Below are 72,089 nucleotides of genomic sequence, written 5' to 3'. Positions count from 1 at the left end.
CCCCACCTCCGCCGAAGCTCGCCGCCGCCACGGCCGACGAGCTCCATGCTCCTGAGCTCGTCCGCTCGCCCGAGCATCACCAGCGTGCTCACCGCGCTCCTGCGAACCCGAAACACCCACGAGTGCTCCCTGCCATGCCCTATAACGCCATCTCCGCGGTTGCCCGAACTCCGGCCGCCGCCTTTGAGCTCGCCGCCGTCGATATAGGTCGCCCCCGGTCTAACTGACCGCACCACTCGACGCGCGGGATCTTCAGCGTCACGTAGCTGCCCTCCGCCGGCCATTTGGTCGCCGGAGGAGGAATTCCGACCCCCTCCGCCGTCTCGGGCTTCACCGGCGATGAGCCGCCGGCGTATTAGCCTCGGCTGACCAGGGGTTTGACCTCCCCTGGGTCCATGACAGGTGGGGCCGGCCCCTGCTAACCTTGGTTAAGTTAATAACTACTTTTAGTTAAGCCACTGACCCACTGACAGTAGGCCCCACCCCTGGTCAAACCCCAGTCAGCGCTGGGTTTGACCGGGATTAACTCCTGTGACACTGACATATGGGGCCCACAGGTCAGATTTGACCTGGACAACGGCCGTTGACTTGCTGACGTCACTGTGACGTCATGCTGACGCAACTAAATCATTTCTGGATTTAATTTAATTCTGAAATTCCAGAAAATAACTAAAACTTCAATAAATCATAGAAAATTAACCGTAACTCCAAATTTAATAAATTATATATGAAAAATTATCAGAAAAATTCAAGGAATCCATCTGTACCATTTTCATGCATGTTTGAACAATGTTCGTCCTCTGTTTTGGACAAAACAAATAAAGGGCATTTAAATAATCATATATGGAGTTTGAATTTGAATCTTGTATTCAAACCAACTTCATTTAATCTGTTGCTAGTTGCATTAGCCCAAAACACCTTCATTTTGCCATGTCATGATCATGCATCATGTTGTGCATTGCATTGATTGTGTTCCTTTCTGTGTTGCCGGTATTTGTCCCCTCTCGATAGACGTGATACCGATGATGTGATCGTTGACACTGATGAAGACTCAATGTTATCTTCAGAAGTGCCAGGCAAGCAAAACCCCCTTGTTCATTCCGATACAATCCTACTCTCTCGCTCCTGCTCTCTTTTACTGCATTAGGACAACAACGATTCATCTGTTACTTGCTGCGGTAGTTGAACCCCTTTTATCCTTTGCATGACCTGTCATTGCCACAGTAAATAGATGAAACCCACTAGCATGAGTAGGAGTTGTTTGAGCCCTGTTGTGCCTACTCATTCATGTTTGTTTGTCATGCCTGCTACTGCTTAGAGTTGAGTCAGGTCTGATTCATCGGGGATGAATCAGAGGCGTGTGAACATGTCCTACTATGTGTGAGCTAAGTGTGTGAACACGTTTTGGTAAAGGTAGCGGTGAGAGGCCATGTAGGAGTACATGGTGGGTTGTCTCATTGCAGCCGTCCTCAGGAACTGAGTTCTGTGTTTGTGATCCATGATCAGTTACTACCACACATTGGGCTCCGGGCGCTCCAAGCTCTCTCGACTTATTAATCAACATGATCTCTGTCCAGGAGTTGCAACTAGTTTCTGGTGTTTGTAGGTAGTGTTAGTAGTCTACCAAGTGGCACCCGGTACAGGTGGGCTTGGGACAGACTAGGCACCATGGCACGGTGTACCAAGTGGCACCCGGTTGGTGGGCTTGGGAACCCTGCACACATCGTTTGGGGCCGTGAGCGACACCCCGGCCGGATCTCCTTGCGGATGGAACCCGAATAGGCGATAAACCTGGACTAGAGACTTGTTCGGTTAGTCAGGTCGTGGCCGACTCCCTCGCCCGGCTTCCGCTTGAAGGTTGCCGAGGTACATGACGTGTACAGGGCGATAAGTGGCGAAAGCGTGTGTGAAGAAGTACACCCCTGCAGGGTTAACATCATCTATTCGAATAGCCGGATTCCTCGGATATGGAAACGTGGACCCCTTGTACAGTTCATAGACAAGTGGAAGTGGATACTCTAAAATACGCAAGATAAGCGTGAGTGCTATGGATGGCGTTCTCGTAGGGAGACGGGAGCGGATCCATAGTGGTGTATTGGTTGGTGAATATGTGGACTCGTGTGCGCCACCTCAAAAGAGTTACTTGCAGTCGTAGTTCAGGTTAGCCACTGAGTCAAAGCTGGCTTGCTGCAGTCAAACTCTACCATCCCCTTTGTTGATAATGATGCATATGTAGATAGATCTGATGTAAGTCTTGCTGGGTACACTTGTACTCACGTTTGCCTATTTTATGTTTTGCAGAGAGACTTCAGTCTCACTAGTAGTTCCGCTTGGACTTCGACGTTTAGCTTGATACCTCAGCTACGATCTTGTGCCCTCGGCAGGATCTGATAGATAGTCAGGCTTCTCAGCCTTTTTCATTTATAGATGTCTGTACTCAGACATGATAGCTTCCGTTTGTGCTTTGACTTGTATGCTCTGATTGTTGGGTCATGAGACCCATGTTTGTAAGGTCTCGCTCCTTGGAGCCTATTGATCAAAATATCTGAGTCGTAGAGTCATGTTGTGATGCCATGTTGTAGTTGCACATATCGAGCATATTGTGTGTATGTTATTGAAATGCTTGGTATGTGTGGGATCTGACAACCTAGTTGTTTATCCTTGGTAGCCTCTCTTACCGGGAAATGTCTCCTAGTGTTTCCACCGAGCCATGGTAGCTTGCTACTGCTCCGGAACACTTAGGCTGGCCGGCATGTGTCCTTCTTCGTTCCTGTGTCTGTCCCTTCGGGGAAATGTCACGCTTTGAGTACCGGAGTCCTGTTAGCCCGCTACAGCCCGGTTTACCGGAGTCCTGCTAGCCCAGTGCTACAGCCCGGACCCATTTGCTGATGACCGACATGTTCGAAGCTGGGTCATGGATGCCTGTCCCTGTAAGTCTGTGCCATTTTGGGTTTACGACTAGTCATGTCAGCCCGGGCTCTTTATCATATGGATGCTAGCGACACTATCATATACGTGAGCCAAAAGGCGCAAACGGTCCCGGGCAAAGGTAAGGCGACACCCGTGGGGATACCGTGCGTGAGGCCGCAAAGTGATATGAGGTGTTACCGGCTAGATCGGTGTGACATCGAGTCCGGGTCCTGACAGCGTTGGTATCAGAGCTTGACTGCCTGTAGGATTACCAAGCCAAACTGGTCGAAGTTGAGTCTAGAAATTCTTTAGTTATATAAGGGAATTGATTGTGGGATGGAACGTAAGGCTCTTTTTACTCCTTATACCTCATGCCTTCTGATCTGAGTCATCTTATCTTTCCTGCGGGGATTAAGAACTAGGCTATCTCTTCTTTCTATTAGGATCACGTGTTACTAATCAGTAGACTTATAAGATTGTTGGATTTAAGTCTCAGTTCAGTTCCTACTACTTCCGTATGTTAATTGTTGATCTCGGAACCTTGATATTGTGCTTCTGAGTGGTTATGCCACCATTTTGTGATTGTCTCAAATCTTTTTGAGCAATTATAGCCGTTATGCTGTCCGAGTCATCCTAGGTTTCTAAATAGTCCGATGCATTTGCAAATCCCTTCCTTCTGTTTCCGATGTTCCCATGGGCCAGATTAACCACACTAATCGGTGTGTTGAGGTAATTATTGCCTCGACATATATGTTGGAATTATTATTATGACCCTAAGTGCTTAGGGGATCATCTAGTGGTCTAGCCATGATTTGTGTCCTAGTGTGAAGATTCTGGCCTTTATTCTCGGAAGCATCCCGTGATGCTACTTAGTAGTAGGTATTCTACTCCTGGGTTCTGAACCCGGGATTCACTCTACCTACTTCATGTTGATAGTAATTGCTAGTGCCTTTAGGATATTAGTAACCTTTGCGATAGTCCTTGAAGTCCGTGGTATCTTCTTCTTCCAAATACCATGAACTACTTATGGCAGATGTTTATTGGATCAAAAAAAATCACAATTAGAGTACTCTTGAGGAGTTCTCCATTCATAAATCGTGACTCTGCCAGTTCTACCTTTCTGCATGGGTTATCCGGAAGAAATATGTTGAACTTGGTTCGACATACTAATCTATGCATCCACAACTCAGAAAGTTATATGTTCCTTTGAGTTGTTCTCTTTAGTTGCATTCTGACCCTCGTCTATCAATTGATAGTCGAGAGTATGCGTGCGTTCGTTCATCGATGCCTATGACTCTTGTGGTCTGTCAAGCCATTCTATTCCGGAATGACTAGGAGAAACAAACTCCAGTACCTCTTCCATATCTAGGATTGGGTCAAAGTAGTTGTATTCCGCAGATCAAATGCCAATCCAGCTTTTGGTTCTGCTCTACCTTGGAGTATTACATATTTCATATCGAGATTGTTATAGGAATTGCACACCATCCCATGAACTCTTGGTACAGTGATACTTCTTGCCATCACTGTTCATTCCTCGGCCCTCGTGTTGATGCAACCGGAATACCGACAAATGAATTGTGATGTGTGAAATCAATACTGCTAGCAACTCTGTTGCTTGGTAGTTAAAGGATAATAATTTCATTCTTAGTATGTTGGTTTTCGAATCATCCTTCTAAGACTGATCGTGCTACCTAGTCCTTATTTCGGTGCACCCTTCGATTGATGAGTTAGGATCTTGTCAAGTCCTCACTCATTTGATCATATCGTCTTGCCCTCAAAAGCAAGATTGTTCTCGAGCTTAGTAACATACCGGTGGTTCGTGACTTTCCAAATATCTTCTTGGAGGTGTTACCGGGTTGTCACCTGACTGCTATGTTGAGTTCGTGATCAAGTTGGTTTCTTGTGAACCACCTTCTCTCCAAGAATCGGTGTTAGATATCCCTGAGCTAGTTGGTTAAGCTAGACAACAACTTGGAGAGTTGGAAGATAAAAGCTTGTCTGACTTAGTTCGTTCCAAAGGGATATTCTTGTGTAGTGTGTGTTGAAGAAAGATGATATCTTCATCGATTGGTCCTTGTGATCAGTTGCTGGACCTATTGTCTTATCAATCCTTTGATTTGAGTGTGGGCTATCGTCAAATCAAATCAGTACCAACGATGCTCGTAATGTTGTCTTATTCGTGGTTGATCCCTCGAGCATACACCATTATATCTTTTAGGTCTGACCAATGCTATCACTTGTTCACTTAACTATGGAATTCCTTTTAAAAGGAAACCCAGATGAATTGTTGTTGTGCCCATTGACAACATCCTTGTCTTCTCCATAATTTTGCTGAACATTAAGCTAGTGTTGGAAATTTTTGAAAGCATTTGTTCATGCTAGCTCATGAAGCATATGTTTGGATGAAGGTAGTGACTTCCTTTAATTCATGTGCATCTGATGCAAGTTGCCGCCGTGGATTCGAGAAAGTCAATGTTGCTTTCTTTGGAATCATTCCAAATCAGTCATGCACACGTGCGAAGAATGCTGTGGTTTGAAGACTTGCAACCTTCAATCTATATGTATCCCTAGCACACCAAGCCACTGATTGATTTGTTCAAGGAGAAGGAGTTCCTCCATAAGAGCTAATCCGGACTTATGAAAGAACTTCGATATCCTCGCTGATGGTTCCCAACCTGAACTCGGTAGTGTTTTATTATAAGACTACTTTGTGGTCATGCTTGTCTTGGACAACGTGTTCACATGTTTGTAGCAGAACCAGCTCATGTTTTGGAGCTTGCTATCGTAGTTCATCTTCCGAGAATCTCGCAACGTCATCTCGTCGATTTGTGTTGTAAACTTTCGTTTTTCTTCCTAGACTCGATGAGTCTGGAATATCCTGACACCAACCAGATCTGAATCTCAGGCAGATATGATGGGTTGGAACATTTCCCAAGAACTATAATATTGGTCTCGCGATAACCGATAAAGTGGATGTCATGGCCAACACACCCAGCCGGAAGACCTGTTATTATAATATCTTGATTGATGAAGTTGGCCACCTTCCCATAAGGACTTCGTAGGATTTACTCTCTAGTTGTGCCTTATGATTTGTTGTGTTCCCGAAGTCCGACCTTTACTTGATGTTCTAGTTATCAAACCGTATCTATGAATGGGATACACTAGCACATCAAGGAGAACATTAGAAGCGGAGTGCTAAATGTCTCTCGGTCGATCATCCAGATTTTGTTCCTTGGCTTCGCTAAGGTGTAATCTGAGAAGGTGTTATCTTCCTTTGCATCTGCATCCTCCATCACCATTCATCATGGTAGTAAGTTGTGTTACCGGACCCTTGACACGGATGTTGGTAAAACCTTGATGAATATGGAAATGCTCAAGTTCTTGAGAGCACGCACAAGCGCTACGTCTTATCATCGGCACTAACTGGGTTTGCTCTCAGTTCCCTCGGCAATGCTATGACCTTTTTCAAACAGTGAATTCACTCTCTATTGTTGGGTTCTTCCCCAGTTACCAGAATCATTCCCAGCATTTGCATTTTGTTCCCAGCTGGCACCGCCAATGTGTCATTCTACTATGGGTCTCTTCCATTTCTGGTGATAAGCAAATTCATCCATTACGTTGTCTTCAACAAGGTAATCCACATCATCCAAGTTTGAGTATGCCATTCTACCGACCCCCTCCAAACGATCGCTCGAGAGTTGTCTTAGGCTGGTTTAAAGAGTTTCAATGATCTCTGAATCAAAAGTAATTCTTTTTGCCACTTAAGGGGATATCTCTACGAGTCACCTTCCCTAAGGTGTCTCGTTGTGGTATCATGGCAACTCAACTCCTCGCTACGTTGACAACCGATTACCACCTTCTTAAGTGTGGAATTGTTGTCCACCTAGCGAACCTTCGTCATCCGTTTCTTTCCACCCCTCCTGATGTGTATCTCGTGTCTCAACCCGAGAGATGGTTCTATGTCTCATTCCGTGAGTTGTTCGACCTTCAAGAAGACCGATCCTCCTAGAGTTTTCCTTTCCTCTTCTTGTCATGATTAGCTGGAGTTCTCAGAGCAAGACGACAAGACAAAGATGGTGTTCAAATCAACGTTCATTTGAAGTGCAACCTGGATCGTGAAGATTGTGCTAGTTTGCGTTCCCCTTTCACCTTACCCTACGCTTGAATCTCGAGACGAGATTCTTGTTTAGTGGGGGTGAGTTGTCACAGCCCAGTTCAGCCCTTGCTTGACTTTGCTTGTTCATCATGCCATCATGTTTAAATTCCAAAGAAATTTGAAATGGGGATTGCTCAAACCCTAGCATTAAAGGAACTCACTAGGTTCACCTAAAATACTTTCAAGTAAGTCCAAATGGCTTTCAAAAATGTTCATGATTTTTGACAAAGGTGAAAAACCTCTACCAAAAATGATGCCAATATTTTTGGGCCATTATGGATTTTTGAATAATCCATATTGTATTTGAATTGGGGCATTTAAATACTATTAATATTTTTAAATGCTCCAACAATTCTGAAAATAGTTAAGGGCCTCTGTAATAATTCATTTAATGGCCACAATTATTTGCAGGATTTATTAAAATGATTTGGGCTATAAACTAAATCAGAAACAAAACTACAGAAATAGAAAAGAGAAACAAAATAGAAAAAAAGAGGAGAGAGGCCACCTGGGCCACTTACCTGCTTACCTGCCTGGCCCAGTTTCTCCCGCGGCCCAGCCGGCCCAGCCCACCTCCTCCTCCTTTGTCCTCTTCCTCCTCTGCCAGGAGGACGAACAGAGGCGAGGCGTGGCGCTCGCCGACGCTGCCTCGGCCACCTCCTGCTTCCCCCTGGCCACCTCCTGCTTCCTCTCGTCGCCCTGGACCCGTCCGCGACGCCACGCACCCCCCCCAGGCCTCTCACTCTCTCCCCGAGCTCCTCTCCTCCTCTGGCTCTCTCGCGCGCAGCCGCCGAACACACCCGCCGCCGCCAACGAGCTCTCTCGTGGCCACCGGGCCTCCCTCGCTCCCCCGACTAGCCCAGAGGCTCCGCCTCGACCTCCTCTTCCTCTCCACCAAGCCACGAGGCCCCGGACGCCCTGCATCGCCGCCCACGTCGCCGTTCCCCTCCTCGGCCACCGGAGGTCGTCGCCGTTCGATTCACCGCCGACAGGTCGCCCCCGAGCCCGCTGAGACGCGCTCTGCAACCACAGTGAGCTCTTGGATCGATTCCCCCTCCTCTCCTGCTCGCGTTCTTGCTCTAGCCCCGTTCCCCACCTCCGCCGAAGCTCGCCGCCGCCACGGCCGACGAGCTCCATGCTCCTGAGCTCGTCCGCTCGCCCGAGCATCACCAGCGTGCTCACCGCGCTCCTGCGAACCCGAAACACCCACGAGTGCTCCCTGCCATGCCCTATAACGCCATCTCCGCGGTTGCCCGAACTCCGGCCGCCGCCTTTGAGCTCGCCGCCGTCGATATAGGTCGCCCCCGGTCTAACTGACCGCACCACTCGACGCGCGGGATCTTCAGCGTCACGTAGCTGCCCTCCGCCGGCCATTTGGTTGCCGGAGGAGGAATTCCGACCCCCTCCGCCGTCTCGGGCTTCACCGGCGACGAGCCGCCGGCGTATTAGCCTCGGCTGACCAGGGGTTTGACCTCCCCTGGGTCCATGACAGGTGGGCCCGGCCCCTGCTAACCTTGGTTAAGTTAATAACTACTTTTAGTTAAGCCACTGACCCACTGACAGTAGGCCCCACCCCTGGTCAAACCCCAGTCAGCGCTGGGTTTGACCGGGATTAACTCCTGTGACACTGACATATGGGGCCCATAGGTCAGATTTGACCTGGACAACGGCCGTTGACTTGCTGACGTCACTGTGACGTCATGCTGACGCAACTAAATCATTTCTGGATTTAATTTAATTCTGAAATTCCAGAAAATAACTAAAACTTCAATAAATCATAGAAAATTAACCGTAACTCCAAATTTAATAAATTATATATGAAAAATTATCAGAAAAATTCAAGGAATCCATCTGTACCATTTTCATGCATGTTTGAACAATGTTTGTCCTCTGTTTTGGACAAAACAAATAAAGGGCATTTAAATAATCATATATGGAGTTTGAATTTGAATCTTGTATTCAAACCAACTTCATTTAATCTGTTGCTAGTTGCATTAGCCCAAAACACCTTCATTTTGCCATGTCATGATCATGCATCATGTTGTGCATTGCATTGATTGTGTTCCTTTCTGTGTTGCCGGTATTTGTCCCCTCTCGATAGACGTGATACCGATGATGTGATCGTTGACACTGATGAAGACTCAATGTTATCTTCAGAAGTGCCAGGCAAGCAAAACCCCCTTGTTCATTCCGATACAATCCTACTCTCTCGCTCCTGCTCTCTTTTACTGCATTAGGACAACAACGATTCATCTGTTACTTGCTGCGGTAGTTGAACCCCTTTTATCCTTTGCATGACCTGTCATTGCCACAGTAAATAGATGAAACCCACTAGCATGAGTAGGAGTTGTTTGAGCCCTGTTGTGCCTACTCATTCATGTTTGTTTGTCATGCCTGCTACTGCTTAGAGTTGAGTCAGGTCTGATTCATCGGGGATGAATCAGAGGCGTGTGAACATGTCCTACTATGTGTGAGCTAAGTGTGTGAACACGTTTTGGTAAAGGTAGCGGTGAGAGGCCATGTAGGAGTACATGGTGGGTTGTCTCATTGCAGCCGTCCTCAGGAACTGAGTTCTGTGTTTGTGATCCATGATCAGTTACTACCACACATTGGGCTCCGGGCGCTCCAAGCTCTCTCGACTTATTAATCAACATGATCTCTGTCCAGGAGTTGCAACTAGTTTCTGGTGTTTGTAGGTAGTGTTAGTAGTCTACCAAGTGGCACCCGGTACAGGTGGGCTTGGGACAGACTAGGCACCATGGCACGGTGTACCAAGTGGCACCCGGTTGGTGGGCTTGGGAACCCTGCACACATCGTTTGGGGCCGTGAGCGACACCCCGGCCGGATCTCCTTGCGGATGGAACCCGAATAGGCGATAAACCTGGACTAGAGACTTGTTCGGTTAGTCAGGTCGTGGCCGACTCCCTCGCCCGGCTTCCGCTTGAAGGTTGCCGAGGTACATGACGTGTACAGGGCGATAAGTGGCGAAAGCGTGTGTGAAGAAGTACACCCCTGCAGGGTTAACATCATCTATTCGAATAGCCGGATTCCTCGGATATGGAAACGTGGACCCCTTGTACAGTTCATAGACAAGTGGAAGTGGATACTCTAAAATACGCAAGATAAGCGTGAGTGCTATGGATGGCGTTCTCGTAGGGAGACGGGAGCGGATCCATAGTGGTGTATTGGTTGGTGAATATGTGGACTCGTGTGCGCCACCTCAAAAGAGTTACTTGCAGTCGTAGTTCAGGTTAGCCACTGAGTCAAAGCTGGCTTGCTGCAGTCAAACTCTACCATCCCCTTTGTTGATAATGATGCATATGTAGATAGATCTGATGTAAGTCTTGCTGGGTACATTTGTACTCACGTTTGCCTATTTTATGTTTTGCAGAGAGACTTCAGTCTCACTAGTAGTTCCGCTTGGACTTCGACGTTTAGCTTGATACCTCAGCTACGATCTTGTGCCCTCGGCAGGATCTGATAGATAGTCAGGCTTCTCAGCCTTTTTCATTTATAGATGTCTGTACTCAGACATGATAGCTTCCGTTTGTGCTTTGACTTGTATGCTCTGATTGTTGGGTCATGAGACCCATGTTTGTAAGGTCTCGCTCCTTGGAGCCTATTGATCAAAATATCTGAGTCGTAGAGTCATGTTGTGATGCCATGTTGTAGTTGCACATATCGAGCATATTGTGTGTATGTTATTGAAATGCTTGGTATGTGTGGGATCTGACAACCTAGTTGTTTATCCTTGGTAGCCTCTCTTACCGGGAAATGTCTCCTAGTGTTTCCACCGAGCCATGGTAGCTTGCTACTGCTCCGGAACACTTAGGTTGGCCGGCATGTGTCCTTCTTCGTTCCTGTGTCTGTCCCTTCGGGGAAATGTCACGCTTTGAGTACCGGAGTCCTGTTAGCCCGCTACAGCCCGGTTTACCGGAGTCCTGCTAGCCCAGTGCTACAGCCCGGACCCATTTGCTGATGACCGACACGTTCGAAGCTGGGTCATGGATGCCTGTCCCTGTAAGTCTGTGCCACTTTGGGTTTACGACTAGTCATGTCAGCCCGGGCTCTTTATCATATGGATGCTAGCGACACTATCATATACGTGAGCCAAAAGGCGCAAACGGTCCCGGGCAAAGGTAAGGCGACACCCGTGGGGATACCGTGCGTGAGGCCGCAAAGTGATATGAGGTGTTACCGGCTAGATCGGTGTGACATCGAGTCGGGGTCCTGACAATAACGCACTTTCACATCTCATAAACTCCTTGAAACCAACACATGGACTTCAAGACAATCCTATGGACAAATCCTTCAAATATAACTCAAGGCAACCGTTAGTCCATAGAGATTGTCATCAATTACCAAAACCACACATGGGGGCACCGCATGTCCTTTCAATCTCCCCCATTTTGGTAATTGATGACAATCACTTTCAAGAGAGTTTATATAAGGAATTATTTATCACCATGCAATGCAACAACCAATAATGCATGTGTATGATATGCAAATGCTTAGGTACAAAACCAAAGCAAGAAGAAAAAACTCTCTAAACGTATCCACAAAACTCTCTGAAACTTCTCCCCCATTGGCATCGATTGCTAAAATGGGCGAAAAGCTTAGAAGGCCAATATAAATTGTGTTCCTCCATAAGTTGTGTATTTCTCAACAAGAGAGTGGAATGCAATACACATATCCAACGGTAATACTTGGAGGAAGACCAACTATATTGAGGCACCAAGATTGCTAAAGGAATGATATGCCACAAGGACATAACAAAGAGAGATATAAGCAATCAAGGAATCAAAAGGTACCAATTGAAGCAAGCAATCAACGTGTATCAATTGAACCAACTAGACCAAAGATCCTACGAGCTACATGAATAAAGGATATTATGATATTAGCGAAGGAGTGTTCTAAACAAACTAGAGAAGCTCCCCATGATTTGTGCACACATAAGAATTTTTGTATTTGGATACAAAGTGCACAAAATAGGATCACAGCTCCCCCAAAATCAATAGAAACATACAACAAGTGCAAGTGAGCATATAGGAAACTAAGCCTAGTACATGTAACAAACACATGGTTGAGCAACAAGTGAAAGAGGCAACTTAAGAATGGGCTCAACCAAAATGATGTGTGTGAGTCAAGGCAATGCACTTGAGAAGACTAATGTACGGATGAGCATAAGCATCAATAAAGTCTTGAAAGAATGAGGCACACGGTGCAAGGCCTATCATTCCCACACACAACTACCAAATGGGTTCACAAGCTTACTAATAAGCATATAAAGAACCTATGCTTGTGACAACCCGTGGTGAAGATAGAGGATGAAAGCCTCATCAAGACGAGGGATACCAATTAAGATGGCAAAAGCCTCGTAAATATAAGCATGAGGAAAATAATCTTCACCACACAAGAGTGCATCAAGATGCAACGATATAAGACACGCACTCAAGGCAAAAGCTTTCATGGAGCCACCAAAGAAATAACAAGAGAAAGACAAGGTGGACGTGAAAGAAAGGATATCAACTAGATATGAAACTTCTCTCAAGTGTATAAGATTCTAGGTAGACGAAATCATGATGATATATATCTACAAAGAAGGATGTACACCCGAAATAGTTACAACACGAGGAACAAGATATCCAAAGGGAGGTCATACATATACCAATAAGATATTTGCTTGGGAGCATAGCACATGGCTAGATATGGTCTTATTGTATATAAATGAAGTCCACACACGAACAACAATGACATCACAACTAGCAACAAGAGATCATTGTTGGGATGCTTTAAGAAAGGAAACAAGTATCACAAGAATGAATGAATAACATGCCATGATACAACCTACACAAGGTTGATGCAAGAAATGTGTGCATGAAGAATATGAAGATACTTGTTACCGAGTTAACATTGGAAGGATGTAGTAGATACCAATTGAAGGTAGATAGTAGTTCATTGATCATCCTAGCTCGACTCCAATAAGCACATGATGACAACACCTTCCTTGTGAGTGAGCCGAGCATCCAATGTATCTCCAATTGTTCCTAGAACAACAACACAAACAAAATGGTACCCAAACTCATTGGGACCAAAGAGTTAGAAACACCAACAATACATATGACAAACTCCACATAAATATGTGCATATAGAAAAGGAAATGAAATTCATGCACATCTCATCCAATTTGAGACTTGGTGGAGTTTCCCCTATATATTGGGTCGAAGAAAGAAAGAATGCCAAAGATACTAAATGAAGTTAATATGCATGCTCAAGACTTTCAAGAATCGATACCAAATGACAGAGAAAAACCAAGTGAAGAAAAGATACCAAATGAATAAAACATCACTTGGAGGATATCCATAAAAGATACATCAAGGAATGAGATGTCCATTGATACACTCAAAAAAGGTATCAAACTCCCAAAATAGAGGATGGTTCCAAACAAACCAAGCTCTCTACAAAGTTTCATGATGGCACAAAGTACCAAAATGAAAACGGCTTGCCTTCCACCAACATACACTTGATAAGGATCGCAAGACGAGTGTTTTATAGAAAATAGGATAGCTCCCCCAAGACTAGTACATTGAGAGAATTTGCATTTGAATACAAAATGCACAAGGTGGGATCACCACTTTCACTATATCTAGAAAACACTAAACAAGATCAAGAAATAAGCAAGATCCAGAAGTGGTATGGAAGACAAAGGGAGATGATACAATCCTTGGCAAGAGAAAAGGAAAATAAAAAACAAAAGCCAATGTAAAGATGATCAATAAATTCTACCACAAAAGTGAGTACCAATTGTCAAAAGACAAGAAGTAAATGGAAATAATTCCCGGTGGTAGTTAGCAAGGATATCCGACATCATCTTCACACCAAACAAAAAGCAAATTGCAACTTGTAGAGCTAGCATGCCACCTAGGAACAAGATAATTTACAATATCAACTCTAGATGACAATATCTCAAATGTACACATTTTCTAGCTAGTAATATACACATAGCATATTACTCCCCCATAATGTGATACCAATTAAAGATAGACAAGAGGCAATTAAAGGATCCAACAAGAGATAATTAATGGACTATTTAGAATTTGAATTTCTCATGAGAAGACATACCACATAGTGACTAGATAAGCTTGCAATATCGATACTAAGTGGTATTCCCCATGTACCCACCTTTATAGGATTATGAAGTGCACAAAGCACATCACTCCCCCATAATGGGATATTCCATTAATCTCTCACAAGAGCTAACTAAGAAATAAACAAGATGCAAAAGGCTCAACGCATGACACACATGTACATGATGTGCAAACCAACACACACATACTTGATTGCTCAAGATAATCAAGTTGGAAGCACAACATATACAAACACATGCAAGGAACAAAACCAAAACATGCAAGGGGGCAAGTAACTTTCAATGTAAGCAATTGAGGTACAAGTTACCGCAAGGAGGCACATTGGATATAAGATATAATCTTGATGATTCAATTGACTTGGCTTGAGACAATAAGAATGATGAAGTCCCCTTAATTCTTCATAATGTAGCCAAGTCTCCAATGACCTCCAACATCACCTATTGATCAAGTTTGAGCTTGTTGGTCCCCAACCAAGTTGGGTCCTAAGAGGTTAGTCACAATAGGCTTGGCTACCCAAATGGTTCTTTGCTTCAAACCACTTTGAGTACCAACAAACTTGGCAACCACATTTCCAACCTTATCCTTCCCAAGAGAATAGATATCATCAATAATAATTGGGTTGGATAAGTTACCACTAGTGCATGAAGAGGCGATGTGACCTTTCTCGCGACATAGGTAGCAACGTCTACTCTTCACTTTCCTCTCACTTGATTTCTCAACTTGAGAAGCATAAGCTTGAGTCTTCTTGGGAAGAGGCTTTTCTTCAACTTGAGGTTGAGAATGAGAGTGTACTTGTGGCCGCTTCCCTTGTTGCTTGTCACTAATGGGCTTCTTCTTCAATGGGCAAGATCTAACATGATGCCCTTCTATTTTGCACTTCAAGCAAACAATCTTTGCCGAATTCTTGACTTGTTCTTGGCCCTTCCTTTTGTTTACCTTGGACTTCTTCTTCTTGTTGGAGTTGAATCCAAGTCCACCTTTGTCATTGGGGGATTTTTGCACACTCAAGATATTGTTGAGTGTGGATTTCCCTTCATGACTCTTTTCCAAGTCTTTCTTCAAATAAGTGACTTGGGACTTGAGCTCTTTGATTTCCTCTACATGGTTAGTCTCAACACAAGTACTAGAGGAAGTATAAGCTTCATCGTTAGAGCAACAAGGTAAGGAAAGCAATTCATCACAAGATGTACCAACATTGTGAGTGGGCTAACACAATCTTGAGAGAAACATCAATAAGAAGCAAATGAGAAAAGGACCATAATAAAATGGTGAGAACCCTTCCTCGGATAAGATCGGTAAAACCTCCAACACCGAAAACATCATAGAAGATGCATGCGAACTCCGTTTTCGATGAACTCAAGCTTGTCATCAAGATGACCATAAGCTCTAAGACTCACAAATGGAACCAAACAAGAACCAAGAAAGATGATGCAAGGATGCAATGATTTGAGCTCTCGACGAATGATACGATCAAGCTACTCCCTAGAGAGCCCCCCTTGATAGTACGACAATCGATCCTACAACCCGGTCTCCCAACTACCACTATGAGACCGGTAAAATAGAAAACCTATCAAGGGCAAACCTTTGCCTTGCACATAGTCCACTTGAGCTAAATGATGACGATCTTGACTTCCTCAAGTTGGACCACCTTTCTTGATTGTGTTGGCTCGATGAAGACTAGTTGATTGCTCCCCCATACTCCACTATGGTTGAGCCACTCTTTGGCACATCTTCACAATTCCATTAACACCACAATGGACGGCAAGATTCAAGCTTGATTGCTCCCCCATACTCCATTATGGGTGAGCCACTCTTCGAGTTGCTCCACTTGAACTTGCACACTACAAACTTGATGACGATCACCACTTGATGTCATCCTACATGGGTTGTATGAGATCTTCCTCTTGACGCAAGACCATGAAAACCTACCTAACCCCACAAAGAACTCTCACCTAGACCATGGGTTAGTACACAAAGCGTAATGGACACTGCTTACCATACCATGGGATCACTTGATCCCTCTCGGTACTTCTTCTACGCTTTGTGAGTTGATCAACTTGATTCACTCTTGACTTAGTCTTGATCAACATTGAATCTTTCCAACTCTCTTAATTTGAATGATGTCTTGAAGGTAAACATGAATGATCACACAATCTTCTTCTTCAAGACATGCTTGCAATAAGCTCAACTCACACATGACCAATCTTTGGATAATTCCTTGAAAAGCACTTTGGCCATCTCATAAACTCCTTAAAACCAACACATGGACTTCAAGACAATCCTATGGACAAATCCTTCAAATATAACTCAAGGCAACCGTTAGTCCATACAGATTGTCATCAATTACCAAAACCACACATGGGGGCACCGCATGTCCTTTCAGGTTCACTGTAGATGCAACGAGCTTCTTTAAGGGGAGGACTGAGTGGTAAGGCACAAAGCAATTCAGAGGCTGGTGCAGTGTAGTGAGTATTTTCCGACATCCAGTCCAACACCCATGAATTCACATCTTCAGAATCTCCTGTGATGTGCAGCATTGCATAGAATTGAAGAATCAGTTCTTCATTCCAATCGCGGATGTCAGAGCAAAAGTTTAATAGTCCAACATCGTGAAGAACACTAAGGACTGGTGCGAAGCACGGTAGAGATTCCATGTCCACGTGAGGAATATGCTCATGATAGAAGATTTTCTCCTTGTTGAACAACACTGAGGAATAGAAATTGGCTTGACTAGCAGTCCAGAAACGCCTCTTCCTAATGCGAGCAGAGTTATATGGGTTCTAATCTTCGAAGAATATGTGCTCGCCGAAGAAATCATCAGCCTTGAACTTTTGCTTGCGTGAGAATGGATCCTTTGGCTTCGGCAGAGGAGTGTCAGTGAGTTGCATCACGACCTCAGGAATCTCAATCGCAGGTTCTTCAGGCTGAGGAATTTCTGGTTCCTCTTCAGTGGCAGTCTGCGTCTTCAAATGTTCAGCAGTAGCATTTTCTTCAGCACTAGTGGCTGGAATTTCCTCATGCACAGATGAAGTGGGATGAGTTTCTTCAGAGCCCATTTGAACAGTTGGTGCGGGAGACTGAGGTATTTGTTGTCGCGGTGTGAACATTGGAGAGTTTGGATGCTGACTGTCCCAGAATTCATCACTGATTATGGGTGTGGAGCAGCCAACAGCAACATCTTCATCTTCCATTTCTTCAACGCCAGCCTCTTTAGCTGTGAACTGAGGCATGGGCGAGGAGATGACAGGTGTTGAAGGGAGCGTATCCACTTCAATTTCTTCATCAATCTGCTCTGACGAAGCAGCAGGATGATTTTCTTTATCAGATCCGCTAGGGATCTCATATTCTTCACCAAAAGGAACAAGGTCCTTTGATGGCCTGGTTGAGATGGGAACATCATCAATGAGATTAGCAAATGAACTTGTCATAGGCTTCATTTTCTTTGGAGCTGAAGAATCTGAAGCAGATGATGCTTTCCTTTTCTTCACTGCTGCATGCTCCGCAGCCTTGGTCTTCTTCACATCTGATGCAGATGGAAGGATTGGAGTTGGTGTAGGTGCAGGAGGAGCAGATGGATCTGGTTGATTTTCTTCATTTTCTTCAGGCGCACCACTAGTGGTGCCCTGGCAATTTCTTCAGCGGCTGGAATGCAGTCATCAGCCCTGGAACTCATGTTTTCTTCAGCAGCCTGATTTTCATCAGCGGTGCTGACATTTTCTTTAGTAGGCTGAGCAGATGCTTCAGCCTAAGGAATTTCCTGTTGCGTTGGTGCTGCAACATTTGAGGTGAACTATTCCGTGATCTTTACAAATCTGACTTTAGCTCCCAACCAGTCAGCATAATAGCGATCAAATTCATCACTCAGTTTCTTGATTTCAGATTGGAGAGCAACTAGTTCTTCAGGTGAAAGCTTCAGAACGTTTTGCTTCAGAAAGCGCTCTTTCTTGTACTGCGCTTTCTTCACTCTCCTCCCCTATTCGAATTTCCATTTTTCTTCTTGTATGAAGTGAGTCAACATGTGACTTTGACCAGGAGTCAGCTTGAAATCAGGTAAGGGGGTGTTGGGGTCCTTGTGCCAAACATCAATGTATTCGAGGATCAACTTGGGATCCAAAAGCAGTGGCACCTCTGTTCCCTTGGCTCTAGCGGCCCTGACTTGCCTGTCTCTGATGATTTCTGCAAGCTCATCATCATCAGCTTCGTCTTCGTCGGACGACACTTGGAAGGCGACTTGCTTCTTCTGAGGAATAGGGCGAGGACCTCGTCCAGCAGTGGCCTTAGTCTTTAGCAGTGAGGGGTCAGCTGAGGAACCTGCTGAGACACCTGAGGCAATAGACATGCCTGCAGTCCTTTGGCACGAGACAAGATGCACAGGTGCTGAGGACTTTGTCGGAATAGCTGAGGACTTTGGAGGAGCTGAGGATTTTGAGGGAGCAGGAGCAGCATGAGGAATTGGCCGTGAGGGCTTTCAGGATTCTGGCCGTGAGGGCATTGCTGAGGAACTTGGCCTTGAGGGCATTATTGGTGAAGCACTTGGCTTGTGCGCAGGCTTCTTTGACATAGCCTTCTTTGGCTTGATAGTAGAGGCCTCAGCAGAGGCAGCAGCAGCAGAGTCTTCATTGAATTTCCTCACTGCTTCTCTGGCTTGGCACTTGGCCCATTCATCAGGATAGTCCTCACCATGCTTGAGGCTGGTGGGATCAGCTATTTGGCCAGGTGCCAATGGAGGTCTTGGGCATGGAGGATTGAGTGCGAATTTGTTCATATACTTTGGAGTTACATACCTGTACTCCCTCCATTCTCTTGCCCATCTCCTTTCTATCCTCTGTATGCGCACCTTCCGCTGATTTTTGTCCTCTTTTCCAAACTTGGCCTCATCAGGAGTGCAGTAATCTTTGTATGTCCTCAGGGATTTCAAAGGCAATCATAACCTCAGGCTTCTTTCCTCCTTTCTGTGGCCTTTTACCATCAGCCATTTTCTTCAGTTGAGGAATTTGAACAATCGAATTCTCTGAAGAAGTATGCAACTTTTCTTCGAGGAACGCTGCAAATGAGTTAAGTTGATGAGAACCTAGTGATTCAGCAGCTGACATGAGTACCTGTGAACAGAGTATAGTTGCGAGGAATTTGGAGAGGTCATATGCGTTCTCAGAGGGTTTTTCAAAAAGAACAAGTTTGAGGAATTTGACCAGATGAGTCTTGAAGAATTTCACTAAGCGTTCTTTGTCTTAGGTTCCAGAGTTGTATAGATCGAAGATCCACACAATTGAGGAATCTTGAAGAAAATGATGCTTAGGGAAACGAATCAAGAACAGATGACTTGTGAGGTGTTTAGTGTGTGAAACTATGAAGAAAAAACACTTTTGAAGATTTTGTAGATAATCACTCGAATCAACAAGGGCAGTAAAAGTAACTTTTAATTACCCTGGAAAAAGAACACGACGAACAGTGAGGTGTAGAGATGAAGTTCGTCTGTGTAGATCTTCCACGCCCTAACTCGGCGGAGGAAGACGGCTACGGCGGCGGCGGAGTGAAGATTTCCACGGTCGGCGCGAGTACGTCGGTGACGAGGTCGAGGCAGTGAAGCTCTTCCTCACCGGCGACGATGAAGTAGAGGCGGCGCTAGGGTTTGAGAAGCTCGAGCTGGAGAGAGAGATCGAGCGGAGTAAAAGAAGTGAGGAAGGGAAGGAGGGGTATTTATAGCCATGGTGAAAAACTGCTCGCCCGAAGAAATTGGACGAACGTGCCCCTGACCCTTCTCATTCGCATGACATGTGTCACCCATGTACTGAGAGGTGGAGATCGTGTGCGATCTTGGGTGAATGGATAAGTGTATCGTGGGATGCAGAACGATTTGAGCGGCAAAGCCGAAAATTTAGATAAGATAGGTTTCAAAGTTCCGTTCGCAATTTCTTCAGCTGACAAGGGCACAGTGAAGATTTTGAACGAGTTTCAAATAGAACACACATGAAGAATTTGTGAATAGATTGGGTTGAGTATAGCATAGAGGGGAAGGGTCCGATCACATTCACTTAGCAGAAAAATCAACTTGAAGAATTAGCAATAAGTGAATGATGTAGACGACATAAACTCATATATATATATATATATATATATATATATATATATATAGCTAATGAAGAAAAACGACGGAAACAGTGAAGACAGTGCAAAGTTGAAGAATATGATCAATTGAGGAATTTCAACTTTTGGTGGTGGCGTGACCCACCGTATAAGAATGATGATTTCAGACACCGCGTACAATTATGTAGGGTTCTGAGAATCAAATTCTTCGTTAATTTCTTCACACTAAGAGTGTTATTCTTCATTGATTGAAGAAAAATGTTTCTTCATGTGTTGCACATCTAAGTCGTCAATTTTGCATAAGTGTTAGGATGAGTGTCCTTTTCAAAGAACATTCGAAGATTCTAGGATATTTAGCTCACCACCGCAACTTGCTAAATCTCTTCTCATCCAAGGGCTTTGTGAAGATATTGGCTAGCTGTTCTTCAGTCTTCACATGCTCAATAGAAATGTCGCCCTTCAACACATGATCATGAAGAAAATGATGACGAATCTAAATGTGCTTAGTCTTCGAGTGCTGAACTGGGTTGTGAGCAATATTGATGGCACTCTCATTATCACAGAAGAGAGGCACATTCTTCATGTTGACGCCGTAGTCCTTGAGAGTTTGCTTCATCCATAGCAATTGAGCACAGCAAGAACCAGCGGCAATGTACTCAGCTTCAGCAGTAGATAGTGATACGCAATTCTGTTTCTTCGAGGACCAACAGACCAAAGATCGTCCGAGGAAATGACATGTACTAGATGTTGACTTGCGGTCCACACGATCACCAGCATAGTCAGAGTCAGAATATCCAACGAGATCAAAAGCCGAGCCCTTGGGGTACCATAATCCAAGTGTTGGTGTGTGAGCTAGATATCGAAGAATATGCTTCACAGCCTTATGGTGTGATTCCTTCGGTGTAGCTTGAAATCGGGCACACATGCAAACACTAAGCATTATATCTGGCCTAGATGCACATAAGTACAATAAAGAACCAATCATGGAGCGGTATACCTTATGATCGAAGTCAATACCATTTTCATCAGTGCACAGATGGCCATTTGTGGGCATAGGAATTTTGACGCCTTTGCAATCTTGCATGCCGAATTTCCTCAGTACATCCTTGATGTATTTCTCCTGAGATATGAATATGCCATTGCATTGTTGACGAATTTGAAGACCTAAGAAGAATTTCAACTCTCCCATCATAGACATTTGATATTCTTCACTCATCATATAGGCAAATTCATCACTATAACGTTGATCAGTACAGCCAAAGATAATATCATCAACATATATTTGGCACACAAACAATTCACCATCATAAGATTTAGTGAAAAGAGTAGGGTCGAGTGAACCGGGTTTGAAGCCTTTCGTCATGAGGAATTCCTTCAAGGTATCATAACATGCCCGTGGGGCCTGCTTGAGGCCATAGAGGGCCTTGTTGAGTCTGAAGACTTTGTCAAGATTCTTTGGATCTTCAAAACCTGGGGGTTGAGCAACATATACTTCTTCCTCAAGCTTACCATTGAGGAATGCACTTTTCACATCCATTTGATATAAAGTGATATCATGATGGTTAGCATAAGCAAGTAATATGCGAATAGCCTCAAGTCTAGCAATGCAAAAGTTTCATCGAAATCAATTCCTTCAACCTGTGTGCAGCCTTGAGCTACAAGTCATGCCTTATTCCTCACCACAAGGTCGTTTTCATCTTGCTTGTTGCGGTAGATCCACTTTGTGCCAATGATATTGTGCTTGCGAGGATCTGGACGTTTGACCAGTTCCCAGACATTGTTGAGCTCGAACTGATGTAATTCTTCTTGCATGGCCTGAATCCACTCAGGCTCCAGAAATGCTTCATCTACCTTAGTGGGTTCTGTAATAGAGACAAAAGCATAGTGCCCACAAAAGTTAGATAAATGTGAAGCTTTTGAGCGTGTGAGAGGACCTGGTGCTTTGATGTCATTGATGATCTTTTCAACTTGCACTTCTTTTGCAATGCGAGGATGAGCTGGTTGTCGTTGAAGAATTTGATCAGCATTTTCTTTAGCACCATTTTCTTTAGTATTTTCTTCAGGTGCATTAGCTCGATGTTCTTCATGTTCTGGAATGAATTCTTTAGCAGATTCTTCAGTGGGAATGACATCCTCAGTAGCCTTGAACTTGATAGTTTCCTCAGGTGCTGGTTCATCTATCACAGTAGGTAGGTGCTCTCTTTGCGAGCCATTAGTTTCATCAAACCGCACATCTACAGTTTCCACAACCTTGTGAAGAACGTTGTTGAAGACTCTGTAGGTGTGCGAGTCCTTTCCGTAACCAAGCATAAAACCTTCATGTGCTTTCGGTGCAAATTTTGAGTTGTGATGAGGATCTCTTATCCAACATTTAGCACCGAAGACTTTGAAATAACTTACATTGGGTTTCTTATCAGTGAGGAGTTCATAGGCAGTCTTCTTGAAGAATTTGTGAAGATATACTCAATTGATGATGTGGCACGCAGTATCAATTGCCTCAGTCCAGAAACGACGAGGCATTTTGTATTCATCAAGCATAGTTCGAGCCATCTCAGCAAGAGTCCTGTTCTTGCGCTCCACGGCGCTGTTTTGCTGAGGAGTATAAGGAGCAGATAACTCATGAGTAATACCAAGTTCATCAAGATAGTCATCGAGACCAGAATTCTTGAACTCAGTGCCATTGTCACTTCTGATGTGCTTGATCTTCACACCAAAGTTGGTTGAAGCCCTCGAGGAAAATCGTTTGAAGACTTCCTGCACTTCATGTTTGTAAGTAACAAGGTGTACCCATGTGTAACGAGAGTAATCATCAACAATAACAAAGCCATATTGAGATGCTTCATTTGAAACAGCAGAATAATGATTAGGACCGAAGAGATCCATGTGAAGCAATTCAAATGGACCAGTGGTGGTCATAATAGTCTTCGCTGGATGCTTGACCTTTGTCATCTTCCCAGCTTCACAGGCTCCGCATAGGTGATCCTTGAGGAATTTGACATTCTCGATGCCAATGACATGCTTCTTCTTCGCAAGCGTGTGCAAATTCCTCATGCCTGCATGACCGAGTCGTCGATGCCAGAGCCAGCCTTCTGAAGCTTTTGCAAGTAGACACACGGCTGGTTGTGGTCCTGTAGAGAAATCAACAATATACAGGTCTCCTCTCCTAAATCCTTCGAAGACTTTGGAATTGTCAGCTTCCATAACCACAACACAACGGTACTTGCCAAAGACAACAACCATATCCAGATCACAAAGCATTGAGACAGACATAAGGTTGTATCCTAGGGACTCAACAAGCATGACTTTGTCCATGTGTCGATCCTTTGTGATCGCAACCTTACCTAGACCCAACACCTGACTTTTGCCTTTGTCAGCAAAGATGATATGCTTCAGATGTGACGGGGATAATGGAGCATCCATCAATAGATTCTTGTCACCAGTCATGTGATTTGTACATCCACTATTGAGGACCCACTCAGTGGCTTTGGGTTGATCATCCTGCAGATGAATTAGTGCATCTTACAAACTCATATACTTTATTAGTGAAGAATATGACATCAATTCATCAGATCAATTTCATCAAGCAAAAGAACAGATAAAGCAATATGAGGACGTGAGAAATGAAAGTTCATTTCTTCATGATTAGCCTGCGTCCTATCAGGCATACTCAGGTCTCCAGCAAATTCTTCAGACGATTATGTACGACTGGAGACCTGACCCTGCAGAAGAGATTAGTTCTTTTTCTTCACCACCCACATCTGAAGGGGTGGCAAAGAGTTCATCACTCTGCGAGCTCCATACGAGAAGGATGGCATAGAAGCCAGTCCATTTCATTTCACATAAGAAGGGTTAGAATAAGCATAAGAGTAAGCAGAGAAATTCTTCGAGGACTTATGGACATAATGATTTGAAGAATAATGCACATATCCATAATCCTTAGATCTTCCCTACGAAACAGACGGGTCAGCACGATGATGTTCATATGAAGACTTTTATCCTTTTGAGGAATATGATCCATGTGAGGAGTTTGGTCCGTATGAGGACTTGGATCCATATGAAGAATTTGGTCCATATGAAGAATTTGATCTGGGTTCCTATTCTTCACAGGTGGCGTCATGATGACATTCACTTGAAGATTTTCAAGGCATCTTTTGAGAACCCAAATTTTCTTCATAGGGGGACCGTTCCTGCAGTTAGTGCCAACATATCTAGCAAATACTTCACCATTCTGATTTTTGAACAGTTTGTAGTTGGAGTCAAATGACTCATCATCAAAATGAGGAGATTCACATGCAAATCCAGATAGGTTAGATGGATCAACTGGAGGTCCCTTTGCAGCAACCCATGTAGTTTTGGGGTACTGCTCAGGCTTCCAATATGTACCATCAGCATTGAGTTTTCTCTCAAAAGCAATACCCTCTTTCCTAGGGTTCCTGTTGAGGATCTGCTTTTTAAGCACATCACAAAGAGTCTGATGCCCTTTGAGGCTTTTGTACATGCCTGTCATGTACAATTCCTTCAACCCTGCATCATCAGTGATACTAGCAATGTCCTCAGATGAGGAATTAGTGATAGCAGAGGCATGTGAAGAATTTGAAACATTGGCAGCATTTGAACATTCAGGTGAAGAATTAGCAGATTCATGTTCAATGCATTTCAAACATGGAGGAACAAATTCTTCCTGAGAAGCGCTGATTTGTTGAGCAAGTCATGAATCGCGCTCCTTTTGAAGATCTTCATAACTCACTCTTAGCTTCTCAAGGTCTTGATTTCTTTGAAGAAATTCATAGGAAAGCTTCTCATGATCAGATAAGAGAGTGTTATACTGATCTTGAAGGGTGTCATACTTAGTATGAAGTCTCTGAAGACTTTCAGCCAAAGTTTTTGACTGATCCATTTCTTCATCCAACATATCATCGCTCTTGTTTAGCATATAGTGAACTTTTTCCAAAGCTCTTTGTTGTTTAGTGGCAAGGAAAGCAAGTTTGACATAGTTGGGTCCAAATTCATCACCGGATTCATCATCACTAGACTCGGATAGGTAGCATTCAGTTACCTCGGCATCTTTTGCCATAAGACATGATGCAGAAGATGATGATTCTGGTTCGAATGTCATTGCTTTGAGAGATTCCTTGAAGTCCTCAAACCAAGGATCATGACAGGTTTGATGACCTTCATAGACCTTAGAGAGACGGTCCCAGATGAGCTTCGCATGATTGAGATGCATGATATTTCTGAACTGATTTTGTGAAAGACTGGAGCAGATGACATCCTTCGCCATGAGGTTGAGAAGAGTGTACTTGCGAATGTCATTAGCTTCCGCCATCTTGCACAGATCGATCAGACCAATCTCAGTGACGGTCCACAGCTTACTGCTCATCGCCATGAGGTGTTTCTTCATCATGGCCTTCCACTTGGGGTACTCGTGACCGTCAAAGATGGGGCATGTCACTTTCGTCATACCTGCGGTCGACATAACTCCAGGCGGTTAAACCAAAATCACATAAAACAAAAGAGTACCTTTCCCTGATACCAATTGAAAGTGCGTTATATTGACTAGAGGGGGGTGAATAGGCGATTTTTATGAAATTCTTCACTGAGGAATTTGTCGGTGAGGAAATTCCTTAGCGAAGAACTACTAGCAGCGGAATGAGTACTCAAAAGTAAGCATAACAGAATACATGCATAGTCATCATGATGAAATGAAGACAGGCACAGAGTACAGGAAGCGTAAGCATAGGATAACATAGGATGAAGACAATCAGACTGAAGAAATTGAACTGAGGAAATTGAGAAGATATTCAGTCAAAGTCTTCAAGCACATATATGAACAAGCACACAACATAGTTATGAGGAAATGGAAGAGTTGAGGAAATGGAACCAGTAAGCTCGGTGAAGATAATGATTTGGTAGACCAGTTCCAACTGCTGTCTCAGTTGTACGTCTGGTTGGAGAGGCTGAGTATTTAAACTCGAGGACACACAGTCCCGGACACCCAGTCCTGAACACGCAGCTCAGGACACCCAGTCCTCACCGTATTCTCCTTGAACTAAGGTCACACAGACCTCGTCCAATCACTCGTGGTAAGTCTTCAGGCGACTTCCAAACCTTCACAAACTCGGTCACTTGGCGATCCACAATTCCTCTTGGATGCTCTAGACCATGACACCTAACCATCTGGAAGAAGCACAGTCTTCAAAGGTAACAAGCGTCGGATCCACTCAGGATCAATCTCTTCAGTGATGCTCAATCACTTGGGGTTTGTAGGTGTTTGGGTTTTGGGTTTTTGGTTTTTCCTCACTTGATGATTTTCGCTCAAAGTCCTCAGAGAATGGGTTGCTCTCAAATGACAAGTGTCAGTTTCTCTCGGAGCAGCCAACCAGCTAGTGGTTGTAGGGGGCGGCTATTTATAGCCTAGGGAGCAGCCCGACATGATAAGACATAAATGCCCTTCAATGATATGGCCGTTAGGTGGATAGATATTTTGGAACAGCTGGCGCATAGCACAGCAACGGTCGGAATTTTGAGTAGCAAAATCCTCAAGGCTATCATGTTCCTCACTGTGTAGGCAATCCGCACTGGCGAATTCCTAACTCCTCAGTCAGGACAAATTCCTCAGAGACCAGAAGAACTTCGTCTCTGTCACTGAAGAAATTGACTGAACTGTATGAGAATTCCAATGGCTTCACTCGAAGGGATTGGTAGGTGTAGGATTTTGAGTTGAGCATCACATGGAAAATTTTCCTTAGTATTTCCTTGACCCCCTTTAACAGTACGGTGTTTCCTATGACTCAAGAAAGAGAAAATGAAACTACAAAAACAAAAGTCTTCACGCTTCATGTTCCTCGAATGAATACCAAGTCTTCAAGGTCACACCAATTTCTTCACTTTCAAAGTCTTCAGAAGGTCTTCAAAAATCCAAAGTCTTCAGTCGAAGAACTTTATTTTTAGGGGTCAACTTTCTCTATAAATATCAAACTCCTCATAGACTTATAGACCTGTGTACACTCACAAACGCATTAGTCCCTTAACATATAAGTCTTCAATACACCAAAATCACTAAGGGGCACTAGATGCACTTACATTCTTGATCTGGTGGCTACGGGATTGCTCAAACCAAGGGCAGGGAGAAATCCCTGCTCGGCTTGTCGATGCTTGCAGCAGCGATACTCACGAGTGTCATTCCCTTCTTGGAGGCGTTGCCATGGCCTCCCTCTACGCCCCTCTTCGAGCACCAGGGGAAACCCTGGGTCTAATTCTTTGGATCGGACGACGATGGCGCCACAAAGTCATTATCCTTCTTGTAGGCTCGTCTTGTGTGCTCGCGACATCCCCGGTGATGAATTTGTGGCTGTTGGTTGCTGCGTAGGTTAGGATCTCCTCTCAAGTTAGGGGTTTTGCTGTGTTGTTTGCTTGTTCGGGCCGAGTACCCATTCTGTGCTTTGGGCACCTTGTTCACACCATCACGCGTTCGTGACCTGTGTTGTACTCCATGTACTCATTCTATTTTCTTCTATCAATTAAATGATACGCAAGCTTTGCGTGTTCGCGGAAAAAAATAATATATATAATAGATCAACATTGCACAAAAGTCAATCCCTACATGAACGACATAGGCTAAAAGTACACTTGTACCCTTATCGGTCTCGATAAACAACTTTCCCAAGATTCAAAGCTAAGAAATCCTGCTAATTTCATTCAATCAAATAAAATGTATTATCAAGCGAGAACATAACACATGAACACAATCTATGCATACTACAAAGTATGCTTATGAGTTTTCACAATACAATGTCTCCGAGCTTAGAGGAAGATTATTGCTAATTTCTCCATGGGATCAGGGTTTGCAAATGGATGGCTCCTTCGCGCGAAGAAGATGGCTTATTGGTAGGAGTTGACTCTTTGGTTAAAGAAGATGGCTTCTTGGCAGCAGCTGGTTGTTTGGCCAAAGATGATGGCTTCTTCGTAGCAGCTAGTTGTTTGGCCGAAAAAGATGGCTTCTTCATAGCGGCCGGCTGTTTGGACAATGAAGATGGCTTCTTCGCAGTAGCTGGCTCTTTGGCCAAAGATGGCCCCTTTGGCAGTTTAGATATAGCTAGCGTGCCTAAAACTTGAAGAGGGCCACGATAAAACGTACTAGTTGGGCGCATCATTTCATTGTTAATTAAATGAGCCACCAAATATCTAATGCAAACATGGTCTTTGTGTGTGTCATATTTGTGTTGCATCAAGCCCATGTAGTTTTTGAAATCACTATGACTCTTTACTAGATTCTACTCACGGACTAACTCATCCAAACCGACACACACGTAAAACCTGACATGGCGCTTCCCGGCGACTGTTGCGAAACAGGAAGTGGTGGTGATTAAGCTAGTAGCAACCTTTAAGGGCATACTCTTCTTTGTTGGTGTGCCTAAACAAGTAGAACGCATAGTCCATTGCGCCCTTGATATCTTTGAGGTCCCATTTTTTCTGGCCATTACCATCTTTGGCCCTCATGGTATCATCATAGCACACTTTGTTCCAAGAGGGGATGATAACCACAAGGATCCAATGGTTAATTATGCATACGAGGGACAAAGGCTTTACTATACATGCGTGTATGCATAAAAAATAAATTCTGACTAGGTTGAAAGACTTACGGGATTTTTTAGTGCGTGATGATGTATGATTTATCTTTCTGAGCTACCCACGCCCATGCAATATACTCGGAGACACACGTTGTGTTTTTATAGAGCTCGTGCCAGGTGCAAAAGCAGGAATCGATGAAACCAACATCTGAGTAATGCGCTTGGCCTCTTTGGCTTGGAAAAGAGTCCATGGTCTAATTATGGAGAACTCTAGTTTTTCCTAGGTTAAATAAATACCAGAAGTCCTAGTACTCAATGTTGAATTCATTTTCTTTAGAATCACGAGAGAAGTGAAACCAATGGCACCAAGACCCGGAAGTTGTCTCGGTATCCCTTTGGGTCACTACATTGAATCATGTACGCTTCATGCAGAGTTAGTCCCTCCTCCTCAAGGTTCTGAAGGGCCTTCGTGTCGAGCATTGGCTCACCTCTAGTGTACTTTGCGCAACACCCTAGCTTCATTGTTGAAGACATATCGGCCTAGATGCCAATAGTGCTTTTTTCTTGCGTTGAGAAAGATCAACAATAGTAGGGGACGGACCCTTCAGGGCAGTGTGCTCAAAGTGATCTATGACATCAATTTCCATATTAATGCCTAGATCCCGCAACTCGTTAAACGTGGCGTGGTCTTCAGTACATAAATGAGAAGGTTGTCGAACTCTGCCGCTATATTGTCCATGTGACAAACTTCGCGGAGAGGACATCCTTTTGATAATTATGTCTTTTTCGGCCAAAGGATCAATTTATTTATGCACTATACGAGCTTCGTGGATGTGTCTTCAGTTGGTTCGGACACTAAAAACTTCTCCCATCCTGGTTCAACTATATCCACCTGCACTAACGCCATATCCAGCATTATAGGGTTATGGTGCACACTGACCCATTCTATAGTTGGGATGGACAAGTGGGGTTCATGCCAGGTATGGTATATGTAAGTGACATTTAGGTTTGACTTGTGATATAAAAGTATAGCATTCTTAAAATCTATGTATCAAACTGAGTTACATGGTGGTAATAAGGGTACAATGATATGTAGTATTGAATCTAACTGTTAAATAGTAAATGGGGTGTGGACCTATGAGGCCTTCGGTGGCCGAGCCTTGGCTACTTTGTCATCCGGTGTGTGGAGGAGAAGACTTTGTCAATATGATAGAGAGAGGTGATTTTTAATATAATTTGAAGTTGATTTGAAGCTCCTGTCTTGCTCCTCTAAAAATCGAATGACAAATTTTTGAGCATGGAAAATTGAAGGCCCGAGATGGTAAATGATATTATCGCGAGAACGGCAATTTCCTTCAGTAAGCTTGACAAATTATTGCCATGTTCAATTGGAATTTGTAATGCTTGCTAAAGGAAATTGTCATCCTCGTGACAACATAATTTGCCCCAAAGACATTTGATTTGCCAGGCTTAAAAAACAGACGTCGGATTTATAGAATTTTTTTCATGTATGCATGTTTGCTTGCAAGAATGAGGCTACTGCATGTTTCGAGCTGAATTGAAGGTAAGACTAGAAATTACTTGCATATTTTATTAGAGCAGAATTACTCGGTAGTTGGAACATGTGTGGAGTGTGTTCATGCGTACTTCTCAAAGGAACGTTGGTCATATTTCACAACGAAATGTCTCTCTCATGGTACTACAACCTTGAGAAAATCAATTAGAATTTTCGTAAATGCATGAGATCCGGTTGTAAATAATATAATTTATTGTAGTGAATGTACTATCTGATAATGATAATCTTCTGATGGTTGTTTTGCAGGTTATCGTGTGAATAATGTTGCTCCGGTTCTCCATTCATATTAATTTACATTCATCAAGCCTTATATGTAATAGAGATGACGCAAGCAAGCACCTTGATCCTCAGGCTTATAAAAGTTACAATTATATATACTCGGCTTGGCATTTGTTTGTCTTGCTTGAGTTAAATCATCTCCGGCGTTGTGTGCTTTTTAGCGGAGGTCCACAATTTGGTATGCTCGCATATACTTGCCTTCAATTACTGCTCTTATGTTGTATGCAATTGCTGTAACTCATGTTGCAGTTCTATTACACCAAAATGTGTTATATTGAGCTTGTTCTATGCTAATTTTTAAATCCAGAACTACCATGGTGGAGGGATGTTAACACTCTTTTCTTAGTGACCATGTAACTTACAATAACTATGCAAAAGTATATCATGTCTTTGAAAACACTATAATTCGCTTAAGCTTGTCACATTTAGATTTCTTGACTCACTAACGATGTGCAAGCTTTAGAGAAAAGAAATCATCATATCATGGAGGCACACGTTGCTAAAATTGCAGAGACAAAAACGGTAATTCTAGCTAAGTTCGCTAGAAAGCTGCCACCCAATCTGGTAGAGGGTGTCAAGATGATGAAAAACAATGAAGATTCTCCAGAGGTGCTTGATAAGAGTCATATACCCGAACAATCATACTCTATTGCAAACTTACTGAAGATATTGACACTCAAACATTCAGTACCCGAGGTATCAAATGATGAGGCGTATAAACACTTCGTTGATCAAGTTGCAATAAAGGTATGTGAACTAGATGCCGAAGAGAAGAACTTATATGTAAGCTTCTCGCTAAACAAGAGGGTATATTTGAGTGATTGAATTGAACAAGTCCAATGCTTTATGTGATATAGGGGCCAGTGTTTCCACTATCCTAGGACAATTTATGATAATCTCAATCTTGGTCCTTTTGTTACTAGTGAAATTAAGTTGGACATGTCAAATTCTACCTTCCACAAGTATTAGGGAATAAACATGGTGTGGTCATTCAAATTAATGATTGCCTTGTTATGGTTGAACTTGTTATAGTTGATATTCCTCAATATCCCATTGCACCTATTATACTAGATAGGTTGTTCTTAAGGACCATTAAAGCTACCATTAATCTAATTGAAGTAAACATGTGATTTGACTTTCTGTCGAATGATCCTTTTGTTAAACACCCCCCCTCCCATGAAAAAAGATGAACAATAAAGTCTGGACATGCTGCCTATATATGTATTATCACAACATTATCTGGCATGAACATGAGTGTTCCATATTGCACTTACACACATGAGAAAGTCATTGTTCACACTTTTTATGCATTGGATAATTACACTTGGCGAACCAATGAACGCCATCCAAGTCTCCACCATAAGAAACACCTTCCAATGACATTTGCACGTTGTTTATTTCCACTTGGTTAGGATAGGCGAGTTTGCCACACAGGAGATGGAAATCCTTACTTTCAAACAAACCGGGAGGAAAGAGTTTAAAAAGGAGTTTGGTTAGAATAAGAATTAAATGATGAAGCAACAACTCTACGTCTAAGGAACTTCTACAATGTATTATCTGCTTGGTTCAAACATGTGCTAGATACTCTTTGAGGAGGAATTTTTCTAGGTACTAATACTTTGGACGCTTTTAATGTAATAGAGGGTCTAGTTGAGGTCACGATCAAAAGAAAACAAACCATGGTTGGTAAGTGAGAATGCCATTATCATCGAGAAACTTGAGAAATTATGTGAAGTTATTTCTATTTTGGAATCATTAGGTAATAGTGCTAAAAATACTCCAAGGGACTCTTGATAAGACTAGACGTGACTTTGGAAATAATATGAAAAAGTTAGTAGAGTTTGAGACAAGTTTGAACAACATGAACAATGAGGTGACTAGTTATTCCATATATTGAGAACACCGAGTGATGTCACGACAAGCAAACGCGTTCCAGAACATGGCCCACAGCCTGTAGTATCTCTTTTTTTGTGAGTAATGCCTGTAGTATCTCAGCTAGATTGAACTGGGCCACAAATGCAAGGGACAAAAATCGATGCAAGATACCAAACATGTCCTATAACAGGGAGAAACGAAGCAAGTAAAATATGCTCCCATGTATTTGCTGGACTCACAGAAAGCTCCTTGTTGCTTCGCCCCGTATTATGCACATGGTGAGTTTTGCCGGGTGTAAAGTATATACCTTTGACTTTTGTTTGTGTCTTGGTAGTGTTGGACGTTGTGTAAATTGTAAATGGTTTGTGTCGTTAGACACTGATGTACTTTATCATCCACTTATGCAAACATTGATAAAAAATCTAATACTACCACATAACATATTTTTTTACAATTTGCATAAGTAGCATTCGCTGGATTTATTTTATCGTGATTGGTGAACGGAGGAAGTTTATAACCAGATTTCTCTAAGTGAAATGTCTATTGGATGCAAGATAAGTGTGAAAAAAATATCATGTATAAATGCTGCAGAGAGAGAACCAAGTGCCAGTGGTAAAAACAACATCCCTGCTCTCTGATTCGCCGATCGGACCCTCCCACGGATCGCCGCCAGCCAAACCAATCTCCACCGTCCGCTCCCCCAAGATCCGACGGTGAGCGCACTACGTCACGCGGATCGCCCTCCCCTGCCCTGAAGCTCCTGCCTCCAATAAAAGCCGCGCCCTCGCCGCCGTCCCAACACACAGACTCAGAGCATTTCGAGCAAGCACCGCCGCCGACGCATCTCGAGTAGTTTCCAGCTCGCCGGAGGAGGAGAAAGATGGCAGGAAGGAAGGGCGGCGACAGGAAGAAGGCGGTTACCCGCTCCGTGAAGGCCGGGCTCCAGTTCCCCGTGGGCCGCATCGGGCGCTACCTCAAGAAGGGCCGCTACGCCCAGCGCGTCGGCTCCGGCGCCCCCGTCTACCTCGCCGCCGTCCTCGAGTACCTCGCCGCCGAGGTATGTACCCATCTTTCCTGTCCCCGAGCATCTCTTCTGCTCTGTTCTTCTCGTGCTCGACAGATGACTGATTTTGTATGGGCGGGCTTCTGAATCTCAGGTCCTGGAGCTTGCAGGCAACGCTGCCAAAGACAACAAGAAGACACGCATCATCCCCCGCCACCTGCTTCTCGCCGTCCGCAACGACCAGGAGCTCGGCAGGCTGCTCGCTGGCGTGACCATCGCCCACGGCGGCGTGATCCCCAACATCAACTCCGTGCTGCTCCCCAAGAAGTCCGCCGCCGCCGAGAAGGAGGCCAAGTCGCCCAAGAAGAAGGCCGCCACAAAGTCCCCCAAGAAGAAGGCCGTCGCCACCAAGGAGTAGGCGCCCCGTAGCCTAGCCTGCTCCTTGATTCAGGGAGAAGATGATGAGACTTTTGATTGATTGGATCATGTGTATCTAATTGCCTATAGTCTAGTGGCTCTTCCATCACTTCGATGAGCAAGCCAGTAATGGCTCTGTTGTACCAGATTAATGTCGAGAATGGCTGAAGATGCAATCCTTCACCATCATGTGCTCTACTGAATGTTTGTTGCGCTGCTTTTGCTTCAGAAAGTGTGCATCTATCCCCTTGTACCTTCTGTCAGTTTATAAGACGATAACAGAACTAATTTGGATAGAGAAGAGTTTAACTGTAAACGCAAGTTTCTTCAAAACTCTTTGCAGACAAACATGACGAATTAAGACTTGTCCATGCTTGATTATGCGTCAGGAAATTACAAAAAACCAAAACATTCTTTCAGACAATTCAATTTTGATCTCCCCCCCCTCTAGCTCAGTTGGTCGCAGATTATTAAGCATTTTTTTTTCCTGTTCTAGTTGAGCCGGTGACAAGGGATCTAAACTTTCGCTAGTTACATGTAGTATATGATGCCCTTGGCAAATGAGGTAGTACAGTACTACTATTGGACCGAACTACTGCTTACTGAAAAATTAAGACATCGCAACGCTCATCAATCAAAATTTAAGACAAGGGCAGAGCTAGTAGTCAGGCCCTCCAGATGAGGTACTAGTAGAAGAATTTTTGTGACAGGAGGGTAAATACAGTATTGCTGGGGTAAATAAGGAAATTGATGCTGTGCTTGATGTTCTTCAATAAAAAGCACCATTTTCAGAAAATCAGCCGTTTCACACATGATGTTTATGACAAACTAATAAGTATCCCTCTTGCCCCCCCTTTTTTTTACATTTAGCGTCAACTGTAACTGTGCTCTCGAAATCAAAATATTTATGCTATCATATTACAGCTGGTGGGAACAATTCTAGAAAATACTGCAAAATCTCGTACGGCAAAATCAGTTTACAGTATACTGCAAAATGTTCACACGGTAGGGCCTATGTTATTTTTTTCCTGAATAAAGACACCCAAAAGGTATCTTAGATCTAATCAATATCGAGGAAAGGGAAGGTGAATACAACGGATACACAATAGGACGTAAAGCAACCAATAAAAGCACAACGTTACATTAAAAGCATACAAGTCTTCTTCCTATTGTATGCCGCCCGTCGGAGCTTGAAAATTGCACTGAACCAATAACAAAGAAAAGCAACAACTGCAAACGCCCTCACCATACTGCAAATGTTTATACGGTATGGCCCGTGGTCTGGTAGAACAGACCATGTAAAAATTATTTCAGGTCAGATGTGGAGCCCACAAGTCATCCGTTGAATTTACAATAGGGTCCCTGAAAAATAGCACAAAGCACCCTGAAAGCAAAAAATAAATTAAAATTGGGTCCTGGACGTAGAATGATGCAGATGTTGGGTGAGTATGTCGGTGTCAAAACCGGCGGATCTCGGGTAGGGGGTCCCGAACTGTGCGTCTAAGGCGGATGGTAACAGGAGGCAGGGGACACGATGTTTACCCAGGTTCGGGCCCTCTCGATGGAGGTAATACCCTACATCCTGCTTGATTAATCTTGATGATATGAGTATTACAAGAGTTGATCTACCACAAGATCGGAGAGGCTAAACCCTAGAAGCTAGCCTATGGTATGATTGTTTTCCTGTCTATCGACTAGCCTGACCCTGGTTTATATAATGCACCAGAGGCCTAGGATAACAAGAATCCTAGCCGAATACGCCGGTGGGGGAGGAGTCCTTGTCTTGACCACCAAGTCTTGTGGAATCTTCCTTGTATGCGGCAGCTGTCCGAACTGGCCCATGAGTATACGGCCATGGGGGTCCTCGGCCCAATCTAACTGATCGAGAGACGGCGTGGTGAGTACCCCCTAGTCCAGGGCACCGTCAGAGTACTTGTTGCATGAATTTTCTATCCTCCCATTCCTGCGGTGAAAGGGATTGTGCAGGTAAGCTGATTCGACCCCCTAGTGTCTTGGTTAATGCCCATACGAAGCTACAAATGGAGATGTTTATAATGTAGAGTGGAAGCTGAAATTATACCAAAATTCCGCGAGAGCCAAATAATGACTCCATTCTTCGGACATGCCTGGATAAAACAACGAAGATTGATTTCGAGGCATTGATTCACCTTTTCCGTTTGACCATCCATATGAGGATGGTGTGCTCATGTTCAGCTCAGTGCCAATTGTGTCGAATAGTTATGTCCAAAACTTGCTTGTGTACACCGGACCTTGTCTGATATGATGGATGCAGGTAGACCGTGCAACTTATAAACATTGTCAACATAGGAAAAAGCCACTTTTACTGCGAGTGACTGAGTGGAAGGAAATGAGCGTATTTGGTAAATTTGTCCACATCGACCAATATGCACTTGAACTTCCCAGACTGTGGTAGCTCGTCAATCCATAATGACTACCTTCCAGGCGCCGTTCGGCAAAGGCAATGGTTCAAGGAGGCTGGGGTATTTCACTCACTCTAGTTTATCTTGTTGGCAGATCAGGCAGGCCTAGACATACTGAAGTACTTGTCTCTTCATTTTTGGCCATGCAAAGAGAGTTTGCGCAATCGGTGATATGTGAAGGAATCCAGAATGGCCCCCACCTAGCCGGCGTGAACCACTTTGAGTATTTTGTGTTGTAGTGTAGGAGCTCCTCCCAACCAGATGCGGCCTCTGAAGTAGAGTAACCCATTATTCAGAGTAAACTGTTACTTAGTATCGGGTTGTGTTTGTAGGTTCTAAATTATCTTACTCACCCGAGGATTGGACGACATACTGAAATTGCTGACATATGTTCCTCTGAAAGAGCACGTCGAGAAAGTGCATCAGAAGCATTATTAGTGTATCATTACCTGTAAATGATCTTGTACCTCAGACCCATGAGCTTGGTGAAGGCCTTTTATTGCCAAGGAATAGAGAGTAGTTGATCATCCAAGTGAATGGGGATGCGTTGGTCCGTTCTAGTGATAAATTCTTCAGTTTGTAAGTAGGGGCGCCATTGTTCAACTACCATCAATATTGCCATGCATTCTTTCTCATAGGTAGATAGACCCTCGATTCTTAGGACCCAGAGGCTTGCTCATATATGCGATGGGGTGGCCACATCGGTGTAATACTGCTCCCACACCATAGTCACATGCATCCGTGTCTATAGTGAAAGGTTTAGTAGAGTCCGGTAATTGCAGAATGGGTGCAGAGATAAGGTGTTACTTCAGTAATGTGAATGCAGTTTGTGTTTCATCTGTCCACACAAAAGGTTGATGTTTTTTCAACAAGTTGAACAATGCTCTTGCTATGATTCCAAAGTGATCCACAAACTTCCTATAATAAGTTAATAAACTGCAAGTCCCAAAAAGCTTCTGACCTCTTTAATATTATTGGAAATTGGCCATTGCTGAATGGTTCTGGTCTTGCTGGGGACCCTGTGCATCAATGAAATGTCCCAAGTATACAACCTGTGATTGGCCAAATGAACATTTGGATTGCTTAGCCTGCCATTGATCTCGATGAAGTAACTGTAGCACTTTGATGATCCACAAGTGTAGGGGGTCGCAACAGTCTTCGAGTGCAGTATTTCACACAAATTTATTGATTCACACAAGGGGAGCCAAAGAATATTTATAAGCTTTAAGAGTTGAGTTTTCAATTCAACCACACCTGAGAAGTTATTTCCTTGCAGCAAACGGAGCGCCGAGGGCCCCACAAGCTCAGCCAACACGCACCAGGGGGAGGGGGCGTCCCCTGAGCTTGTGGCCCCCTCTGTTAGTTCTTTGCGCCAGTATTTTTTATACATTCCAAAACAATTCTTCATATAATTTCGTCCAATTTCGAAAACTTTTATTTCTGCACAAAAACAACAGCAAGGCAGTTCTGCTGAAAATAACGTCAGTCCGGGTTAATTTCATTCAAATCATGCAAATTAGTAAGAGGAAAAGTGTTTGGAAATTTAGATACGTTGGACCTAATCCAACATACTCGTCTCTCGGCTGAGGGTGACGTGGTTTATTGGGGTCTTAGCAGAAATGCTAAATTCTCGACCAAATCCATGTATAAATGGCTAGAGAAATCTTTTAGTGGTTGCAGCTATAAATGGATTTGGGAGGCTAAACTACCTCTCAAAATCCAAATTTTTATGTGGCAATTAGCCCAGAATGATGTTCTTACCTGTCAAATTATGACGAGTAGGAAATGGCCTGGTAATCTATCCTACTTCTTTTGCAGTGAACCTGAGGCCACCACACGATTTATTTTACTTGTTCGGTTGCTTGGGTGATCTGGCAATCGGTGGGGGTTGTGTTAGGGACTAAGCTTTGTCCTAATAACTATTGGCGATATTATGTTTGGAGTCGCAAGTTTCTTCCTGATGGTTACAAGTTTCATACGGTTGGTTTAGGTAGTTGCCCTTCTGTAGTGCTTGTTAGTTGCTAAAAAACGTTTCTTGTGATGTTGGTGTTATGTCCCTATTTTGCGGGCATGTAATAGGACTAGTTTATTTTGGTGCTATCAGATTTTTGACCCATAACAAACGTTTCAATGGCGGCGAATGTTGTGGGTTTTCTGTAGCGTGTTGAACTTGCCGCCTCTCTTTCCCCCTCCTCCCGAATGTTTCTGAGACTGATGTATTTCCGTTCTATGCAATGGAAAGGGGGTTAGCCCGGTTTTAGAAAAACGCGTTCACGGTAAAACTTTTATTGGTAGTTTTGTTTTTCAGCAATCTGACAAATAAATAAAAAAATCTAGTGCCATTTTTATTCGTTTGGAACACTGGAATTTTGTAAAATTAAAATGAAATAGTTTCTCTTCCAGCAAAGAAAATGACAAAACTGGATAGCATCGGCCTATCCCCCCGCTATTGATGATTTGGGCCGTTAGTTGGGCTATCAGAATTGCATTAGGCCCATTTCTGAGGCTCTTCCTTCCTCCCGTGTCGTTCCCTCCAAAACCAACGGACGACCAACCGCTGAAGGAATCTCTCTGCTTCTTGAAATCGATCGGTTGCAGCGGGCGCTCTGTCCGTCGTCGTCTATATAGCTAGCCTCCGTCGCCTCGCCTCGCCTCGCCTTCCTCCTCTCCCATCCTTTCTCATACGTAGCTTCCTTCCATCCGCCCTCTCCCTCTCCTCTTCAATTGGGCGCACCAGCGGTTCTTGCGAAGCTGTTCGACCGAGGCGAGATGGAGGACAAGCGGAAGGCCGTCGCCAACAATGAAGAGCGAAGGCAGCGCCAGCGGCGTGAGCGTGAGGCGGAAGCCGTGGAAGACACTGCGACTTCAGGGCGGACGCCGACTGCAGGCGGCAACGGGACTTCGCAGGAGCTTCCACGGGTGACGGCGGCGACTACGCCCGCTCTACGCCCCCCACCCGTCGCCTCTTCCCAGTTCGGTGCGTTTCCTCCCAACCCAAGAAAAGCTGTAAATCCTTTCTCTCTAGTCCACCCTGCGGTTCTTGGTTCTTCACTGACGACGGAGTTCGATTTCTTGGCTTCTGTTGCGTATTTCTGTTGCAGCAGACAACGGGCGTCCGCAGCACGCGCAGATCGGCAACGCCGGTGCGCCTCAGGGTCACGGCAGTACTGTCATTGATCAGCAGCGCCTCCGCGACCAGCCTTCTTCTTCACGGGCAAGAGCACCAGGATGCACTTGTTGCGGCGGAGCGCCCACCACGCGGGTTGTTCTCAACCTGCCCGTGTGCGAGGCTTGCTACAGGCGGTTTTTTCACGCCGGTGCGCCTCAGCAGCACGCGCAGATCGGCTACGCCGGTGCGCCTCGGGGAGCAGTGCGCAATCCAGGTGCGTTTCCTCCCAAGAAAAAAAAAACCCTTTCTCTCTGTTCCGTGCAGTTCTTGATTCTTCCCTGACGCCGGACTTCGATTTCTTGGCGAGCAGTGGCAGTCCCTACCCGTGAGCAGCAGTTCTTGGCTAACATGGATGCGCCGCCGAGGCCTTTTTCCATGTTTCCCTTCCGGTGGGGCCCGGCGAACCCCGCACTGGAGCGGCAGTCTTCTTCACCAGGTGCGTTCCCTCCCAAGAAAACAAATCCTTTCTCTCTGTTCTTGGTTCTTCCCTGACGCCGGAGTTCGATTTCTTGGCTTCTGTTTCTGTTGCAGCCCGCAATGGGCCTCCGCAGCAGGCGCAGATCAGGCCTCCACCCCTCCACACCTTGGCACCGCCACCGGAGCGGCAGTCTTCTTCACGGGCAAGGGAGCAGCAGCTCCAGGCCCAGGCTGATGCGATGAGGCTGCAGGTGGCCAATATTCTGAACAACCCTTTCTCGCTCGTCCGGTCGGGCCCGGCGAACCCAGCGCCTCAGCGGCAGTCTTCTTCACCAGGATGCTACAGCAATATCTTCACCGGCAACGGGCCCTTGTTCAGCAGCGCCGGTGCACGTGCACCCCAGGCTCAGGGTCACGGTACTGCCATTGATCAGCAGCGCCAGCTCGACCTCCTCCGCGGCCAGCCTTCTTCTTCACAGGCAAGGGCACCAGGATGCTCTTCTTGCGGAGCGCGCGCCACGCGGGTTGCTCTCAAGATGCCCTTTTGCGACGCTTGCTTCAGGGATACATTCATGGCCAACGCGCCTCCTCCTCAGCACACGCGGATCGGCTCCATGCTTCCGAGTCCAGTCCCCAGCTACAACTACGCGCAGACCGGCACCGTGCGTCCGCAGCACACGCTGGCCGGCAATGTGTCTTCGAGTCCAGTCCCCACTCCCAGCAACGTGCATCCGGAGCTCCCAGCAACGCCGTCGCCGAGTTCAGTTCCCACTCCCAGCAACGCCGGCGCGCCTCAGGGTCAGCAGCAGCACCGGGATTCGGTGGTGGAACTGCTGGCGGCGACCGAGCCTTCTCCTCCGGCGGGTTCTCAGCGTGCCGCCTATTCGAGGTGCGAGGCTTGCCGCTTGTCCGGCGATAAGGCGTGCATGTTTTGCCACAACCCCGGCCCACCGCCGCCACCGCCAGGGCAGAGCTAGCTAGCTCACCTCGCCGCTGTGAGTGGAGAATGATTCCTCTGATGTGGCCAAATTAAATGTGGCAATGCTTGAGTGGATGATGAAACTATATACTTGTAGGACTTGTTTCCTTGTTTATTTGCTCACTCAGTGGATCTTTTCTGACGCTCATTCAGTGTGCAAATTTGAGTGCTCATTCAGTGTGCAGTCTGATTCGTTAATCTTTGGCTCTTTTCTGAAGCTTTAGTTTTGCCTTGTGTTTAACTGATTTTTGGCTCTTTGTGTATGATTGATTCACTTTCAGTTTAACCAAATGAGTACTCCGAGTTTAGTTCCTACTATTCCAGTTTAAGCTTATGTTCTGGCCAATACTACATATAGCAGATTGGTTTGGTCCTACTATATCTTTCAGTCCTTTGTCGTCGCTAAATGATTTGCGTGGAGAATAGGCTCTGGATGCTTTGGTTTCCTGACGCTTTAGTTTTGCCTCAAGTGTTTGACTTTCAGTTCAACCAAATGAGTAATCAGAGTTTAGTTGCTACTGTTCTGGTTTAAGCTTACGAGTGATGATCGTTGTAAATTCTAGTAATGTGCTGCGGCCAATATATATATAACAGATTCAGTGCTGCATATGCTTGTCGTCGGTAAGTGATTCAGCGTGGAGAATACGGCTGTGGATGCTTTGGCTTTGCCTCTTATGTTTGACTGGTTTAGTTTCAGTTAAACCGAATGAGTGCTGGAAGTATTTAGTTTTAGTTGTCAGGACTTTTGGTACTCTGAACTTCCAGTCTCTGAACATACATAAAGAGATCAGCATCTTCTCTGAAGAATTTGACAGCTACCAGGGAGACGGACAGCTACGATGCGCTCCAGCTATGAAACATCAACATCTCTATGCTTCTGCTTATTTAGATAGATACTTGAGTAGACCAATGAAACTACATACTTGTGCTTATTTCTTTCTCAGTGCTATGGCATCAGTAAATGAAACTATATATATCCGTTAGTCTTTGGTTCTTTTCTAACTCTTCAGTTTTGCCTCAAGTGCTTGACTGCTTCACTTTCAGTTTAACCAAATGAGCGAGCTTCCTTGCTACTGATTACTCAGCTTAAGCTTACATTTTACAAGTGATCATCATTGAAAATTCTTATACTAATATGCTATGGCCAAGGCCAATACATATAATAGACCATTCTTTTGTGCATATGCTTGTGGTTGTTTCCTTCAATATCTTGCTTAGCTTTATAACATATCTTCCTGAGATTTTACTTATTACAGTCTTATAGTAGTAATATCTTGTTGTTTCCTAATGTTTTGGTTTGTTTGAATGGTTTAGTATCTGTTAAAGCGAATGAGTGCTAAAAAAAGTTCGGACTATGCGTCAGGACAATAGTTCTCTGAACTTCCCGTCTCTGAATATACCTGAAGAAATCGACACCTTCTCTGAAGAATTCGACAGCTACGAGCATCAATACGCGAACCGGTATGCTGCCACCTGCCAGGGAGACGGACGGCTGGGATGCGCTCCAGTTATGAAAGATCAACGCCTCTCGAAGACCGATGGCTCCACTGTTCAGTGTCCGACAACGGCTACAGTTAACTGACGTTTAATTGCTGTAAACTTCAGTTAACTCTGTTTCACCGCATGTCGATCAAGTATTATCCGTAGCTAATTCTAGACCTAGAGTTGAGGTCCATCCCATCTCCAAGAACTGTATCCAGTGACTTTAATCTTCCCTCCTTAGATACCAATTTGTCATTATTGCTAGCGATTATTTTGTGGGTTCTTCTGACAATATGTCTCTCGTGTTTGGAGATATAGGCAACACCTGATATCTAGGTTTATCTTAAACAAGTACTGTAATGTGCAATCTTCTGATATTTATGCAGAATACTAAAGTGCTGCAAACAATATCATATACTAGTGATGTACTCCCTTTGTAAACAAATATAGGACGTTTTAGTCACTAAACTAGTGATCGAAAACGTCTTATATAAGTTTACAGAGGAATGCTACATTTCAGAATTGTACAGCAATGCTAGTCATGAAAGAGACCTTTAACCTGGATCCTACTATGGTCGTGTGCCTGCCCGAGAATAGGCTGATTCTTTTCTTTTCTTTTCTTTTTTTTAGGGAGAATAGACTGATCCGTTAGTAATATTTTCTTGTTTCCTCATATGTTTGACTGATTCAGTTTCAGCTAAACTGAATGAGCGCTCAAAATTTTGCAAAATCTTCTCTAGTTCTAAAGTCTAAACCCGGGAGTTTGGCGCGAATTTTACACCGGGGCAATGCTGTGACTTGTTGCTGTTTCTAAGGTTGGTGCGATTCTGAAGTCGCACTCTGCAGACTGCTGTCAGTGTCACGTTGGAAGCTAAGATATTGCCCCGATTCTGAAGTTCAGTTCCTCAGTAGGCTCACAGCCTCACAAACAGAGTGGGTCTGATATGCGTAAAGGAGCCGTTTGTTGGCGTACTGGTTTCGTGGTCATGTGAGATGCGACCCAGTCCGGGGCAACCGCATTCACCTGCAAAACCAATAAGGCAAAATGCCAGACAAGCTTAGTGTTCCTGCCACCGTATTCTTGGTTGGCCTGCCATGACATGACATGGCTGCTACTTGCATTTATGTTTCTTCCACTGTATTCCCTGGCCTGGCCAATGCTGCTGATGATCCCGGAAACCGAGGTGATGTTGTTGATCCTTCCCTGTGTGTGAATCAACCAGTTAAGAAAATTTACCAATAAATTCTTTTCAAGAATAGAAACCGAATGTAGTCAAGAAATTCTGAACAGCCACAGGCTAGCGAAAGCATATTTGACGCCGATTACGGAGGCCAAGTGAACATCTCATCTCACCTGGGCCCAGAGGTAAATGCCGGTAAGGTTGTCCCTACTTCATCCGCATTAGCAGTGCCACGTGATCCCTGCGCAACAAGAAATGACCTAGTCGGTTGTGCAGGGTTAGGCAGAGAGATGAAAACAAGGAAGAACCTGCATTATTCACCAGGACGTCCAATTGTCAATTGCCTAAGAAAACATCCAATATCATGGATAAAGTATGCATGCACTCAGAGAACTTTTTTGTTATTGTTTTGCCTACAGTAATGAACTGATGTCAACTCGCCGCTCTCATCATGGATTCAACCTCGGCTTCGATGGAGACATCGGCGGAAAAGATGATGGTGGTGCCACCAGACTATTCAATCTGAACGGATCATGATATGTGTTTGTATGGCACAAGGAAGACAAGCATGAAATGAAAAGTATTTTATGAGGTAAAATGCACATGTATGCGAGCAACTGTATCATACATTCATACCTTGCCAATACATTGAGTGTTTGACTGATTCACCTTCAGTTTAACCAAAATGATCGAGTTCTCAGAGCCTCGTTTGCGATTCATTGCTACTGATTCAGTTTAAGCGTACAAGCGGAGATCAATCTTAAATAAATTATAATAATATGCTGTGGCCAATACATTAACAGATTCAGTGCTGCATATGCTTGTCACTCTTTTCTTTTGTATCTTTCAGTACTTTGTCGCCGGTAAATGATTTATCGTGGAGAATAATCTTTTGTTGTTTACTGATTATTTTGTTTTACCACGTATTTTTGTCTGGTTTATTTTCACTTACACCGATTGAGTGCTCAAGTTTTTTTCGAACTATGCGTCAGGACACTAGTTCTCTGAGCAAGGCTTTGCTTCAACTATGATCAATTTAACTGCTGAGCCTTTTCTGCTTTGCTCTGTTTTGACAGAACAGAATGATTTCTGTGATGCATGTGCCCTAATGTGGCAAGGCATACATACTTGAGTAGATGATGAAACTATATACTTGTAAGACTTGTTCCCTTGTCAAGTGCTCTCACATTAGTAGATGATATATACTTCATACTTGCTGTGGATGTCATTCAGTGTGTAGTCTGATTCATTAATCTTTGGCTCTTTTCTGACGCTTTTGTTTTGCCTCAAGTGTTTGACTGATTCACTTCCAGTTTAACCAAATGAGCAATCAGAGTTTAGTTGCTACTATTCCAGTTTAAGCTTACGAGTGATGATCATAGTAATATGTTATGGCCAATATATATAACAGATTCAGTGCTACATATGCTTGTCGTCGGTAAGTGATTCGGCGTGGAGAATAAGGGTGTGGATGCTTTGGTTTTGCCTCGTACGTTTGACTAGTTTAATTTCAGTTAAACTGAATGAGCACTCAAATTTTGTTCAGAGTATGCGTCAGTATACTAGTTCTCTGAACTTCCTGTCTCTGAACACACCTGATGAAATCGGCAACTTCTCTGAAGAATTCGACAGCTACCAGAAAGACGGACGGCTAGGATGCACTTCACTTGTAAAAGATCAACGTCCCTCGAAGACCAAGGGCTCCTCTGTTCACTGTCCGACAACGTCTGTTTAACTGATGTAAGCTTCAGTTAACACTTTTTTTTGTTTGCGGGGGACAGTTCACGCAGTTAACTGAAGTTTTTTGCATCTAATATAATGTTGTTTGTACTTTGCTAACTAAATAGTTTGTACATTTAAAGAAGTGAAAATATCTTCGGTTTTTTTCATGCCACACCCTTTTATCCCTGGGAAGGCAGATGCTTATAAATTGGTCTTGCATAAAACAGAAACTCTCAACAACCAACTCACATTATAGAATTACATCTCTTACCCCTGCCAATTTGCCAGTTCTTTCTCTTGTTTTACAATGATGGCAAGTCACGCTACCGAGGAGCTGCGATTCATCGCATAACTGCCTCCGGAGCCATGGTGGACTGGTGGCGCGTGAGAGGGAAATCACACAAATCTGTGAGGAGACGAACTTTTATAGAAAGTGAAAGGGAGAGGGGAATCCTATTCCATTCTCATTGCATGCTAACGTAAACCATCTGGGGTATCAAATGCTCAACAAAGGTTGCATACAAGAAGGAACTTTTGAAAGAAGATTAAGAGCAAGTATTATAGGTAGCAGAGAAGCACTCCAGGTAAAATCAGCAACCTGATAAATAAAAAGTTCTGATTTGGATAGGTTGATTAGTGCGACTTTCACGCCATTCATATCACTTGAGAATTAACCTAACCACTCTTGGATCCGTCTAACATTGAGCTGATTATCCCTATGACAAATTGGTATGAGAAATTTAGCAAATCTGCCAATATAACTGCTCATGCTTCATGAAACTTTTCTTATCTTCTTCAATACGTCCTCTATGAAAGATGGGCAAGTCGCCTTGAGATCCTTGAAACCTGATAATTCGATAAACTGAAGGGAAGCATCCTTAAGCTGGAGGCAGTTATGTTGGTCAGCTAAAGCCAATGTGGTTGCCACAGTGTCCTTGTTCAGATCCTTGCAAAGGATGCTTTGGCAAACCAACTTGAGTCTATCCATTGCATATCTGTCAGCAGCCACTAGTAAAAGCTGGACCATCTCAGTATCCTCGCCCCTAGGCAAGGAGTCAGTATAGATGAAATGGAGCAGGGCCTTGAAAACAGCAGGTTGCATGTCCTTGATGGTTATGCACTGCCCTGGCCTTGCCTCCCGCATTGACCCATAGAGCTCTGCTTTAAAAATAGGCGACCGCATAGCGATAACAAACCTATGTGCTTCAATGGCCTCTCCTCCAACAATGAAACTGACATCAAATCCCTTCTTTTCTTCAAGCAGCTTGGCAACATGCTCAGTCATGTCAGCTGGTGGCATGTCGATTACGGGGAACGATTTGGTTCCGGTAACATGTGGCTTCTTGAAGACAGTGACAACACATTCAATCGTGAGGCGATCATCCCTAAGGTATGCGGATCCCTCAATCTCGTTCCGCCTTATGAAACAAGGAGTCTGTGGAGCAACCCTAGTAGTATCAGCGGGATTGAAAATCCTAGGTCCTATGTTATGCACTGAAAACGAGCATCCGGTGTACTAGTCCACCAGCCTCATGTCGCAAGATGCGCGAACTTTAGTTCTGTGGCTCACAAGCACGAGATAAACTGAGATGTAATCTTGGCCATATCCATTGAAACCATCAGGGAAGAAGGAGATGGCCCAGTCGTAGCCGCCGACGGTGAAAAATCTGGAACGAATATAGCTGTCGCGGTCGTGGCCCATGCCCCTGTGCTTGCTGTAACCCAAGATATCAAACACATGTGTGCCTTGAGCATCCTCCAGTGGGGAGCACGTGGACACTGTCTTACATGTCTTCATCTGGTGAGAGGAAAATTCTCGGACGGAGGAGAAAGAATCGTGGCGAGGGGGCTCCCGCGTGGTAATCTGCTGGTGCGAAAGAAAAGCCCATTAATCCCAGAGGAAAGCAGAGTGGAAGATGGAGATGTAATCGGTCGTACCTTCAGGCCTCCGATGGTGACGTCGGAGATGGAGATGAAGATGAAATCGGCCAGAGAGGGCGGCGGAGGAGAGGACGGAGATGAAGTCGCCTCGTTTTCTTTTTGATGAGAACTATACTTTCCTTCTTTCGGGGGAGGAAGAGGGCGAAGACCTCTCTGGCTGGGCTTGGGGTTTAGTTTCTGGTCCGCTGGTTTGTACCCAAAGGATATATATACTTCAAAAACGGAAAAGGATATCGGAAACCGTCAAACGCGGGAGCTCCTACGCCCCACGGCACGGACGACCATTGCCGACGACGTCCCGCAACGAACGGCCGCCCTGCCATCCGTGGCCGGCGTCCCTATCTTGATGTCTCGAGCCAGCTGTTCCTCTAAAGTGGTGCACAGCTCCAGGCACAAGATGATGATTCCTTGTAACATGATCCAGAGAGCCATCACTGAGATCATCTCTATTCTTATAAAAACCGAGTTGATGATGATGGTGTGCTTGTCATCTTACAATATAGACCGCTTCTTTTATATCCGACGAATAGAAAGTAAACTATGATAATTTTGTAAATAGATACCCGCATCTCTCTTCACATTTGCAGATAAGACCTTCCCTCATTCATCCTTATCTCTCACAACCTCATTGTTGAGCAATTAAAAAAGAAAGCCTCTCGAACAATCTGGCATGGTGGCCGCTGCCAGCACCGTCCATTTCCATGCCTCCGCTCAGTCCGACCACCAATCACCACCACGCACCACTCCTCCTCACCTTATCTTTCATCTTTCTCGAGATAACAATAGTTTTTACACATGGGATTACACCCGCATGGGTCAATTATAATAGGTGTTTTATAAAAAAAATTACATCTTGATGTTCCGTAAAATGCACGAGCATCTTGCTAGTTTTTCCAGAGTGTTTGCTATATATGCAAGATATGTTCCGAGTCCTCAATCTCTCCACAAAGAGAACTGCATATGGCATTACCGTTACGTTCCAAGATCTAGTCACTAGCCGGAAGGCGCCGTCTAATCGCTTGCCAAAGAAAGATATTAATTTTGAGGGGAATGTGATCCCTTCACACCCTCGAAAACTTGCCCGTGGGACGGCTCAACATGAGTCTAGAGTAAAAGATTTAACCGAAAACTTGCCAGAAGCTGAATGAGGTGAGATGATTCGCTCCCTATCGTTGAGAGAGTCGGAAATAGGGCACATAAGGGAGTGAATAGTATAAAACTACCGCAATTCACCTTAGGGTTCCAAAAAACTACTAAAAATATATTTTTGATCGATAACTACCACTTTTGGCGTCAGCTGTTTCAAAAAACCAAAAACCAAAAACAATCGCTAACAATTTAAGTTGTTTTCTGACATTCCGGGCCGGCCAATTAGGCCACACGTCAACACGGCACGAGACGACGCGGCCATTAACCGGACTTACACGACCGGTGCGGTCAGAACCCAAACGGGCTCGCTCATAAACGGACAGAGGTGGCATTGTCTCCCTCACTCCCCTGCCCGTACTCCTCGTACTCTCACTCTTCTCTCTGGTCCTACCTCGCTGCCTCCGCCGCCCACATGTAAGAAGCCACCTCACCACGTATGGACCTGCTTGCTAGCATCCTCGTCAGCACTACACTGGGCCCACATGTCCGAATCATTGACCAGTCAAACGACACATCGTCACCGAAAAAACAATGTCTGGTCCCACATGTAAGCAGCCACATCAACATCTTCTAGGCCCATATGTCAACAGCGTTGATTGATCAAAATTGACGCCGACTTATTATTCAGGGGACCGTCAACGATAAAACCCACAGCGGACCCACATGGATGAAGCCACGTCAGCAACTGCTAGCCCCACTTGTTAAAATCTTTGATCGGTCAAACCCGCGGACCGATCACCGGTGACCGATTATCATCAACAAAAATTATCTTAGACGACAAATTGGCCTATCATAGATGACATTCTAGGTCGTCACCAAAAATGTCCATCATTGACAATTTTGGGTTTGTCACCTAAGACACGATCTTCCGTAACGAAGGAATTGGTACCGTGAAGATTTGTTTTATGATGACGCTTCCGTGAAGAAAAACGGTTTTACGTGACACAAGTGAAACATCATAAAATAGAGAAAATTTTGTAATGCACTCACCACCCCCCCTCCCCGACTGTTCCTCTCCCTATCAACGTTCGTCAATGTCCTCTCCGCCATTGTCCATCGATCACCATTTTTATATATGCATGATTATGTATGTATGGCTGTATGCCATGCGGTACCGACTATGAGCCGAGGAAACATTTGTGAGATGTGTATTGCCTTGTGTAGTTTATTTTTCAAGAAAATATACATGAGTGCCAATGTTTTGACGAAATGTTGATTCGTCAATGTGTAATCAAATTTGTAGTTTTCGGTTTGTTTCACTTTTGGCAAACTCATGCCTATTTTTATAATGAATTATATATATTGTTACAATTATAGATATTTTAACATTATCTAACAATTTAATATTCTATTGGTTTGTCAATGTAGTAAATGGATTGCATGTGTCGTAGGTGTGGCAACAGGAGGGTACTAAGGTGCGACCAGGTGGTTCAACACCACACTAGGTACCTAATGAATAATTACCTCTCCCTTGTGCTTGCAGAGAGCTTCACACAAAAGACAATATGTTTTATGAATGGATAATTTCTTTAATGTTGCTAATTTTTGTTTATGAACAAATGTCTAATTTTTTATTTGATTTTGCTCACAACGTACAATGCTTTGCAAGGGAAAGTCTTGGAGATCCCGAACATTCACATGGACTAGGAGACCAAAGTTAAACTCATGTCTGTACAAAGGAGGGCTTTAACTTGTAGTATATATCATAAATGAAAAAGAATCAAGCCTTTCTTGGTTACAAAGGTTGGAGAGTATTGGCCAAAGCATATGATAACCCATAAGTATAGGGGATCACAATAGTTTTCGAGGGTAGAGTATTCAACCCAAATTTATTGATTCGACAGATGGAGAGCCAAAGAATATTCTCAAGTATTAACAGTTGAGTTGTCAATTCAACCACACCTGAAAGACTTAATATCTGCAGCAAAGTGTTTAGTAGCAAAGTAATATGAAAGTAACGGTAACGGTGGCAACGGTAATAATATTGGTTTTGTAGTAATTGTAACAATGGCAACGATAAAGTAACTAAGTAAAGATCAATATGTGAAAAGCTCGTAGGCAATGGATCAGTGATGGATAATTATGTCGGATGCGATTCCTCATGTAACAGTTATAACATAGGGTGACACAGAACTAGTTCCAAATTCATCAATGTAATGTAGGCATGTATTCCGAATATAGTCATACGTGCTTATGAAAAAGAACTTGCATGACATATTTGTCCTACCCTCCCATGGCAGCGGAGTCCTATTGGAAACTAAGGGATATTAAGGCCTCCTTTTAATAGAGTATCGGACCAAAGCATTAACACTTAGTGAATACATGAACTCCTCAAACTATGGTCATCACTGAGAGTGGTCCCGATGATTGTCACTTCGGGGTTACCGGATCATAACACATAGTAGGTGACTATTGACCTTGCAAAATAGGATCAAGAACTCACATATATTTATGGAAACATAATAGGTTCAGATCTGAAAATTATGACACTCGGGGCCTAGCGACCGACATTAAGCATAGCAAAGTCATAGTATCATCAATCTCAGAACATAATGGATACTAGGGATCAAACCCTAACAAAACTAACTCGATTACATGATAAATCTCATCCAACCCATCACCGTCCAGCAAGCTTATGATGGAATTACTCACGCACGGTGGTGAGCATCATGAAATTGGTGATGGAGGAAGGTTGATGATGACGATCGGTACGGATTCCCCTCTCCGGAGCCCCGAACGGACTCTAGATCAGCCCTCCCGAGAGAGATTAGGGCTTGGCGGCGGCTCCGTATCGTAAAACGCGATGGATCCTTCTTTCTGATTTTTTCTCCCCGAGCGTGAATATATAGAGTTGGAGTTGAGGTCGGTGGAGCATCAGGGGGCCCACGAGACAGGGGGTGCGCCCCAGGGGGTGGGAGCGCCCCCCACCCTCGTGGACAGGGTGTGGGCCCGCTGACGTTGATTCTTTCGCTAGTATTTTTTATATATTCCAAAAATATTATCCGTGAAGTTTCAGGTCATTCCGAGAACTTTTATTTCTGCACAAAAATAACACCATGGCAATTCTGCTGAAAACAACGTTAGTCCGGGTTAGTCCCATTCAAATCATGCAAGTTAGAGTCCAAAACAAGGTCAAAAGTGTTTGGAAAAGTAGATACAATGGAGACATATCAACTCCCCCAAGCTTAAACCTTTGTTTATCGTCAAGCAATTCAGTTGAAAAACTGAAAGTGATAAAGAAAAACTTTTACAAACTCTGTTTGATCTTGTTGTTGTAAATATGTAAAGCCAGCATTCAAGTTTTCAGCAAAGATTATGAACTAACCATATTCACAATAATATTTAGGTCTCATGTTTACTCATATCAATGACATAATCAACTAGCGAGCAATAATAGTAAATCTTGGATGACAACACTTTCTCAAAACAATCATAATGTGATATAACAAGATGGTATCTCACTAGCCCTTTTTGAGACCGCAAAACATAAATGCAGAGCACCACTGAAGTTCAAGGACTGACTAAACATTGTAATTCATGGTAAAAGAGATCCAGTCACAGTCATACTCAATGTAAACTAATAATAATACATGCAAATGTCAGCGGTGCTCTCCAACTGGTGCTTTTCAATAGGAGGGTGATGACTCAACATAAAAGTAAATAGATAGGCCCATTCTCAGAGGGAAGCAGGGATTTGTAGAGGTGCCAGAGCTCGATTTTGAAATAGAGATAAATGATATTTTGAGTGGTATACTTTCATTGTCAACATAACAACCGAGAGATCTTGATATCTTCCATGCTACACACATTATAGGCGGTTCCCAAACAGAATGGTAAAGTTTATACTCCCCCTACCACCAACAAACATCAATCCATGGCTTGTCCGAAACAATGGGTGCCTCCAACTAACAACAATTCTGGGGGAGTTTTGTTTGCAATTATTTTAATTTAAGCATGGGACTGGGCGTCCCGGTTACCAGCCATTTTCTCGTGAGTGAGGAGCGGAGTCCACTCCTCTTGTGAATAACCCACTTAGCATGGAAGATATAGACAACCCTAGTTGATACATGAGCTATTCGAGCATACAAAACAGAATTTCATTTGAATGTTTAGAGTTTGGCACATACAAATTTACTTGGAACGACAGGTAGATACCGCATATAGGAAGGTATGGTAGACTCATATGGAATAACTTTTGGGGTTTATGGAAGTGGATGCACAAGCAGTATTCCCGCTTAGTATAAGTGAAGGCTAGAAAGAGACTGGGAAGCGACCAACTAGAGAGCGAAAAAGTCATGAACATGCATTAAAAATAATCAACACTGAGTGCAAGCACGAGTAGGATATAATTCACCATGAACATAAATATCGTGGAGGCTATGTTGATTTTGTTTCAACTACATGCGTGAACATGTGCCAAGTCAAGCCACTCAAATCGTTCAAAGGAGGATACCACCCTATCATACCACATCACAACCATTTTAATAGCATGTTGGCACGCGAGGTAAACCATTATAAACTCCTAGCTAATTAAGCATGGCATGAGCAACTATAATCTCTAATTGTCATTGCAAACATGTTTCATTCATAATAGGCTAAATCAGGAACGATGAACTAATCATATTTACAAAAACAAGATAGGTCGAGTTCATACCAGCTTCTCTCATCTCAATCAGTCCATCATATATCGTCATTATTGACTTTCACTTGCATGACCGAATGGTGTGGATAATAATGATAGTGCACGTGTATTGGACTAAGCTGGAATCTCCAAGCATTTAATGCACAGGAGAAGACAAGGTAATATGGGCTCTCTGTTGGATCAACAATAATGCATATGAGAGCCACTCAACATTTTCATCCTGGTCTTCTCCTCTTGACCCCCAAAGAAAAGAAAAGAAACAAAACTATTTACACGGGAAAGCTCCCAACAAGCAAAAGAAGGACGAGAAATCTTTTTGGGTTTTCTTTTTAATTACTACTACTACTACTACAAGCATGGAAAGTAAACTAGCTAAAAACTACAACTATTTTTTTTGTTTTTCTTAAGGTTTTTCAAACACACAAGAAGAATGCTGGAAAAGAAAATAAACTAGCATGTATAGTACAATGAAAAAGTATGAGCACCGACAACTAGCATGAGTGTGTGAACATGAATGTAATATCGGTGAGAGATACGTACTCCCCCAAGCTTATGCTTTTGGCCTAAGTTGGTCTATGACCACGGCTGGCCTGGTGGATATCCAAAGTTGTAGATGGGGTCGGACTGAGATGCAGCAGCTACTGCCTGACGAGCTGCAGCTTGGAGGCGAGCTGCCTCCATCCTCCTCTCGTACTCGTTCGCGTCCTCCCTGTTTATAACATATCTCCCTTCTGCCTGAAAGTCAAAGAAAGTAGGAGCAGGGAGAGCAACATGAACGGTGCGCTGTCAGTCAAAGATTAGTTGGTACTGGAGGAACTGATCGTTCCTCTCAACAAACTGATGGCGAACCATGGCATTATAATCTAGGTAAGCAGGAGGCAACTCAATATCATTTCCATGTATGGTTATATCAAGATAGTTAGCTACACGAGTTGCCTAAATTCCACCAAACAAATCTCCACTTATACTGTTGTGATGCAACCTACGTGCAACAATAGCCCCCAAGTTATATTGTTTATCACCTAATACCGCACTCTTGAGGACAGTAAGATCTGGAACACACATGTGACAAGCCTCATCTTTACCGTTAATGCATCTACCAATGGAAAGAGCAAAATAATGTATGGAAGGGAAATGAATGCTCCCTATGGTAGCTTGTGTGATTTCCCTAGATTCCCCCACAGTAATACTAGCAAGAAAGTCTTTATACTCAGATTTGCGAGGTTCACTAACATTGCCCCAGTGCGGGAGTTTACAAGCAGTATTAAAATCTTCTAGGTACATGGTATATGATTTATCATAAAGATCAAATAAAACAGTGTGAGAATTGCGCGAGGATGTGGATTTAAACCTTCTCACAAATGAATCAGTTAGATAGAGGTATTGCCGGCACTTATCTAACACAAAGCTCTCAAGATCAGCGTTACACACATATGCGTCAAATTCATCCTTGATGCCTGCTTGGACCATGAACTCCTCTGACGACCATTCGCAAGGCCGCACTTGAGCTTCCCTTGGTAGTTCATTGTCCGACTCACGTATCGCGAGCCTGGGGCCTTGCTTCCTTGAGGAACCACCTTGGTACATTTTCCTAAACATTTTTCTTCCTCTGATTTTTTTTGAAATTTTTAGTGACTCAAAATAAAAGTGAACCAAACTCAACAAGATTGATAGCAACTGCTCCTACAAGTGCCTAGAGGCCATATCATGCATTAAAACTACTTTTAACCATATAAATTTGACATGCAAGCTTAAGAACAGGGTCATCTAAGCAGCAAAAATTTGCAATAAATAAAGCACTAGAACAAAGACTAATTGGACCATTGGAGGAGTCACATACCGAAGAACAATCCCCCAAAGCAGTTTTGTGAATGGAGTTTTGAGCAAGGAGATCAAAAATGACAGCAAGATGAGCTAGAACTCAGGTTTGAACTGGTGGAGGATTTTTCTGGAGGAAGACGAAGTGTGTGGGTGCAAGAATAAGTGGAGGGGGCCCACATGGGGTCCACGAGGCAGGGGGTGCACCCCATGGGGGTGGGCGCGCCCTGGACCATCATGGCCAGGTGGTGGGTCTCCCTGGTGTGTTCTTAGTGCCAAATATTCTTAAATATTCTAGAAAAAATCATATAAAATTTTCAGGACATTTGGAGAACTTTTATTTTCGGGGTATTTTGTATGCAAGGATAATTCAGAAAACAGACACAAAATAGTATTTTTTTCTTTATTTAATCTAAATATCAGAAAGTAAAAAGAGGGTATGGAGAGTTGTGCTTTCTAACTTCATCCATCTCATGCTCATCAAAAGGAATCCACTAACAAGGTTGATCAAGTCTTGTTAACAAACTCTTTCCGAATCGCATGAAACCAGAGAATTTTCGAATAACACTAGGTTACCTCAACGGGGATATGCATGTCCCCAACAATAATAATACCATATTTCTTCTTGACATTAGGAAGAGGAAATTCAAAACCTCCAATAATAATCGTTGAAGTTTTTCCAATAGAATTAATACTGCGGACTTGAGGTTGTTTCCTCGGAAAGTGTACCGTATGCTCATTACCATTAACATGAAAAGTGACATTACCTTTGTTGCAATCAATAACAGCCCCTACAGTATTCAAAAAGGGTATACCAAGAGTAATAGACATACCATCGTCCTCGGGAATATCAAGAATAACAAAGTCCATTAAAATAGTAACGTTTGCAACCACAACAGGCATATCCTCACAAATACCGACAGGTATAGCAGTTGATTTGTCAGCCATTTGCAAAGATATTTCAGTAGGTGTCAACTTATTCAAATCAAGTCTATGATATAAAGAGAGAGGCATAACACTAACACCGGCTCCAAGATTACATAAAGCAGTTTTAACATAGTTTTTTTAATGGAGCATGGTATAGTTGGTACTCCGGGATCTCCTAGTTTCTTTGGTATTCCACCCTTAAAAGTATAATTAGCAAGCATGTTGGAAATTTCAGCTTCCGGTATCTTTCTTTTATTTGTAACACTATCTTTCATGTACTTAGCATAAGGACTCATTTTAAGCATATTAGTCAAACGCATACGCAAAAAGATAGGTCTAATCATTTCAGCAAAGCACTCAAAATCCTCATCATCCTTTTTCTTGGATGGTTTAGGAGGAAAAGGCATGGGTTTCTAAACCCATGGTTCTCTTTCTTTACCGTGCTTCCTAGTAGCAAAGTCTCTCTTATCATAACGTTGATTCTTTGATTGTGGGTTATCACGATCAACAACAGGTTCCATCTCTACATCATTGTCATTGCTAGGTTGAGCATCAACATGAACAACATCATTAATATTATCACTAGGTTCTTGTTCATTACCAGATAGTGTTTCATCATCAGAAATAGAAATATCATTGGGATTCTCAGGTGTGTCAACAACAGGTTCACTAGAAGCATGCAAAGTCCTATCATTTTTCTTTTTCTTCCTCTTAGAAGAACTAGGTGCATCAATGATATGTCTCCAACGTATCTATAATTTTTTATTGTTCCATGCTAGTATATATTCTGTTTTGGATGTTTAATGGGCTTTATTATACACTTTTATGTTATTTTTGGGACTAACCTATTAACCCAAGGCCCAGTGCAAATTGCTGTTTTTTTGCCTATTTTAGTGTTTCACAGAAAAGGAATATCAGACAGAGTCCACACGGAATAAAACCTCCAGGAGCATGATTTTTGGAACAAACGTGATCCATAGGACTTGGAGTGGACGTCAAGAAACAACTGAGGAGTCCACGAGGCAGGGGGAGCGCCCTCCCCCCTGGGCGCGCCCTCCCCTCATGGCTCAACAGACCTACTTCTTCCTCCTATATATACTCATATACCCTGAAAACATCCAGGAGCACCACGAAACCCTATTTCCACCGCCGCAACCTTCTATACCCAAGAGATCCCATCTTGGGGCCTTTTCCAGAGCTCCGCCGAAGGGGTCATCGATCACAGAGGGCCTCTACATCAACTCAATGGCCTCTCCGATGATGTGTGAGTAGTTTATTTCAGACCTTCGGGTCCATAGCTATTAGCTAGATGGCTTCTTCTCTCTCTTTGGATCTCAATACAAAGTTCTCCTCGATCTTCTTGGAGATCTATTCGATGTAACTCTTTTTGCGGTGTGTTTGTCGAGATCCGATGAATTGTGGGTTTATGATCAAGTCTATCTATGAACAATATTTGATTCTTCTCTGAAATATTTTATGTATGATTTGTTATCTTTGCAAGTCTCTTTGAATTATCAGTTTGGTTTGGCCTACTAGATTGATCTTTCTTGAAATGGGAGAAGTGCTTAGCTTTGGGTTCAATCTTGCGGTGCTCGATCCCAGTGACAGAAAGGGAAACGACACATATTGTATTGTTGCCATCGAGGATAAAAAGATGGGGTTTATATCATATTGCTTGAGTTTATCCCTCTACATCATGTCATCTTACCTAATGCATTACTATGTTCTTATGAACTTAATACTCTAGATGCATGCTGGATAGCGGTCGATGTGTGGAGTAATAGTAGTAGATGCAGGCAGGAGTCGGTCTACTTGTCATGGACGTGATGCCTATATACATGATCATGCCTAGATATTCTCATAATTATCCGCTTTTCTATCAATTGCTCGACAATAATTTGTTCACCCACCGTAATACTTATGCTATTTTGAGAGAAGCCACTAGTTAAACCTATGCCCCCCGGGTCTATTCTCCATTATATTCATCTCCCGTCAACAAGTTATTTCTATTACCTTTTATTTTGCATTATTTATTTTTTATCTTTATCATAAAAATACCAAAAATATTATCTTATCATCTCTATCAGATCTCACTCTTGTAAGTGACCGTGAAGGGATTGACAACCCATTGTCGCATTGGTTGCGAGGTTCTTATTTGTTTGTGTAGGTACAAGGGACTTGCGTGTGGCGTCCTACTGGATTGATACCTTGGTTCTCAAAAACTGAGGGAAATACTTACGCTACTTTGCTGCATCACCCTTTCCTATTCAAGGGAAAACCAATGCAGTGCTCAAGAGGTAGCAAGAAGGATTTCTAGCGCCATTGCCGGGGAGTCTACGCACAAGTCAAGACATACCAAGTACCCATCACAAACTCTTATCCCTCGCATTACATTATTTTCCATTTGCCTCTCGTTTTGCTCTCCCCCACTTCACCCTTGCCATTTTATTCGCCCTCTTTTTCCGTTCCCCTTCTCTTTTTCCGTTCGCTTTTTCTTTCGCTTGCTTCTTGTTTGCTTGTGTGTCGGATTGCTTGCTTGTCATGATGGCTCAAGATAATACTAAATTGTGTGACTTTGCCAATACCAACAACAATGATTTTCTTAGCACTCCAATTGCTCCTCTTACCGATGCTGAATCTTGTGAAATTAATGCTGCTTTGCGGAATCTTGTCATAAAAGATCAATTCGCCGGCCTTCCTAGTGAAGATGCCGCTACCCATCTGAATAGCTTTGTTGATTTATGTGATATGAAAAAGAAGAAAGATGTGGATAATGATATTGTTAAACTGAAGCTATTTTCATTTTCTCTTAGAGATCGTGCTAAAACTTGGTTTTCGTCTTTGCCTAAAAATAGTATTGATTCATGGAATAAGTGCAAAGATGCTTTTATCTCTAAATATTTTTCTCCCACTAAGATCATCTCTCTTAGAAACGATATGATGAATTTTAAGCAACTTGATCATGAACATGTTGCATAAGCTTGGGAGAGGATGAAATTAATGATACGTAATTGTCCTACACATGGTTTGAATTTATGGATGATTATACAATTTTTTTATGCTGGATTGAATTTTGCTTCTAGAAATCTTTTAGATTCGGCCGCGGGAGGCACTTTTATGGAAATCACCTTAGGAGAAGCTACTAAACTCCTAGATAATATTATGATTAATTATTCTCAATGGCACACTGAAAGATCTACTAGTAAAAAGGTGCATGCAATTGAAGAGATTAATGTTTTGAGTGGAAAGATGGATGAACTTATGAAATTGTTTGCTAATAAGAGTGTTTCTTCTGATCCTAATGATATGCCTTTATCTACTTTTATTGAGAATAATAATGAATCTATGGATGTGAATTTTATTGGTAGGAACAATTTTGGTAACAATGCTTATAGAGGAAATTTTAATCCTAGGTCGTATCCTAGTAATTCCTCTAATAATTATGGTAATTCCTACAACAATTCTTATGGAAATTATAATAAGATGCCCTCTTATTTTGAATCTAATATTAAATAATTTATTAGTTCGCAAAAGAGTTTCAATGCTTTGATTGAAGAAAAAATGTCTAAGATTGATGAGTTGGCTAGGAACATGGATAGAATTTCTCTTGATGTTGATTCTTTGAAACTTAGATCTATTCCACCTAAGCATGATATCAATGAGTCTCACAATGCCATGAGAATTTCCATTGATGAGTGCAAAGAAAGAACCGCTAGGATGTGTGCTAAAAAAGATTGCTTTGTGAAAGCGTGTTCTTCTAGTTTCCATGATAATAAGGATGAAGATCTAAAAGTTATTGATGTGTCTCCTATTAAATCTTTGTTTTGCAATATGAATCTTGATAATTATGGGACTAGAGATGAGTCAACTTTAGTTAGAAGGCGTCCCAATGATTCGGAGTTTTTAGATCTTAATGCAAAAATTGATAAAAGTGGGATGGAAGAGGTCAAAACTTTAGATAGCAATGAACCCACTATCTTGGATTTCAAGGAATTTAATTATGATAATTGCTCTTTAATAGATTGTATTTCCTTGTTGCAATCCGTGCTAAATTCTCCGCATGCTTATAGTCAAAATAAGGCTTTTACTAAACATATCGCTGATGCTTTAATGCAATCTTATGAAGAAAAACTTGAGTTGGAAGTTTCTATCCCTAGAAAACTTTATGATGAGTGGGAACCTACTATTAAAATCAAAATTAAATATCATGAGTGCTATGCTTTGTTTTATTTGGGTGCTAGTGTTTCCACGATTCCTAAAACCTTGTGTGATTTGCTAGGTTTTCGTGAATTTGATCATTGTTCTTTAAACTTGCATCTTGCGGATTCCACCATTAAGAAACCTATGGGAAGAATTAATGATGTTCTTATTGTTGCAAATAGGAATTATGTGCCCGTGGATTTCATTGTTCTCGATATTGATTGCAATCCTTCATGTCCTATTATTCTTGGTAGACCTTTCTTAGAACGATTGTTGCAATTATTGACATGAAAGAAGGGAATATTAGATTCCAATTTCCGTTAAGGAAAGACATGTAACACTTTCCTAGAAAGAAAACTAACTTACCTTATGAATCTATTATGAGAGCTACATATGGATTGCATACCAAAGATGATAATACCTAGATCTATCCTTGCCTTTATGCCTAGCTAGGGGCGTTAAACGATAGCGTTTGTTGGGAGGGAACCCAATTTTATTTTTGTTTCTTGCTTTTTGATTCTGTTTAGTAATAAATAATTAATATAGCTTCTGTTTATATGTGGTTTTATGATTTTAATTAGTGTTTGTGCCAAGTAGAACCTTTGGAAGACTTGGGGAAAGTCTTTGCGATCTTGCTGTAAAAAACAGAAACTTTAGCGCTCACGAGATTTTCTGCCATTTTGTACTGGAGAGTCCTATTTAGTTAATTCTTTTTGCATACGATTAATATATTAATTAATCACGTACAGAAATTTATTTTAGAATTTTTGGCGTTCCATAAGTATTCGAAACCTACAGATTACTACAGACTGTTCTGTTTTTGACAGATTCTGTTTTTCGTGTGTTGTTTGCTTATTTTGATGAATCTATGGCTAGTATTTGAGTGTATGAACCACAGAGAAGTTGGAATACAGTAGGTTTAACACCAATACAAATAAAGAATGAGTTCATTAAAGTACCTTAAGTGGTGGTTTGTTTTCTTTTACTAACGGAGCTCATGAGATTTTCTGTTTAAGTTTTGTGTTGTGAAGTTTTCAAGTTTTGGGTAAATATTTGATGGATTGTGGAAAAAGGAGTGGCAAGAGCATAAGCTTGGGGATGCCCAAGGCACCCCAAGGTAAAATCCAAGGACAACCAAAAGCCTAAGCTTGGGGATGCCCTGGAAGGCATCCCCTCTTTCGTCTTCATCCATCGGTAACTTTACTTGGAGCTATATTTTTGTTCACCGCATGATATGTGTTTTGCTTGGAGCGTCTTGTATGATTCAGTCTTTGTTTTTAGTTTCCCAAAATCATCCTTGCTGTACACACCTTTTGAGAGATACACACATGAATCGTAATTTATTAGAATACTCTATGTGCTTCACTTATATCTTTTGAGCTAGATAATTTTGCTCTAGTGCTTCGCTTATATCTTTTAGAGCACGGTGGTGGTTCTATTTTATAGAAATAATTGATATCTCATGCTTCACTTATATTATTTTGAGAGTCCTTTAGAATAGCATGGTAATTTTCTTTGATTATAAAATTAGTCCTAATATGATAGGCATCCAAGATAAAAACCTGAAAGTGCATTAAATACTAAGAGAAGTTTGATACTTGATAGTTGTTTTGAGATTTAAAGGTGGTAATATTAAAGGTGTGCTAGTTGAGTAATTGTGAAATTGAGAAATACTTGTGATGAAGTTTGCAAGTCCCGTAGCATGCACGTATGGTGTGTTGTGTGACAAATTTGAAGCATGAGGTGTTCTTTGATTGCTTTCCTTATGAGTGGCGGTCGGAGATGAGCGATGGTATTTTCCTACCAATCTATCCCCCTAGGAGCATGCGCGTAGTTCTTGGTTTTGATGACTTGTAGATTTTTTCAATAAGTATGTGAGTTCTTTATGACTAATGTTGAGTCCATGGATTATACGCACTCTCACCCTTCCTTCATTGATAGCCTCTTCGGTACCGTGCATTGCCCTTTCTCACCTTGAGAGTTGGTGCAAACTTCGCTGGTGCATCCACACCCTGTGATATGATACTCTCTATCACACATAAGCCTCCTTATATCTTCCTCAAAACAGACACCACATGTACCTATTATGGCATTTCCATAGCCATTCCGAGATATATTGCCATGCAACTTTCCACCGTTCCGTTTATTATGGCACGCATCATCATTGTCATATTGCTTTGCATGATCATGTAGTTGACATCGTATTTGTGGCAAAGCCACTATGCTTAATTTTTCATACATGTCACTCTTGATTCATTGCATATCCCAGCACACTGCCAGAGGCATTCACATAGAGTCATATTTTGTTCTAAGTATCGAGTTGTAATTCTTGAGTTGTAAGTAAATAAAAGTGTGATGATCATCATTAGAGCATTGTCCCATGTGAGGAAAGGATGATGGCGACTATGATTCCCCCACAAGTCAGGATGAGACTCCGGATGAATAAAAAAAGGAGGCAAAAAAAAGAGAAGGCCCATATGAAAAAGAGAGAAAAAGAGAGAAGGGACAATGTTACTATCCTTTTTCCACACTTGTGCTTCAAAGTAGCACCATGATCTTCATGATAGAGAGTCTCTTATTTTGTCACTTTGATATACTAGTGGGAATTTTTCATTATAGAACTTCGCTTGTATATTCCAATGATGGGCTTCCTCAAATGCCCTAGGTCTTCATGATCAAGCAAGTTGGATGCACACCCACTCAGTTTCTTTGATGAGATTTCATATATTTATAGCTCTAGTGCATCCATTTCATGGCAATCCCTACTCCTTGCATTGACATCAATCGACGGGCATCTCCATAGCCCATTGATTAGCCGCGTCAATGTGAGACTTTCTCCTTTTTTGTCTTCTCACACAACCTCAATCATTATATTCTATTCCACCCATAGTTCTATGTCCATGGCTCGCGCTCATATATTGTGTAAAAGTTGAAAGAGTTTGAAAAGGCTAAGTATGAAACAATTACTTGGCTTGTCATCGAGGTTGTGCATGATGAGAGCATTTTGTGTGAAAAAAATGAAGCATGGCCAAACTATATGATTTTGTAGGGATAAGCTTTCTTTGGCTATGTTATTCTGATAAGACATATTGCTTGGTTAGCATGCTTTAAGTATTATTATTTTTATGTCAACATTAAACTTTTATCTTGAATCTTTCGGATCTGAACATTCATGCCACAATAAAGAAAATTACATTAAAGAATATGCTAGAAAGCATTCCACATCAAAAATTCTGTTTTTATCATTTACCTACTCGAGGACGGGCAGGAGTTAAGCTTGGGGATGCTTGATACGTCTCCAACGTATCTATAATTTTTTATTGTTCCATTCTATTATATATTCTGTTTTGGATGTTTAATGGGCTTTATTATACACTTTTATATTACTTTTGGGACTAACCTATTAACCCAAGGCCCAGTGCAAATTGCTGTTTTTTTGCCTATTTCAGTGTTTCACAGAAAAAGAACATCAAACAGAGTCCAAACGGAATGAAACCTTCGGGAGCGTGATTTTTGGAACAAACGTGATCCAGAGGACTTGGAGTGGACGTCAAGAAACAACCGAGGAGTCCACGAGGCAGGGGGCGCGCCCTCCCCCTCGTGGGCCCCTTGTGGCTCAACCGGCCTACTTATTCCTCTTATATATATACTCATATACCCCGAAAACATCCAGGAGCACCACCAAACCCTATTTCCACCGCTGCAACCTTCTGTACCCAAGAGATCCCATCTTGGGGCCTTTTCTGGAGCTCCGTTGGAGGGGGCATCGATCACGGAGGGCCTCTACATCAACTCCATGGCCTCTCCGATGATGTGTGAGTAGTTTATTTCAGACCTTCGAGTCCATAGCTATTAGCTAGATGGCTTCTTCTCTCTCTTTGGATCTCAATACAAAGTTCTCCTCGATCTTCTTGGAGATCAATTCGATGTAACTCTTTTTGCGGTGCGTTTGTCAAGATCCGATGAATTGTGGGTTTATGATCAGGTCTATCTATGAACAATATTTGATTCTTCTCTGAAATCTTTTATGCATGATTGGTTATCTTTGCATGTCTCTTTGAATTATCAGTTTGGTTTGGCCTACTACATTGATCTTTCTTGGAATGGGAGAAGTGCTTAGCTTTGGGTTCAATCTTGCAGTGCTCGATCCCAGTGACAGAAAGGGAAACAACACGTATTGTATTGTTGCTATCGAGGATAAAAAGATGGGATTTACATCATATTGCTTGAGTTTATCCCTGTACATCATGTCATCTTACCTAATGTGTTACTCTGTTCTTCTGAACTTAACACTCTAGATGCATGTTGGATAGTGATCGATGTGTGGAGTAATAGTAGTAGATGCAGGCATGAGTCGGTCTACTTGTCATGGACATGATGCCTATATACATGATCATGCCTAGATATTCTCATAATTATCCGCTTTTCTATCAATTGCTCGGCAATAATTTGTTCACCCACCGTAATACTTATGCTATCTTGAGAGAAGCCATTATTGAAACCTATGGTCCCCGGGTCTATTCTCCATTATATTCATCTCCCGTCAACAAATTATTTCTATTACCTTTTATTTTGCAATCTTTACCTTTTATCTTCATCATAAAAATACCAAAAATATTATCTTATCATATCTATCAGATCTCACTCTCATAAGTGACCATGAAGGGATTGACAACCCCTTTATCGCGTTGGTTGTGAGGTTCTTATTTGTTTGTGTAGGTACGATGGACTTGCATGTGGCCTCCTACTGGATTGATACCTTGGTTCTTAAAAACTGAGGGAAATACTTATGCTACTTTGCTGCATCACCCTTTCCTCTTCAAGGGAAAACCAACGCAGTGCTCAAGAGGTAGAAAACAACATTAGTTCTCTGAGAATCTTGTTCAATTCTCTTAAGGTGGCCTCAGGATACAAAGGTTCCCAAGTAATTTTACCCCCTCTAGTCACAACTCTGACAACATTATCATTTTTCTTATTATTTAATTCATTGAGCAAATCATTCTGAGCTTTAAGCACTTGTTCTACTTGAGTGGTAACCATAGAAGCATGATTAATAATAAGTTTAAGTTCACCTTTAACTCTAGACATATAATCACTCAAGTGTTCAACCATATAAGCATTGCGTTTCAATTGTCTACCAACATAAGCATTGAAGTCTTCTTGTTTAACCATAAAATTATCAAACTCATCCAAGCATTGGCTAGCAAACTTAGTAGATGGGATTTCACCCTTATCAAATCTATAGAGAGAATTTACCTTTACTACCTGTGTCGGGTTATCAAGACCATGTATTTCTTCAATAGGTGGTAATTTCTTAACATCTTCAGCTTTAATACCCTTTTCTTTCATAGATTTCTTTGCCTCTTGCATATCTTCAGGACAGAGAAATAGAATACCCCTTTTCTTCGGAGTTGGCTTAGGAGTTGGTTCAGGAAGTGTCCAATCATTTTCATTACTCAACATATTATTCAATAGCAATTCAGCTTGATCAACAGTTCTTTCCCTGAAAACACAACCAGCACAACTATCCAGGTGCTCTCTAGAAGCATCAGTTAGTCCATTATAAAAGATACCAAGTATTTCATTTTTCTTGAGAGGATGATCATGCAAAGCATTAAGTAATCGGAGTAGCCTCCCCCAAGCTTGTGGGAGACTCTCTTCTTCAATTTGCATAAAATTATATATTTCCCTTAAGGCAGCTTGTTTCTTATGAGCGGGTAAATATTTATCAGAGAAGTAATAAATCATATCCTGGGGGACTACGCACACAACCAGGATCAAGAGAATTAAACCATGTTTTAGCATCACCCTTTAATGAGAACGGAAACAACTTGAGGATAAAGTAATAGCGAGTTTTCTCATCATTAGTGAACAAGGTGGCTATATCATTTAATTTAGTAAGATGTGCCACAACAATTTCAGATTGATAGCCATAAAAAGGATCAGATTCAACCAAAGTAATTAACTCAGGACCGACAGAGAAATCATAATCCTTATCAGAAATACAGATAGGTGAAGTAGCAAAAGCAGGGTCATATTTCATTCTAGCATTCAAAGACTTTTCTTTCAGCTTAGCTAACAGTTTCTTAAGATCATTACCATTGCAAGCTAAAAAGTCTCTAGCAGTTTCTTCATCCATAACATAACCCTCAGGCACAACAGGCAATTCATATCTAGGGGGAGAATCTTCATCATCACTTTCATCAATATTATCAGTTTCAATAATTTCATTCTCTCTAACCCTAGCAAGTTGTTCATCAAGAAATTCACCTAATGGCACAGTATTATCAAGCATAGAAGTAGTTTCATCATAAGCATCATGCATAGCAGAAGTGGCATCATCAATTACATGCGACATATCAGAATGAATCGCAGGAGTAGGTGTCGCAAGTTTACTCAAAACAGAAGGTGAATCAAGTGCAGAGCTAGATGGCAGTTCCTTACCTCCCCTCGTAGTTGAGGGAAACATCTTGGTTCTTTCATCTTTCAAGTTCCTCATAGTGATCAACAGATATAAATCCCAAGTGACTCAAAGAATAGAGCTATGCTCCCCGGCAATGGCGCCAAAAAATAGTCTTGATAACCCACAAGTATAGAGGATCGCAATAGTTTTCGAGGGTAGAGTATTCAACCCAAATTTATTGATTCGACACAAGGGGAGCCAAAGAATATTCTCAAGTATTAACAGTTGAGTTGTCAATTCAACTGCACCTGAAAGACTTAATATCTGCAGCAAAGTGTTTAGTAGCAAAGTAATATGGAAGTAACGGTAATGGTGGCAACGGTAATAGTATTGGTTTTTTAGTAATTATAACAATGGCAACGGTAAAGTAACTAAGCAAAGATCAATATGTGAAAAGCTCGTAGGCAATGGATCAGTGATGGATAATTATGTCGGATGCGATTCCTCATGCAACAGTTATAACATAGGGTGACACAGAACTAGCTCCAGTTCATCAATGTAATGTAGGCATGTATTCCGAATATAGTCATACGTGCTTATGGAAAAGAACTTGCATGGCATATTTTGTCCTACCCTCCCGTGGCAGCGGGGTCCTATTGGAAACTAAGGGATATTAAGGCCTCCTTTTAATAGAGTACCGGACCAAATCACTAACACTTAGTGAATACATGAACTCCTCAAACTACGATCATAACCGGGAGTGGTTTCGATTATTGTCACTTCGCGGTTACCAAATCATAACACATAGTAGGTGACTATTGACTTGCAAAATAGGATCAAGAATTCACATATATTCATGGAAACATAATAGATTCAGATCTGAAATCATGGCACTCGGGGCCTAGTGACCAGCATTAAGCATAGCAAAGTCATAGCAACATCAATCTCAGAACATAATGGATACTAGGGATGAACCCTAATAAAACTATCTCGATTACATGATAAATCGCATCCAACCCATCACCGTCCAGCAAGCCTATGATGGAATTACTCATGCACGGCGGTGAGCATCATGAAATTGGTGATGGAGGAAGGTTGATGATGATGATGGCGACGGATTCCACTCTCCGAAGCCCCGAACAGACTCCAGACCAGCCCTCCCGAGAGAGATTAGGGCTTGGCGGCGGCTCCGTATTGTAAAACGCGATGAATCCTTCTCTCTGATTTTTTCTCCCCGAACGTGAATATATAGAGTTGGAGTTGAGGTCGGTGGAGCATTAGGGGGCCCACGAGATAGGGGGTGTGCCCCACCCTCGTGGACAGGGTATGGGCCCCCTGACATTGATTCTTTTGCCAGTATTTTTTATATATTCCAAAAATATTCTCGGTGAAGTTTCAGGTTATTCCAAGAACTTTTATTTCTGCACAAAAATAACACCATGGCAATTCTGTTGAAAACAACATCAGTCCGGGTTAGTTCCATTCAAATCATGCAAAGTGAGAGTCCAAAACAAGGTCAAAAGTGTTTGGAAAAGTAGATACGATGGAGACGTATCAGCATACGCGTTTGAAGTTCGGATGAAGATCTACATGAGTATTGCTGGGCAACCTGATCTTGACCTCATGGTGCATTTGCCAAATCTTCTGGTCCTCCATCCATGTAGTTTTTCTTAACCATATGTGATAAATTTTGAGTATCATTTATATGATTTCCTGCAACTACACTACAAAAAACACACTTCCGTGATGATACGTGTTTGTCACAGTAGGTCACGTTTTTTGTCATGCATGTACATCCATGAGGATTTTATGACAGAATCGAGATAGTCATACATGTGCTGTCATAGAAGTGTTCCATAACATTACCAAAATTATCATCACGGAAGTGTCCACTTCCATGACGATAAATCACGCGTCATAGAAGTGCTTTCATCAAGGGTGACCGACACGTGGCATCCACCATAACAGAACGCCGTTAAGCTATCGAGTCCGGTTTTGGATCCGATAACCCGTTAACAGCCCCGACCAATGGGGATTTTCCACATGTAAAATCATCATTGGCTGGAGGAAACACGTGTCGGCTCAGCGTTGGGACAGATGTCATACACTCATTGGACCCAAGGCGCCTATGATACGTCAGCACGTGGCACGACCCAATAGAGGCCCATTCCTGTGAAAAGGCCGACCCGTTTGACTTGGTCAAGATGTGGTGGGCCGGCCCATCGGAAGCCTGTTAATGGTCTGTTCACATATAGCCCATTTACAACCTGCTAACCCAGGGCCCGATACTGCTACCTCTTGAGCACTGCGTTGGTTTTCCCTTGAAGAGGAAAGGGTGATGCAGCAAAGTAGTGTAAGTATTTCCCTCAGTTTTTGAGAAACAAGGTATCAATCCAGTAGGAGGCCACGCACGAGTCCCTCGCACCTACAAAAACAAATAAAATCCTCGCAACCAACGCAATAAAGGGGATGTCAATCCCTTCACGATCACTTACGAAAGTGAGATCTGATAGATATGATAAGATAATATTTTTGGTATTTTTATGATAAAGATGCAAAGTAAAGAAAGCAAAATAAATGGAAAAGGAAATAGCTTGTTGCCGGAAGATTAATATGATGGAAAATAGACCCGGGGGCCATAGGTTTCACTAGTGGCTTCTCTTGAGAGCACGAGTATTATGGTGGGTAAACAAATTATTGTTGATCAATTGACAGAATTGAGCATAGTTATGAGAATATCTAGGTATGATCATGTATATAGGCATCACGTCTGAGACAAGTAGACCAACTCCTGCCTGCATCTACTACTATTACTCCACACATCGACCGCTATCCAGCATGCATCTAGAGTATTAAGTTCAAAAGAACAAAGTAACGCTTTAAGCAAGTTGACATGATGTAGAGGGATAAACTCATGCAATATGAAATAAACCCCATCTTGTTATCCTCGATGGCAACAATACAATACGTGCCTTGCTGCCCCTACTGTCACTAGGAAAGGACACCTCAAGATTGAACCCAAAGCTAAGCACTTCTCCCATTGCAAGAAAGATCAATCTAGTAGGCCAAACCAAACTGATAATTCGAAGAGACTTGCAAAGATAACCAATCATACATAAAAGAATTCAGAGAAGATTCAAATATTGTTCATAAATAAACTTGATCATAAACCCACAATTTATCGGTCTCAACAAACACACTGCAAAAGAAGATTACATCGAATAGATCTCCACAAGAGAGAGGGGGGGGGGAGAACTTTGTATTGAGATCCAAAAAGAGAGAAGAAGCCATCTAGCTAATAACTATGGACCCGAAGGTCTAAAGTAAACTACTCACACTTCATCAGAGAGGCTATGGTGTTGATGTAGATGCCCTCCATGATTGATGCCCCCTCCGGCGGAGCTCCGAAAAAGGCCCCAAGATGGGATCTCACGGATACAGAAAGTTACGACGGTGGAATTAGGGTTTTGGCTCCGTATCTGGTAGTTTGGGGGTACGTAGGTATATATAGGAGGAAGAAGTACGTCGATGGAGCAACATGGCCCCCACGAGGGTGGAGGGCGCGCCTGGGGGGGGGGGGGCTAGGCGTGCCCCCTACCTCGTGCCCTCCTGGTTGCTTTCTTGACGTAGGGTCCAAGTCCTCTGGATCATGTTCGTTCCGAAAATCACGTTCCCGAAGGTTTCATTCTGTTTGGACTCCGTTTGATATTCTTTTTCTGTGAAACTCTGAAATAGGCAAAAAATAGCAATTCTGGGCTGGGCCTCCGGTTAATAGGTTAGTCCCAAAAGTAATATAAAAGTGTATAATAAAGCCCAATAATGTCCAAAACAGGATATAATATAGCATGGAACAATAAAAAATTATAGATATGTTGGAGACATATCAAGCATCCCCAAGCTTAATTCCTGCTCGTCCTCGAGTAGGTAAATGATAAAAACATAATTTTTGATGTGGAATGCTACCTGGCATAATTTCAATGTAATTCTCTTAATTGTGGTATGAATATTCAGATCCGAAAGATTCAAGACAAAAGTTCAATATTGACATAGAAATAATAATACTTCAAGCATACTAACTAAGCAATTATGTCTCTTCAAAATAGCATGCCCAAAGAAAGTTATCCCTACAAAATCATATAGTCTGGCTATGCTCCATCTTCACCACACAAAGTATTTAAATCATGCACAACCCTGATGACAAGCCAAGCAATTGTTTCATACTTTTGGTGTTCTCAAACTTTTTCAATCTTCACGCAATACATGAGCGTGAGCCATGGACATAGCAATATATGTGGAATAGAATGGTGGTTGTGGAGAAGACAAAAAGGGAGAAGATAGTCTCACATCAACTAGGCGTATCACTGGGCTATGGAGATGCCCATTAATAGATATCAATGTGAGTGAGTAGGGATTGCCATGCAACAGATGCACTAGAGCTATAAATATATGAAAGCTCAACAAAAAGAACTAAGTGGGTGTGCATCCAACTCGCTTGCTCATGAAGACCTAGGGCATTTTGAGGAAGCCCATCATTGGAATATACAAGCCAAGTTCTATAATGAAAAATTCCCACTAGTGTATGAAAGTGATATCATAGGAGACTCTCTATCATGAAGATCATGGTGCTACTTTGAAGCACAAGTGTGGTAAAAGGATAGTAGCATTGTCCCTTCTCTCTTTTTCTCTCATTTTTTGGTCCTTTTTCTCTTTTTTATGGCCTCTTATTTTTTAGTCCGGAGTCTCATCCCGACTTGTGGGGGAATCATAGTGTCCATCATCCTTTCCTCACTTGGGACAATGCTCTAAAAATGATGATCATCACACTTTTATTTACTTACAATTCAACAATTACAATTCAATACTTAGAACAAAATATGACTCTATGTGAATGCCTCCGACGGTGTACCGGGATATGCAATTATGCATGAGTGACATGTATGAAAGAATTATAAGTGGTGGCTTTGCCAAAAATACAATGTCAACTACATGATCATGCAAAGCAATATGAGAATGATGAAGCGTGTCATAATAACGAAAAGGTGGAAAGTTGCATGGCAATATATCTTGGAATGGCTATGGAAATGCCATGATAGGTAGGTATGGTGGCTGTTTTGAGGAAGGTATATGGTGGGTGTATGATACCGGCGAAAAGTGCGCGGTATTATAGAGGCTAGCAATGGTGGAAGGGTGAGAGTGCGTATAATCCATGGCCTCCACATTAGTCATAAAGAACTCACATACTTATTGCAAAAATCTATTAGTTATCGAAACAAAGTATTACACGCATGCTCCTAGGGGGATAGATTGGTAGGAAAAGACCATCGCTCGTCCCCGACCGCCACTCATAAGGAAGACAATCAATAAATAAATCATGCTCCGACTTCATCACATAACGGTTCACCATACGTGCATGCTATGGGAATCACAAACTTCAACACAAGAATTTCTCAAATTCACAAATACTCAACTAGCATGACTCTAATATCAGCATCTCCATATCTCAAAACAATTATCAAGTATCAAACTTCTCATAGTATTCAACACACTCATAAGAATTCTTTTATTAACATTGAATGCCTAACATAATTAAAGCAAATTAC

General features: G+C 42.7%; 2 protein-coding genes and 1 pseudogene across 3 annotated transcripts; 2 read left to right on the top strand and 1 right to left on the bottom strand.

Annotated features, from left to right (window-relative positions):
- The first annotated feature begins 33,391 nt into the window (after nt 1–33,391).
- Nucleotides 33,392–34,261, top strand: LOC123105570 (histone H2A.1-like). The gene is made up of 2 exons (XM_044527661.1): nt 33,392–33,655; nt 33,756–34,261. The coding sequence occupies exons 1-2, from the start codon at nt 33,479–33,481 to the stop codon at nt 34,017–34,019; spliced, it is 441 nt and encodes a 146-aa protein (XP_044383596.1). The 5' UTR covers nt 33,392–33,478; the 3' UTR covers nt 34,020–34,261.
- Nucleotides 34,262–39,062: 4,801 nt separating this feature from the next.
- On the top strand, nt 39,063–41,172 carry LOC123108150 (protein transport protein sec31). 2 transcript variants are annotated; one of them, XM_044529990.1, is made up of 4 exons: nt 39,063–39,436; nt 39,564–39,842; nt 39,939–40,064; nt 40,160–41,172. In XM_044529990.1, the coding sequence occupies exons 1-4, from the start codon at nt 39,229–39,231 to the stop codon at nt 41,020–41,022; spliced, it is 1,476 nt and encodes a 491-aa protein (XP_044385925.1). In that variant the 5' UTR covers nt 39,063–39,228; the 3' UTR covers nt 41,023–41,172. The 2 variants fall into 2 exon arrangements, with proteins under 2 accessions (XP_044385925.1, XP_044385924.1); XM_044529989.1 differs by having other exon boundaries at nt 39,561–39,842.
- A 4,823-nt stretch (nt 41,173–45,995) lies between these two features.
- Nucleotides 45,996–47,655, bottom strand: LOC123108149 (BTB/POZ and MATH domain-containing protein 1-like; annotated as a pseudogene).
- Between the last annotated feature and the right edge of the window lie 24,434 nt (nt 47,656–72,089).

Source organism: Triticum aestivum, chromosome 5A (genome assembly GCF_018294505.1).
Source record: "Triticum aestivum cultivar Chinese Spring chromosome 5A, IWGSC CS RefSeq v2.1, whole genome shotgun sequence".
Classification (NCBI taxonomy): Eukaryota; Viridiplantae; Streptophyta; class Magnoliopsida; order Poales; family Poaceae; genus Triticum; species Triticum aestivum.
Note: the sequence above shows the minus strand (reverse complement) of the source record. Positions and strands in the feature narration are given on the sequence as shown.

What these genes read in the sequence shown, in the direction of transcription:
- LOC123108150 (XM_044529989.1), top strand. Translation starts at nt 39,229, where the DNA reads ATGGAGGACAAGCGGAAGGCCGTCGCCAACAATGAAGAGCGAAGGCAG. An exon ending in GGGAGCAGTGCGCAATCCAG is followed by an intron (nt 39,843 to 39,938) that starts GTGCGTTTCCTC and finishes CTTGGCGAGCAG; the next exon opens with TGGCAGTCCCTACCCGTGAG. An exon ending in GCGGCAGTCTTCTTCACCAG is followed by an intron (nt 40,065 to 40,159) that starts GTGCGTTCCCTC and finishes TTTCTGTTGCAG; the next exon opens with CCCGCAATGGGCCTCCGCAG.
- LOC123105570 (XM_044527661.1), top strand. Translation starts at nt 33,479, where the DNA reads ATGGCAGGAAGGAAGGGCGGCGACAGGAAGAAGGCGGTTACCCGCTCC. An exon ending in TCGAGTACCTCGCCGCCGAG is followed by an intron (nt 33,656 to 33,755) that starts GTATGTACCCAT and finishes TCTGAATCTCAG; the next exon opens with GTCCTGGAGCTTGCAGGCAA.